This window comes from Procambarus clarkii, chromosome 9 (assembly GCF_040958095.1).
Source record: "Procambarus clarkii isolate CNS0578487 chromosome 9, FALCON_Pclarkii_2.0, whole genome shotgun sequence".
In the NCBI taxonomy this organism is placed as follows: domain Eukaryota; kingdom Metazoa; phylum Arthropoda; class Malacostraca; order Decapoda; family Cambaridae; genus Procambarus; species Procambarus clarkii.
In genome coordinates this window covers 15,999,993-16,072,081 of record NC_091158.1, presented here as the reverse complement: position 1 = coordinate 16,072,081, position 72,089 = coordinate 15,999,993, and the positions used below count along the sequence as shown (strand labels likewise).

The 72,089-nt window shown below is 43.6% G+C and overlaps 1 protein-coding gene across 1 annotated transcript; it reads left to right on the top strand.

The window, feature by feature from the left end:
- Window positions 1-36,521: 36,521 nt before the first annotated feature.
- LOC123766285 (loricrin-like) lies at window positions 36,522-63,732 on the top strand. The gene is made up of 3 exons (XM_069321386.1): window positions 36,522-36,624; window positions 41,508-41,685; window positions 61,926-63,732. The coding sequence occupies exons 1-3, from the start codon at window positions 36,522-36,524 to the stop codon at window positions 63,730-63,732; spliced, it is 2,088 nt and encodes a 695-aa protein (XP_069177487.1).
- Window positions 63,733-72,089: the final 8,357 nt, after the last annotated feature.

Below are 72,089 nucleotides of genomic sequence, written 5' to 3'. Positions count from 1 at the left end.
GGGGGATAGGGAGGGGTGGGGGGTAGAGAGAGAAGGAGACGTCGACGACAAAAATCAGATATCCAATCAAGAGAAAATTTCGGGAGTAGAGCACCAATCAGAGAAAAGTTTCGACATGGGGTAAGGTGGGGGTGGTGAGTAGAGAAGCAGATGTTTTGCGATTGGTGGAGGCGATTGTTGACATATTGACGAACCCGACCGAAGGGCCTCGCTCAGGGGGAAATACTTCGTGTATTGGAGATCTTGTAAAAGCTCTGAGAAATACCAAAGTGGCGATATTGTCCGTGTTTAATAGGAAGAATATACAAGAAGGAGGAGGAAAAAAAGAAGGAAAAGGAGAAGAGATGGAGGAAGAGTTAGGTGAAAATAATAACAAAAGATTAAATAACACAGACAATATACAAAAGGCTTATATTAAGGCCATTTACTCCTTGAAAATTTCCAGTGAGTTTTCTTCTATAATAGTTACTTAGGTGACTTAGTATACTCAGGTCGGTAACCCTATTTCTAAACCAGTTTTCATATATTTATTTTCTGAGTCACACAGCACTATTCAATCTGATGACCAGACCATTCTCAATCGACTTGAGAATGGTCCAGGACGGACCGAAACGTCGTCGTCCCTTCACCTTCTTCTAGTGTGTGGTCTGGTCAACTTTCTTCAGCCACGTTATTGTGACTCATCGCCTGCATATTCAATCTGACAATTTTCAATCCATTTTGAAAGGCTACGTAGGCCTCTTTAATAACATTTCTGCCTCTTTATCTAAATTTATTACCCTCCACATTTTAATTTCAACAGGAAACATGACTACAGTTGATATGCAATCCATTATCTAATTATTTATGCATATAGTGAGCAATGCAGATCTTAGAACAGAGGCTCTAGGTGCTCCCCCTTGCAACAGGTACCCACTCAAGGCGATTCTCCAGCTCTGAAGAAGCTGGAGAATCGCTTCTCCAGCTCTGAAGAAGCTTCCATATGTTTCCTGAGTGATAATCCAGGAATCGTGTTGATGAGGTTTTCTCTTAACACTATCCGCCTCTATCTTCGTTATCAATCTCTCGTGTGCAACTAGATCAACCCTTACTATTGTCTGTGTAGTTGAATATCGCATTCATTGAAACTATTTAATACTTGAAACATGTTAGAAAAAGAGTGAAAGCAAATTCATCAAACATGATGGATCTTTTTGTAAAGCCATGTTGTGAATCATTTATTAAATGGCTTTTTTGTAAAGCAATAGTGTGAGTCTTTTGTTAAATGACTATTCTGTAAAGCCATGTTGTGAATCATTTATTAAATGGCTTTTTTTTGTAAAGCAATAGTGTGAGTCTTTTGTTAAATGACTATTCTGTAAAGCCATGTTGTGAATCATTTATTAAATGTTTTTTTTGTAAAGCAATAGTGTGAGTCTTTTGTTAAATGACTATTCCGTAAAGCCATGTTGTGAATCATTTATTAAATGGCTTTTTTTTGTAAAGCAATAGTGTGAGTCTTTTGTTAAATGACTATTCTGTAAAGCCATCTTGTGAATTATTTATTAAATGGCTTTTCAAGATGAGTACGAATGGCATTTGTTATTAATGCATTTTTATTTCATTTCTTTATTATGCATCCCATAGCCATCCCATGAGCGTTGGTGGAAAGGGTTACAGAGGCACATAAATCGATTCAGGAACTGAACTCCCAAAGTTCGTTTAGCTAAGCAAGTGACAATCTTGAGAAGCTAGTTACATAATTGTAAATATTACACACACACACACACACACACACACACACACACACACACACACACACACACACACACACACACACACACACATATATATATATATATCCCAACTCTTGAGATAATTTTCCCACATATTATTTATTTTTTAATTTTTTAAACGATCGTTAGATGCTGATGATCTACCTTCTTCTCTAACTTGTAATCACTGTATCATAGTCAGGAACCTCTGTATCCTAATTCGGTTACCACTGTATCCCCAGCCAGGTACCACTGCATCCCATCCAGGTACCACTGTATCCCAAACAGGTACCACTGTATCCCAAACAGGTACTACTGTATCCCAAACAGGTACCACTGTATCCCAGTCAGGTAGATTCAAGTACGTTTAGAATACGACTGGGTGAAGCACAAGCGTTTGCTGAGGTGCCACATCTTGATGACCTGAGGCCTTTGTATTTTCCCCTAAAATGTTACATTTCGTCAAAAAATATCTCGTCAACATCCATCAAAATTATGTAAATATATACAATTAAATGAAAGAATATTAAATAAAAAAAGGACGAAGATCTGGTGTTTGGCAGCCATGGGGTGTATGCCAAAAATGTATATTGAATACACGACATACGTGCCAGTTTGGAGAGTATATTTACGATAATTTCCGCCCTTCTCGCCTCTCAAGGCCAAGTTTATGTGGCAACGCCGCATTGACGGCAAAATTACCCCCCCCACGAGCCTAAATATTTTTCGAAAACTAGAAGCCACAAATACCTCTGGAGGACTGCAGGAGGGACTCGAGCTTAAATTTATCTGGAAAATATTTAAAGAAAAGGATAATTTTTTTTTTTTGAGAGGGGTGTAGGGGGGGGGGGGTGGGAAGAGGCTAAAGTAATAGAGATGTAAATAAGATGGAGCAGCTGCTGAAGGAGTTTGTTAGTCCTCAGATATTGGGGGAATAATTTGACTTGATTTGTTATATATTTTTGCATATATTTTTAAACATATTTCTTTAGTGATTTTTATATTTAACGTCATAAACGGTTTATTCGTTTATTTTAAAGGAACAATGTTTTGTGTTTTATTTTTTTTTTTTCACCTTTTATTGTGTAAGTTATGTCTATGGTTATATTTTTGTTTATCTCGTATTGCTCCAGATAAACAATATCTGGAGCAATAACGGTCTCGCTTCCTGCAAGTCGGCGTTCAATCCCCGATCGACTAAGTGGTTGGCCACCATTCCTTTCCTCCTCGGCCCATCCCAAATCCTTATCCTGACCCCTTCCCAGTGCTATATAGTCGTAATGACGTGGCGCTTTCCCCCCCTGACAATTCCCTTCCCTCCCCCCAATTTCCCTGGAAACACAAACCGAAACTGTCTCTATTTTCCGCTTGTTACAACGTGTAATAAAGTTGCTACATCTTAACTTAACGTGTTTATGACGTATTAGAACGTTGTTACAACTTGCTATATTGGGTGTTATAACTGGTTAGGAGGTGTTAAAGCTTGTTCGAACGTTGTACCAACGTCGTAGTTTCGGTGTGTGTTTGGCGGGTTCCCTGTCATGCTTATGACAAAACGGGACTAATATCTATTGTCATTGTCATGAAGACAAGATACCGTTCCCGGCTTTGACAAGGAACTTGAGTCGTTGTTGATTATCAATAACTCCGCGACTTAACGAAATTTGTGTTGAAAAGTAAGATAAAAGTCTCCTGCTTCTACTTGTCATATTTAAATAAAAATATAATTTAATTTCAAGATTTTTCTTAACACCTACAAAAATTGACCCAAACCTTTAAAGACTGTGTCAGTGTTATTGCTATCACTTGTGACAATTATCTTCTTTTATTGCGAAAAAGTGGAATCTTGGGAAAAGAATTATGTCGTGAACTGGAGACAAGTATTATATATATATTGTGTGTGTGTGTGTGTGTGTGTGTGTGTGTGTGTGTGTGTGTGTGTGTGTGTGTGTGTGTGTGTGTGTGAAGGTGTTGTAGCTTATGTTTGGTTAGATTAGTTTTAAGGTCTATCAGCTTCCGGGGGTTTATCTTCAACATAGTCCAGAAATAAACAAACAATCAGTGCATATATATATACACCGAGAAGTTGGCTACACCTCTCTGTATGTATACTCCCTGTCGTGTTGTACTTATACACACACCAAAAGAAATTAGCGTTAATACTTTACTAATACAGTATTATTATTCTGCAGTAGTATTTACAGTAAAAAGTTTCAAAACTACCCTGTACAAATTCTCATGAATCGTTTTAAAACCAAAAGTTTAAAGAAGAAAATACCGATAAGAAAAAGTGCGCCGGAAAACCTATAAAAACCAAAGTATATAAGAGGTTGGAGCCATAAGAGCGGCTCGACTGGGCCAAGACTCGCAACTCTCTGGCAAAGTGACAGGCCGAGAGGAGATGCGACGGTGATTTATCAACCCTCCGATAGATGGCAGTGACATCTTAGAGCGGTGTTTGTATAACACACGTTGAGAGAGAGAGAGAGAGAGAGAGAGAGAGAGAGAGAGAGAGAGAGAGAGAGAGAGAGAGAGAGAGAGAGAGAGAGAGAGAGAGAGAGAGAGGGAGAGAGAGAGAGAGAGAGAGGGAGAGAGAGAGAGAGAGAGAGAGAGAGAGAGAGAGAGAGAGAGAGAGAGAGAGAGAGAGAGAGAGAGAGAGAGGGAGAGAGAGAGAGAGAGAGAGAGAGAGAGAGAGAGAGAGAGAGAGAGAGAGAGAGAGAGAGAGAGAGAGAGAGAGAGAGAGAGAGAGAGAGGGAGAGAGAGAGAGAGAGAGAGAGAGAGAGAGAGAGAGAGAGAGAGAGAGAGAGAGAGAGAGAGAGAGAGGGAGAGAGAGAGAGAGAGAGAGAGAGAGAGAGAGAGAGAGAGAGAGAGAGAGAGAGAGAGAGAGAGAGAGAGAGAGAGAGAGAGAGAATGTAAATCAGAAAGAGAGGAAGCTTGACAAAAAATTAATTTCAGCAACACTATCTCCCCAGCGGTGATTCTGATTTATAGGACCTTTTTGAGGGGTTCATGTATTATAATGAAGAGGGTGCAGGAGATAGCGGGCGAGGCTCATGCCGCGCTTGTCACCGCTGATAACTGACGCTGATATGTGGTGTCGATGCCCGCCCTTGTGGAGCACCGCTGGTCCCCTCCCCTGGCTCCCCACCCTGGTGGAGCACCACTGGTCCCCTCCCCTGGCTCCCCACCCTGGTGGAGCACCACTGGTCCCCTCCCCTGGCTCCCCACCCTGGTGGAGCACCACTGGTCCCCTCCCCTGGCTCCCCACCCTGGTGGAGCACCACTGCCCCTCCCCCGGTCTCCCCACCCTGGTGGAGCACCACTGGTCCCCTCCCCTGGCTCCCCACCCTGGTGGAGCACCACTGGTCCCCTCCCCTGGCTCCCCACCCTGGTGGAGCACCACTGGTCCCCTCCCCTGGCTCCCCACCCTGGTGGAGCACCACTGCCCCCCCCCGGTCTCCCCACCCTGGTGGAGCACCACCAACAACAACAACAGCAACAAAAACCACAGAAACAAACAATACAACAACACCAACAGCAAAAACATTACAAACAATACAACAACAACCATCCATCAAGATGGTTCCGTCCTCATCCTCTTATAAGAACTTCCTTGATTGCTATATACGAGCTTGGGGGGGGGGGGGGGTTGGCTCCCCCCCTCCCCACCCCTTCCTGTCAGAAGCCCCCAGGGTAGGTCACTCATCCCCCCCCCCCAGGGGAAGGTTTCTTACTACCAGGGAAGGTCTCTTACCCCCTAAAGGGAAGATCTTTTACCCCTCAAGAGGAAGTCTCTTACCTACCAACCCTCAACTCCCAAGGGTTAAGAGACCATTTACTCCCCAGGGGAGGCCTCTTACCTCCCATAGGTGATCTCTTACCCCTGAGGGAGGTCTCATACCATCAAGGGAGATCTCACACCCCCTATGGGAGGTACCATACTCCCAGGGAAGGTATCGAACCAGCGGAGATTCATCAACCCCATTTGGAGACTTCTCATTTCCAAATGGGGGGTTTCTCCCCCTTAAGGGAAGGTCCCTCACCACTTAAGCAAATGGGTGTTATACGTAATCTTTCGTATGACGCTTGTTCGTCTGTAGTTCTTCGTCGGTATTCAACGTCGTCTCTTTCCAGAACTACCAAATACAACTAACTTATTCATTGCCCAAACAAACTAACTCTTATCTTCCTCACAGTATGTGCCTCGTTCTCCCTCCCAGCTCCAAGGGGGTGTTCTCAAAGGCGCCAAACTCTTTACTTTTTACCGAAGGAAACTCGCCAACTCTTATTTTTGGGGAGGTAAAATACTTTCTCCAACTCTCCACCTCTTGCCGTCTTTGAAATTCCAGTCCCGTGCTTCTCCTTTCTTCCAGTTCCAGAATTGTATTTACAATAGTTCTGCGCTGTACCCTTTCCTCTCCTTCCTCAGCGCCCCCCCACCACCCCTTCCTTTCCACCCCCATTCTCCCTCCTACTTGGAGAAGGTTGGGCCCTCTTGGCACCTCTGAAAGACCACTTCGATACTCTGGAAGACCATCTCGATACTCTGGAAGACCATCTCGATACTCTGGAAGACCCATCCGACACTCTGGAAGACCCAACCCGACACTCTGGAGGACCCATCCGACACTCTGGAAAACCAACCCGACACTCTGGAAGACCAACCCGACACTGGAAGACCAACATTACACTCTGGAAGACCAACCCGACACTGGAAGACCAACCCGACACTGGAAAACCAACCCGACACTCTGGAAGACCAACCCGACACTCAGGAAGACCAACCCGACCCTTTGGAAGACCAACCCGACACTCTGGAAGACCATCCCGACCCTCTGGAAGACCAGCCCGACCCTCTGGAAGACCCATCCGACACTCTGGAAGACCTACCCGACACTCTGGAAGACCAACCCGACACTGGAAGACCAACACTACGCTCTGGAAGACCAGGTCACTCTCCATCCACCTCGGGTCTGCCAGATTTTAAATGCTTTATTTCTTCACTGTTCCTCTCTTTCAGGAAGGTTTGAGACTACCTGTTTTTCTCCAAATCCTGAGCTTCACTAAAGCTCTAACATCTCATTCCTTCAATGTTTTCTCTCTTCTGACTCCTACACCTCATTTACCATCTTGGAAATATTCTATATTGTTCTTCAATATTCCCTTCGTCCTCAAATAAATTCTTTGTTATTATAATTATCAGGTCTTTATTACGTCTGCATTATCAAGGCTATTTCCTATATCAACGTCTGACTTGAAGATCTGCTCGTGTATTTCTCTACTCTTAACGGTGCCTGGAATGACTGCCCTGTTGATATTCCTTCGCTTTCTGGAGCTTTTACGTATTGTTTTCCAGTTGAGTTATGAGCTTCCAGGCTCTGTGTGCTAAAAGCTTCCAGGTACTCTGTACTAATAGCAACCAGGTTTTTTGAACCAATAGCTTTCAGGCATGTTAATAACAGTGTGCTGTATTTAAACAGAAAATTTATGCTGTGATTTTTGTTACAATTTTTTTTTAACTACAAAAGATTTAAATGATAAGTTTTTAAATTTCCTGAAGTTTCAGGCGTATACGTCCACCTTCATCTTCCTGAAAGTCTTCAGGAAGACTTCACATTTACTTCCTTGGACCGAAGCTTTACGACTTGCCCATTCGTCTTGCTGGACACTACTGACTAATTCATTTATCTACCTGAATTTTAAAGCTAAACACTTCACCTCCCTGAAAAAGTAAAACTTAACTCTTCACCGCACTGTAACTTTACAATTTAATACTTCACCTTGTCCCCGCGGTGGAATTCTCAAGTTTTACTACCAAGCTTCGAGTCTTCGACTATTCTACCTGCTGGAAATGGCTCAGAAATCCGTGAAAACATGAGAGTATCGATCAATCATAAAAGCACTTCTCTCTCTCTCTCTCTCTCTCTCTCTCTCTCTCTCTCTCTCTCTCTCTCTCTCTCTCTCTCTCTCTTTACCTGGAATCTGGGTGGGTCTGGAGTCTGGAATGATGGTGATGGTGCAGGAGTGTTGGAGGAACTGAAGGAGCGGACAAAGAGACTCTTGGGCGTCGTTAGCTTACACTGCTCCGACACTCATTACAGATAGCCTTGGAAATCCTTTTTTTTATCTTCTGCACTAAGAAAATTCTTTACTGCATCGTAGAGCATATCAGGGGCACAATGGGGACATTTCGGCTTTACCTGGAATTCCTCTACCTTTCGTTGTCTCACGAGGTACCGTGATGAATGTGGTGTGTGTGTGTGTACGGAGTCTTAATCTTAAAAAGGATAACTTACTCTCTGACTGCTTTTCAAGCTGGACTTATTGAGGCTACAGAAGATGAGATAAACGTCGTATTCGGGCACTCATTTTGTGTACACCGTGATCATGTCCCCACTGGTGATAGCCTTGAGTACTGAGGTCTCTTAAAGCGTGTAAGCTTGTGAGATAGGATGCTGACACCGTGCAGCATCACATGCTTCAGAAAGGATGCTGAAGTCAATTATATTTCGTCATATTCCGCTAGAATTTGGTGATTATATATATATATATATATATGTGCGAACAAGCCTGAATGGTCCCCAGGACAATATGCAACTGAAAACTCACACCCCAGAAGTGACTCGAACCCATACTCCCAGGAACAACGCAACTGGTATGTACAAGACGCCTTAATCCACTTGACCATCACGACCGGACAAAATGAGGTGATAGCCGAGGCTATTTGAACCACCCCACCGCCGGCACTCGGATAGTAATCTTGGGCATAGCATTTTACCAAATCACCTCATTCTTTGGGGCACACGTGAGGAACACAAATGCGAACAAGCCTGAATGGTCCCCAGGACAATATGCAACTGAAAACTCACACCCCAGAAGTGACTCGAACCCATACTCCCAGGAACAACGCAATATGTGGGATATATATATGTATCTGATTATTCAAATCGCAGCCATGACCTGGTCGTGGGCCACACCTGCCGTGATTGAACCCTTTCAGTATTTAACTCACCAAATTAATCACAGTTAATTCATTATTGTCAAGTTATGTCAACACTCAAATGGTCACCACTTTATCACCTACTGTCATGGGACATTACAGTGGGAGGAGTAATTAAGTATTTATAGTTTTCTCAAATTTACTAAATGAAAAAAATAATAATATTATATACCAAATTCACAGACCTTAAGAATACAGACACAAATATATCAGTCAAAACCTACACACACACACACACACACACACACACACACACACACACACACACACACACACACAGACACACACTCAGGAATCTGTACACCTGTTGATTGACGGTTGAGAGGCGGGACCAAAGAGCCAGAGCTCAACCCCCGCAAACACAAATAGGTGAGTACAACTAGGTGAGTACACACACACACACACAAGTATTCCCCTCACCTGCAGCGAACTGCCTACCTGCATGATCAATTAATTCTTACTGCAACGTAAATACAGAAACTAAATGTTAATTATAATACAATCCTGACAAAAGAGACATATAGGTGCTTATAGGAAATATTGCACCTCTCAGTCACATGTCTTCAGCCAGATATAAATAATATGATCATCCGGGCTTCTACCTTACACTGCATAAATATATCCAGCTGTCGCTATATTATCCATAACATGTTAAAATTAACAAAACCCTTACTTGATCAAAACGATCTTTAAAACTGTAATATTCAACAAGCCATTCTCCATTCACTGAATATTTGCGAGTAAATGGTTATTTAACCAGACTACAACACACACAACCTTCTTATACCTATTTACCTAACATCCCGCAGTGCAGCGTCAGTCGCTATTCTTAGCTGCTACTTAATGGATGATGTGGGTACACATGGATGACGCCTTAATGAAACATTCACATGGCAATTGATGCGTCCTGCGACACAACGTATGTCCCCACTGTTGAGTTACTAGGTGGGTCGTCGCCACTGAGATGCAATCTCGACTTCTATATTGTTTGATTCCGTTGTCTTTCGAAGTCCAGATGCGGTTCCTCTTGATGATCGTTACGATGCTTCTAAAGTCTATTTTCTTCTGTTCTTACTCTTACAAGTAACTAGATTAAGAGACCACCTCCTTAATACTCCTTCTGTACACACAACAACTACTGAAGTGAAGCCCCTTTGTGGGGCAGAAAGGTTTCTACCTACTTCGTCTACTGCTACCTACATTGTTCCTTGCTTACCCACGTGTTTTTGAGAGTACCTGTGTCGACCAGAGAGTACCTGTGAGTACCTTACCTAATCTCAAAATACCTGTGTGTACTCATGTGTACCCAACGTGTACCTGAGAGTACCTTTGTAAACTATCAGAAACAGGAGTACTATTTAATTCGCCTCGAAACAAAAAACCGGTTGAAACGAATCCCTGAAGACTTGTATATTTATTTCGGTTACAGGAACACTTCAACAATGGATGTCTAACTTGTCTTATTTTGTATTCGTTCTTATGATGTTTACACAGTTCCGGCCAGCGTCTGGGCTTCGTTATGAGGGATTTAATCAAGTGACTCAAAGATCAAGTTTTGTGTTGACTCTTGTCGACATCACTCGGGGGCCTTGTTGACTCCCGCTCGCTCTAACGCGCGCCTGCACGCACACACACACACACACACACACACACACACACACACACACACACACACACACACACCAGCCTGGTGGATAGCTCGCAGGACTCGTAATTCTGTGGCGCGGGTTCGATTCCCGCACTAGGCAGAAACAAATGGGCAAAGTTTCTTTCACCCTGAATGCCCCCTGTTACCTAGCAGTAAATAGGTACCTGGGAGTTAGTCAGCTGTTACGGGCTGCTTCCTGGTGTGTGTGTGTGTGTGTGTGTGTGTGGTGTGGGGAAAAAAAAAATAAAAAAAAATAAAGTAGTTAGTAAACAGTTGATTGACAGTTGAGAGGCGGGCCGAAAGAGCAAAGCTCAACCCCAGCAAACACAACTAGGTGAATACACATACAGAAAACGTCCATAGATATGAAACTAGGCTCGTTTCTGAGCTAAAGGAACTGAGCTATGAGGAAAGTCTGAGAAACCTGGATCTTACCAAGTGGACGAAGGAGAGATATGTGGAGGCACGATTACAACATATAACGATAAAATGGACATTGATAAAGTAGATAAAGACAGCACAGATCAAAGCTAGGAGCAACAGAACAAAGAGTCGTGAAATGAAAACTAAAGACACAAATGAGTCGCAGAAATGTCAAAGTATATGTTCAAAGTATATAATGTCAAAGTATATAAGTCAAAGTATATATAAATGTCAAAGAATATTGTTTCAGTGCTAGAGCTGGGTTAGACATAGAGGTCATTGAAGCTAACTCTATTCAAAATTTATAATGTAAATATGATAAGAGCGTGATAAATTATTCATTGTATTAATCGAAAAAAAGCTCAAAAGGCGAGGCGAGGAGCCTAGCTCGACCCTGGAAGCACATCTAGGTGAGTACATATATACTCTTTCCACGGATTCAATCTCAATTATTTAAGTTATTGAATAATTATTACAACTTATTCAAACAAAAATTGTTCAAGCTCCATAGTTGGCTGGACGGTAGAGCGACGGTCCCCCCTTCGTGCAGGTCGGCGTTCAATCCCCCGACCGTCCAAGAGGTTGGGCACCATTCCTTTCCCCCCGCCCTATCCCAAATCCTTATCCTGACCCTTTCCAAATGCTATAAAGTCATAATTGCCTAGCACATCCTTCTAATAATTCCCCCTCCTCCTGTTGAGACTATATATTACACGGGAGCGATAACAGCAGTATTGGCATGCTACGAGCATCCCATCTCCTTTACTCCATTTATAATGTATTGTTTTAAAGTTCCGGTAGTGTGTGTGCCACTCACCGGCTGCTCGTCCAGACCTTCCTGCAGTGTCTGAAGGAAGATCTGGATGAGAAGGCCCCCTCACACTAGGCCTTCCGGTCACTCTCAGTCTAGGCCCTCCAGACTCTCACTCTAGGCCCTCCACACTCTCACTCTAGGCCCTCTACACTCTCACTCTAGGCCCTCTACACTCTCACTCTAGGCCCTTCAGACTCTCACTCTAGACCCTTCAGACTCTCACTCTAGGCCCTTCAGACTCTCACTCTAGGCCCTCCACACTCTCACTCTAGGCCCTCCACACTCTCACTCTAGGCCCTTCAGACTCTCACTCTAGGCCCTCCACACTCTCACTCTAAGTCCTCTAGCCCCTCTCACAGAAAGCGCAGGATAAAGCCATGGTAACCGGCTAAAGCCGAGATAAGCGATGGACAAAGCGAAGGCATGCGCTGGATAAAGCCAAGGGGGTAAGCGCACAATAAAGCCGAGATAAGCGCTGGATAAAGCCGAGATAAATGTTTGGTCAGAACACGAAAGTTTAGAAATTTCAAGAAAATATTGTGAGGTCTTTTTTTCTGCATTGCAATAATGGCCGGAGATTTACGTGTGGCTGTTAAAAATGGCGGACAAAAGGGCAGTCAAGTAGGCAGGAAGTCAGGTAGGAAGGTAGACAGGAAGGCAGGTAGGCAGGCAGGCAGAAAGGCAGGCAGTAAGGTGGACAGGCTGTAAGGCTGGCAGGCAGGCAGACAGACAAGCAGGCTGTCAGCTGCCAACCAGATTCCCAGATAGAGAGACAGACAGACAACGGAGAGGATTCAACCAGGCAGACCATTCATCAGTCTGGGGGAACATTAATGTTAATTCACTGATTTGGGATAGAAAGGAAAGAGATAGAGAGGATGGGAGAGAGAGAGGGAGATAGAGATGGAGGGACACAGAGAGGGCGCGAGAGAGAAAAGGAGGCACAGAGGAAAGGAGATAAAGAGAGAGAGAGAGAGAGAGATAAGGAGAGTGATAAAGTAGACGAAATAGGAGGAAATAGAGAGAGATGAAGGGAGATAGAAGGAGAGACATGAAATGGGTGGAAGTTAAGAGAGGCAGACAAATAGAGAGGGAAAGAAACAGAGAGGGTAATATAAAGAGTAAAAAGCAGAGAAAGAGAGAAGAAAAGAGATGGAAAATAACATAAAAATTTAGGGGGAAATATAGATTAAAGACGAAGAATGAGATAAGAGAAACTGGAAGAATGAAGTAAAAGAAAAAGGGAGAACAAAATTAAGGAAAAGGGACAGGAGACAAAATGGAAGGGGCTGAGAAGAGAGAAGACGATGAAAATAGAGAAGACAATGAGGAAGAGAAGAGATGACAGGGAGGTGGAGCAGGGAAATAATTAACGGAAAGTGGGAGAGAGATTGAGAGGATGAGAGTGGGAGAGAGTGGGAGAGAGTGGGAGAGAGTGGGAGAGGAGGATGGCTGTGAGAGGCTCTGTCAGCTCATATATTATAATGTGTGACAGCATCTCACCCGTGGGAGGGAGGGAGAGAGGGAGGGAGGGAAGGACGGAGGAAGAGAGAAAGAACTTGAAAATGGGTTTAGAGAAAGGAGAGATATAAAGAGGAGAATGGGGTAAGATGGGTGGAGAAGAATTTATGTGTGTGTGTGTGTGTGTGTGTGTGTGTGTGTGTGTGTGTGTGTGTGTGTGTGTGTGTGTGTGTGTGTGTCTGTCTGTGTGTGTGTGTGTGTGTGTGAGTGTGTGTGTGTGTGTGTGTGTGTCTGTGTGTGTGTGTGTGTGTGTGTGTGTGTGTGTGTGTGTGTGTGTGTGTGTGTGTGTGTGTGTGTCTGTCTGTGTGTGTGTGTGTGTGTGTGTGTGTGTGTGTGTGTGAGTGTGTCTGTGTGTGTGTGTGTCTGTGTGTGTGTGTGTGTGTGTGTGTGTGTGTGTGTGTGTGTGTGTGAGTGTGTGTGTGTGTGTGTATTCACCTAGTTGTGCTTGCGGGGGTTGAGCTCTGCTCTTTCAGCTGCAAGAATGTGTGAGCGGCTGTGTACTCACCTAGTTGTACTCACCTAGTTGTGTTTGCGGGGGTTGAGCTCTGGCTCTTTGGTACGGCCTCTCAACCGTCAATCAACAGGTGTACAGATTCCTGAGCCTATTGGGCTCTATCATATCTACACTTGAAACTGTGTATGGAGTCAGCCTCCACCACATCACCCCCTAATGCATTCCATTTGTCAACCACTCTGACACTAAAAAAGTTCTTTCTAATATCTCTGTGGCTCATTTGGGCACTCAGTTTCCACTTGTGTCCCCTTGTGCGTGTTCCCCTTGTGTTAAATAGACTGTCTTTATCTACCCTATCAATCCCCTTCAGAATCTTGAATGTGGTGATCATGTCCCCTCTAACTCTTCTGTCTTCCAGCGAAGTGAGGTTTAATTCCCGTAGTCTCTCCTCGTAGCTCATACCTCTCAGCTCGGGTACTAGTCTGGTGGCAAACCTTTGAACCTTTTCCAGTTTAGTCTTATCCTTGACTAGATATGGACTCCATGCTGGGGCTGCATACTCCAGGATTGGCCTGACATATGTGGTATACAAAGTTGTGTGTGTGTGTGTGCGTGCGCGTGCGTGTGCGTGAGTGAGTGGGATGTATTTATACAAGTAATACATTTATACAAAATGCGGTTAACATATGTAGTTAGAACTTTAATGATACTATGCTATGTTAGGTTTGGGGGGTGGTATGTTAGGGAAAGTAATGTTAGACTAGGTGAAGGTAGGAGAGGTCAGATTAGGTTAGGCTAGGTTAGGTAGGTTAGATGAGGCTAGGTTAAGATAGATCGGCTGCTTCCTGGGGGATGTGTAACGAAAAGGAGGCCTGGTCGAGGACCGGGCCGTGGGGGGACGCTAAGCCCCGAAATCATCTCAAGATAACCTCAAGATACATAGGACTTAACATTCGAACTTCTGGTTTCAACTCTTTTGACCATGTCGTAGCTCAGTCGATTAAGGCAGCGTCTGGGATGCTCTCGGACGTAGGTTCGAATCCTCATCACGGCCCATATGGATTTGTTCATAACACTTAAATAATACAATATACTGCTTGTTGTAAGAAACGATGAGATCATTGTTTTTTCTACATTCTTCTAATATTTTTTTTAATTATTTGAAACCAAAATTAAATTAATACAATTGGACTCTAATATGGTTCATGATTTTTTGCAATAATTTTTACGAGAAAAAATATATGGTTATGGTCCCCCAAGCATAAATATCACTGTAATTCTATGACCTCTCAGAGGATTCGAACCCAGGCCGCCAGGTGTTCTCAGGGTTCACAGTGATTATATATATATATATATATATATATATATATATATATATATATATATATATATATATATATATATATATATATATATATATATATATATCCACAAAAACGAAATACGCCCTTGTTTGAAAATCACAAAAACAAACAATGAAAAAAATACTAATAGGTTTTAGGTTCATCTCCCCTTCAGGAACAATGGAAGGACGAGCTCAATGTAAACAAACATGGCGGCCCCCTCCACCCCCCCCCCCTTACACCTCCCCCAACCCCTAACCCCTCCCCCCCATCCAGCACATTGCGTTTTCCTTTTTCAAGCACACACGCAGTTGCTTTTCCAATCAGCGTGAGCACACATGCGAGCCGTACCTCCCAATGTATGTGTGTTTTTTTTTTCAAAGTTTTAATTTTTGATTTGCGTGTGTGTGTGTGTGTGTGTGTGTGTGTGTGTGTGTGATTTTAATATTTATTTAGCGAATGTTAAGTGGCCTTTTTTTTTAGCGTGATTGTATGAAATTAGGATTAGGAGCATGGATTAGTCTCGCTGGATTATCTATAAGTGCTCTGATTTTTACCAGTATCTGCAAATATACAATAATAATATTATTGTATATTAATGTAATAATATTATATTATCTAATATACAATAATCAATTCAAGTGTATTCAATAATTCATGATTATAATTATTTAATGGGATTTATGAAGTAATTATCACTATCTCCTCTTATCTAACAATGCAAAATGTTCTCATTATCTACAAGTACCAGTACCAATACCTGTCAATTTGTACTGTTATACATATATATATATATATATATATATATATATATATATATATATATATATATATATATATATATATATATATATATATATATATATATATATATTGGTGTATACTGGCAGCAGGTTTTCTTTCAAACATGTTTCATTGAATATGACCGCATATTCAGTATTTATTATTTTCTGGTTTAGGGCTTCTATCCCTCTAACTATTTTCTTAGCATCAGGGCTTAATTGAAATAGGAGTTCTCCAAAACTCATTTTCGTACTTTTAAGGTGAAGAAAAGAAGTGATTTACTATAGAGTGTATTACACTTATTTGTATAATTTGCACGACGTTTCGAACCTCCATGGTTCATTCTCAAGTGAACAGATCTTACAATACTAGTTGATTTTATACCCGCATTAGGTCAGGTGATAATACAATGAAGGTGAAAAACATGGGGGGATACATAAGGGATAAATGTGAGGTATATATATATATATATATATATATATATATATATATATATATATATATATATATATATATATATATATATATATATATATATATGCATATATATATATATATATATATATATATATATATATATATATATATATATATATATATATATATATATATATATGTGTGTATGAAGAAGTGTTTTCCGTTATTAATCAGTAGTTACATGTATCAATCAAAATTTACCTGTCTACTAAAATTGACAAGTATCTTTAGAATTTGGTCAAGGACTAACAGATAGTTACTATTATCTACGAATATCTATCAGCATTTAGTATAATCTACTACTTTTACCACCAATGTGTAGCATTGTTGGCCAATATTTACTCTTATTTTTTTGAGATGGTGAAAATCTAAAGAGTCTTTTCTTAACTCTTTCACATCCCAACCCTGTCCTCAGGCTAGACTCGTCCCAGCTTCAACGGCTCCCTGTAGACCCATTCACACATTTTAACACGTTGCTGTTTGGACAATTGTAAATGTTCTCAAACATAAATGGATATTAATACATATTAAAACAATTGTTTACTGTTTGACTTAATTTGGGTGAGGTGTTTGGGTTCTATTTGAAAAATATTTTGTATTTTCAATACAGTGGCTTAACAATTTAGGGAGGAATGATTCGAACTTAGAGAGGAGTGATTCGAACTTAGAGAGGAGTGATTCGAACTTACAGATGAGTGATTCGAACTTAGAGAGGAATGATTCGAACTTAAGAGAGGAATGATTCGAACTTAGAGAGGAATGATTCGAACTTAGAGAGGAATGATTCAAACTTAGAGAGGAATTATTCGAACTTAGAGAAGAATGATTCGAACTTAGAGAGGAATGATTCGACCTTAGAGAGGAATGATTCGAACTTAGAGGGGAATGATTCGAACTTAGAGAGGAATGATTCGAACTTAGAGAGAAATGATTCGAACTAAGAGAGGAATGATTCGACCTTAGAGAGGAATGATTCGAACTTAGAGAGGAATGATTCGAACTTAGAGAGGAATGATTCGAACTTAGAGAGGAATGATTCGAACTTAGAGAGGAATGATTCGAACTTAGAGAGGAATGATTCGAACTTAGAGAGGAATGAGTCGAACATATGAAGTGATATAATCAGTCTGAGGAAAGTTCGAACGTTACAGGTGGCATAAACAAACAATGGCTCCTCAATCAAGCCACCAAACTCCCTGTTTATGAATTAAGAAAATTGTAAAGATATCTCACCATTGATTACATGAAGTTTTGTCTCGAACAGTGCTTCTCTCACTTCCTCTGTTCGAATCATACTTCTGTAAATGCTTGGCTCACGTACCGTAAACACAAATAATTGTTATCAGACCATAAACACCCAACCTAGTGTACATGTGATTATACACCAAATCCTAATATACAATAATAGTGATCTATAAATATATATATAAAAGAAATTACCAGTTTTGAAAATATAATACATTCAAACTGATGAATGTTTCCTAAAGACTGGATGATTTTTGAGGTCAAATGAGAATATATTAAAATGCTATACTTTTTCAATTAAATGTTAACAAATGTGTTTATATATTAAAACGAAATCAAATCAGTGTTTGAAACTCACAAAAGTAAACAAATAATTGGTTTTAGGCTTATCTCCCCCTTTTAGAGACAAATGAAGGACGAGTTGAGTGTAAATAGAAATGGCGGCCCCTCCACATTCTGTTTTTTTTTGATAAAAAAAAGTTGCTTTTCCAATCAGCGTGAGCACATATGCGAGCCGTACCTCCCAAAACTTGTTTTGGTTTGATATTTTGGGCCGCTTTTGTTGCTCATTTTAATATTCTGAAAATTTTGAGGAGGGGGGGGGGATGCTGCTTTTGCAGTGTCTGTTTGAAAGCTGTTTTGTGAGCATGGGTTTTTCTACCATCTACCGGGTGTCTGTCAAGATATATCAGAACCCACAAGAATCTACCAGTATCTACGAGAATTTGAGAATACTAATTTTGTTTGAAATATGTTTATCTTACCATTTCCAATTTACGAATGTGAGTTTTTTTATATATTTTATTTGTCGCATGGACAGGAGTCAAAGCTCACAAAAGTAATGTGCAAATAATTTCATGAATGTCATGTTAGTTTAGTTGTGGCAACAAAAACTAAATAAATCTACCTTTAAAAATGACAAAAATTAGTGACACTGACCTACCCCCATCCGGTAAAAAAAAATGGTTTTAGGCCCTTCTCTCCTCTTGAAGAAAACATTAAACGTTTTAAGTTCGTCTCCCCTTCAGGAAAATATAAGAGATTCCCTCTGCAGAAAAACAAAAAACGTTTTTAGATATGTCTCCCCCCTTCAGAAAATCCTGTGTGGTTAAAGGTTTCTCTCCACTTCAGGAAAAACAGCTAAATGACTATCAAGCAACTATACCGGAACCCCTCTCACGCACACACACACACACACACACACACACACACACACACACACACACACACACACACACTGCCTTTTCATCCCTCACATGTCTTTTATATTTGTGTTACCCAGAGTACACACAATGTTCTTTTCAATCAGCTTGTGTACATACGAGGACCGTACCTCCAAATCATTTATGCTTTTGATGTTTGGGTTACATATACGTAGGTGTTTATATATTGATTTTTTTGTAAATGTTAAGCTGTTTTTTGGAGGTGGTGCATACTAGGTTCAGCCTACATCATTCTGTGTCAAGCAGAATCTGCAAGAAATTTCCTGGTATCTGCAGGAATAATAATTAATAATTTACAATAATTCGCTGCATAATTCTCGATTGTGCGTCGAGAACGCATCCGACTGTACTACCAGGACCCTTCGAATGTACCGGTATTTGACAGAATTTCCCAGTATCTGTACGAATTGACCAGTATGTACAAGAATTTGCCAGCATATGCACGAATGTACCAGGATCTGCAAGAATGTACCAGGATCTGCAAGAACGTACCAGGATCTGCAAGAATGTACCAGGATCTGTAAGAATGTACCAGGATCTGCAAGAATGTACCAGGATCTGCAAGAATGTACCGGGATCTGCAAGAATGTACCAGGATCTGTAAGAATGTACCAGGATCTGCAAGAACGTACCAGGATCTGCAAGAATGTACCGGGATCTGCAAGAATGTACCAGGATCTGCAAGAATGTACCAGGATCTGCAAGAATGTACCAGGATCTGCAAGAATGTATCAGGATCTGCAAGAATGTACCAGGATCTGCAAGAATGTACCAGGATCTGCAAGAATGTACCAGGATCTGCAAGAATGTACCAGGATCTGCAAGAATGTACCAGGATCTGCAAGAATGTACCAGGATCTGCAAGAATGTACCAGGATCTGCAAGAATGTACCAGGATCTGCAAGAATGTACCAGGATCTGCAAGAACGTACCAGGATCTGCAAGAATGTACCAGGATCTGTAAGAATGTACCAGGATCTGTAAGAATGTACCAAGATCTGTAAGAATGTACCAGGATCTGTAAGAATGTACCAGGATCTGCAAGAATGTACCAGGATCTGTAAGAATGTACCAGGATCTGCAAGAATGTACCAGGATCTGCAAGAATGTACCAGGATCTGTAAGAATGTACCAGGATCTGTAAGAATGTACCAGGATCTGCAAGAATGTACCAGGATCTGTAAGAATGTACCAGGATCTGCAAGAATGTACCAGGATCTGCAAGAATGTACCAGGATCTGCAAGAATGTACCAGGATCTGCAAGAATGTACCAGGATCTGCAAGAATGTACCAGGATCTGCAAGAATGTACCAGGATCTGCAAGAATGTACTAGGATCTGCAAGAATGTACCAGGATCTGCAAGAATGTGCCAGGATCTGCAAGAATGTGCCAGGATCTGCAAGAATGTACCAGGATCTGCAAGAATGTACCAGGATCTGCAAGAATGTCCCAGGATCTGCAAGAATGTACCAGGATCTGCAAGAATGTACCAGAATCTGCAAGAATGTACCAGGATCTGCAAGAATGTACCAGGATCTGCAAGAATGTACCAGGATCTGCAAGAATGTACCAGGATCTGCAAGAATGTACCAGGATCTGCAAGAACGTACCAGGATCTGCAAGAATGTACCAGGATCTGCAAGAATGTACCAGGATCTGCAAGAATTTAATTTAAACCAACAGAATTCACGAGTTAACGTGTATTGATCAGTATCTATTATTATCTAACGTGTAATTTATCAATCACAGATTGTGTGACACACTTTACAAGAATCTACCAGTGTTTTAATATCTAACCATTTCTAGTAGTGGACGTAACCGAGAAATTAGTTTCCTGCTGTTTATGGCTCGTATCTTGGATCCGCAGGGGCATTCCTGCTGCCTCTCTTTCTGTACCTTTTTTATGAGGTCTAAGGAACATGTTTGCTATGTGGGAATTTCATATCATATTTGGCACCATTTTTCGCGTGGCGCTTGGACTACATTACGCAGATGAGCAGCGAGCCTGAGGCTATAGGAGGATTTGAACCGGTTCTTGTGGTCCATGGTGGTACTGAATGGATTCTGATCCAATTTACGTAAAACCCTTGATGTACAGATTCTTGTATATCAATTATTTTCTTCATTTGTTAGGGAAAGTCTTTAATATATTCTTGGTAACAAAGGTTATCAAATATTTATAAAACAAAACAGGATATGGATCTGCAGGGTACGATGCGAATAGGGGGGTTAGCGCAGTTGACTTTCACCTGATGCTTCTCTTCACTTAGCATTCAATTTTTGTTTCCGACTGTTTGGCATCCTAGGGAAGGTCAGTCAGTGGTCAAGGGTGACCTTTGAGAGTCTATAAATGGCTTCCTCTCCTGACACTTAGAAACCGAATCGGAATGGACCGGTTTGGTTCGTGTAATTAAGCTTTATTTTCATTTTTTTCGATACCGAAAATTATAATTTTATCATTATATTTATCATTATATTATATAAATTTTATCATTATATTTTGTTTATGGTGTTGTGGAGGTGGTGGACGGTAGGGTGACGGGGCGTCGCGAGGCAGTACGGACGACAACCACAGCAACCAAACTTTGTAGTGGTGAATATAATAACATGAAAATAAAGAGGAATGTAGAGAGGAATTTAATAAATGCATTCCCCCTCCATCCCAGCCTCTCTGCCTCTCTCCCACCCTACCTCCTTCCCTCCTTCCCTCCCTTTCTGCCTCCCCTTCTTCCTTTCCTCCCTTTCTGCCTCCCCTTCTTCCTTTCCTCTCTTTTTGCCTCCCCTTCTTCCTTTCCTCCCTTTCTGCCTCCCCTTCTTCCTTTCCTCCCTTTTTGCCTCCCCTTCTTCCTTTCCTCCCTTTCTGCCTCCCCTTCTTCCTTTCCTCTCTTTTTGCCTCCCCTTCTTCCTTTCCTCCCTTTCTGCCTCCCCTTCTTCCTTTCCTCCCTTCCTGCCTACCTGTTTTCCTCACTTCTTTCCCGCCTTCTTGCCTCTCTTCCTCCCTCCCTTGCTCCCTCCCTTTCATCCCTCTCCCTTTCTCCATTCCTGTCTCCCTTTAACTGCCATTGCTTCCCTCCATTCCTGGGTTCCCTCCATTCCCATCGTCCCTTTCCCTCTTCCTGCCTTCCTCCCTACCCTCCTGCCTCCCTCCCTCAATCTGCCACCGTCTCCCCACCCTCCATTCCTTCCTCAATTCATCCCTGCCTCACTCCATTCCTGCCGCCCCTCCCCTTCTTCCCTCCCTTTCCCCTCACATCCTCCCTCTTTCCCTCAGTCCCTCTGTCTCTCCGTTCAACCTTCCCCCCCCCCATCCCTCCCCTCCCCCGCCGCCACCTATCCTACTTCCCCAACCCTTTTCTGTTCATCTTGTTCCCTCCATTTATTTTTTTCTCCTCCTTCCTCTTAAACTCCCCCCTCCCCCTCCCCCCCCCTCCATACCGCCTTCTACCTACCTCCTCCCTACATCCTACCCCCCCCTCTTTGCTCCTCATTCCCTACCCCTTCCTATCCCACAGCCCAGATCAAAGGAAGAGAGAAGGGAAGGAAATATATTCCTGCCTTCTCTATCGAATTAAGAATACGGGAATTGAGGGCGAAACGAGTATAAGAATGAGGAAGAGGAAGGAAAGGGAAGTGAGGAAGATGACGTAGGAAATGAGGAAGAGAGGGGAAGAGGGAGGGGGGGGAGGGGGACACAAGCCCCACCACCAGACGCTATTTTATAGGTCAAAGAGGCTGGCATCAACCAATTTTCCATGTAGCAGAGATGCAAGAGGCAGTGAGGGGTGACGGGGTGGGGGTGTGGGGCAGACATAGTAAGGGTAAGGGAGGACGGGGTGAGGGTGAGGTAGTGGGGTTGAGAGAGAAGGTGAGAGAAACGGGGATGAGGGGATAGGGATGATGCAGTGTGAGGTGAGGGAGTCAAGGGTGAATGCGGGAGTAAGGAGCGTGGCAGTGCGGGGGTGAGGGAGGCATGAGTTATGAGGGAGAGGGAGGCATGAGTTATGAGGGAGAGGGAGTTTAGATGTTGGAGTTGAAGCAGAAGACATTAGTACAAAAAGGGAAAAGGAGAAGGAAGGTAGCGAGGAGAGTAAAGTGAAGGGAGTGAGGCGAGGAAAGGAAAGGAAAGATAGAGGGAAGGATAGAAGAGTGATGGAACAGAAAAGTAAGGGAGGGAGGTGAATGAGAAGGATTCAAGGTGAGACTTAGGGCAAAGATATTTGCCAACATATATCCATCATAACTCATATGATCGAAAACACACACATTGTGTGTGTGTGTGTGTGTGTGTGTGTGTGTGTGTGTGTGTGTGTGTGTGTGTGTGTGTGTGTGTGTGTGTGTGTGGAAAAAAATAGCTAGTAGTTAGTTACAGTCGATTGAAAGTTGACAGGCAGGCCGAAGGTCAGAGCTCAACTCCCCCAAGAACAAATAGGTGAATACAAATAGGTGAATACACACACACACACACACACACACACACACACACACACACACACACACACACACACACACACACACACACACACATACACACACATAACCCACAGCAACAAACTACTGGTTGCTGCTGTTTTTTTATTCTCTGTTGCCCGGTTTGCTGGTTTTTGCACTGTTCCATTTCATGGCCTCCTAGCATTTGTTACATGTTGCCTCTCATTTTCCTTGCTTCAACCCCTATTCTTCTTAGACATATCGTGAACAATGTGTAGTTCATGGTACTTTACCCTATCCATAACATATCTCCTTTCTGCGAGTAAATATTTCACTGAATTACTCTCCTTAAAGATAACTTTCACTGGTCGATTATTTTCGTATTGAAACCTTCCTAGCCTGTGGCACTGTTCTATTTCTATAGTTGAATCTCGAGCCTGAACGTTTTGAAAAATTTATGTAATCTTAATCTAATATTCATATCTTTTCGTTTATTCTCTGTTTCCATCCAGATCCTATTTACTCAGAGCCATTACACACGTCAATTGGTTCATAAAATGCAGTCAATTAAAGAGACAAACATATATATAAGCTCCTACGTACAAGGAAGTGGGAAGTGTTAGAGAAACACACAGACGTGGAGGCAAGGCGAGAGAGAGACAAGCAGAAGAAAGAGATTAGGATAAAGTGGTATTGAAGCTGGATGGATAAGAAGAATCCTGAGTAAGCCAGCAGAGATAAGTGCTAAATTAATGGACTAGATCACCACACTCGCAGAAAATGGGAACTGGGGGGAAAGGGGGGGGGGGATCTCGTGCAGACGTTTGAGTGCGTGCGTTCAAGCACGCGAGTGTATGTGTGTGTGCTCTTACCACTATGTATTTACCTATATGTGTGCTTGCTTGTAAAAGATCTCCAGTTCCTGGACTCCGTCCTTTAAATTAACTATTGATAAAATCAATAATACATTAACCCCATGAGCTATACTATATAGTAATTATATATAATCACTGCCTCCAAATATATAGCTACGAGGCTCATGGAAGAAACAGAGGGGGATATGATCCCCAAATCCAAGATACTGATGGCAAGAAGCACGGTGGATATTGCCTCTCTAAACTGAAAGCCAGAAATGCAAGCGGGCACAAGTGGATACTGAAAGCGGAAATGAGAAGAAATGTAAGGAAATGCTCCTGCTCAGTACTGGTGGTCAACAAGTGGAATGTACCGAAATATGAAGTAGAGGAAGCCACCTCCACCCACAACATTAAGATCCGACTTAACACAATTTTCAATCATTAGGTAAAGTTAAATTAAAACTCGACAGGTAAAACAAGGCTGTTAGTTAAGCAAACACACACACACACACACACACACACACCAAGACCATCTTGGTGGAGGCCAAGATCGTCAGTAGTTTCAAAGCGTTATATGACAAAGAGTGCTAGGAAGACGGGACACCACGAGCGTAGCTCTCATCCTGTAACTACACTTAGGTAATTACACTTAGGTAATTACACACACACACACACACACACACACACACACACACACACACACACACACACACACACACACACACACAAACACACACACACACACACACACACACACACACACACACACACACACACACACACACACTGCTGTTTTCCCATCATCTATCTCACATTATATATTATCGCAGCGAGAGTGTTAATTTGACTTTTCCCTCTTCTTTCTATTTCAATTCTCAGACTAGTTCTTTCTTTTCTTTTTTTGATTACATATACGCTCATTTCTCCTTTCTTGATGGGCTGGGGTCCGTCATCACACTAACTTGTATGTAAACGAGGAAGAAAACCGTAGAAATTAAGTTATTTTATGAAATATAAAAAGCATTAGAAATTTCCGCTTTTCTTGACTAAAAATAATGTTCGTTAGATAGGCCATAGAGCCTTATTCCCTCTGGTTTGACGTCCTGTCGGGCCATTAAACCTTATTTCCCCACCCCCCCTCGGATGACGTCCGGATTTGGACATGGAGTCGTATTTCCACCGGATAAACATGTGGGCCGTTGAGCCTTATTGTCCTCGGACTGACATCCAGCTGGACCGCAGAGCGTTATTCCCTCCGGTTTAATGCCCAGTTGGGCCACAGAGCCTTATTTTCGGCCGAGATCCGTAAACCTAATTTATTGGATAAATAAATAGGTATTTGACGATGTCGCTAACATTGTTGTTAAGAGATCAGGAACAAAATATGTATTAATTCATTAAGCAACCATTTTAATAGAAGCTTGTGTTCCACCTTCCTCTTACTGAGGTTTCTGTTCCACCCCCTTCCCCCTTTTTGTTGTAGTCCCTGTTCCATCCCCTATTGTCGGGGTTTGCGTTCCTGTTCCTTGTTTTGGTTTGTTCCGCTCCCTATTTTCAGAGTTTGAAATTCGTTCTCTCTCTCTTATCACTTCTTGCAATGTGAGGCCTTCCACCCGTCGTTCCTCATATTTGGTTCATACTTCTTGCACTGTTATTCTATTTCTTAATATTTAACGTGTTGATATTATATTTCCCCCAGTCAGCAGAAGGACCTTCTCAAGCCTATCTTTAATCCTTCAATCTTTCCTCCTCCAGGAGGCCAGAGTCACACCAACAATGAAAACTCGTCAATAGCTTTTAGACCTGAAGTTGGTCTTGGGAACGGGCCGTGTTGCGTGTCGCTTAAACAATAATATAAAACTGATATAAATAATATAAAATCTGCCCGAAACGCTTTGCGTAATAGTGGCTTTAGGCATTGTATGTACTAGCTCTTATCTATAAAGCCAACAAACTTTGTAAAATCTCTTTATGTATGTACCTTTGCCTAAATAAAAATTATTATTATTATTATAACTGTTTTAGATTACTAGCATCACCCATGTTTCTCCCATCATCATCTGGACGCATTTCTACGGGCTCACCATAGCCTGTGCTACTTGGAACTTTGTTCCAGGTAGCGAATCTTTAACAACAACAACAACTGGACGCACTTAACGTCTCCCATCTTTGTTGAAGTATTTGCATCAGATTATCTCTAGTTTACTAGATTCTTCCAGCAGTACCCAATCTTTAGATACACTTTCGGTTGACTGCTTCACGTAACCACGTCACCCAAGTTCATTTTCCTCAACTTTTCCAGCACCATCCAATCTTTGGAAACATGTAAAGCACCTCGTCTCTTAAAGCCTTTCCATCAACCTTCTTTTTCGGGGCCTTTCCTTCAGTGTTCTTCTCTTCTCTCTGTCTTTCTCCTTAGAAGCTAGTCAAGATATTCTCCTCTCCAGAAATCTTGTAGTAGTGTTTTGTAGCCCAGAAATCACTAGAAAATTTAAGTATCCTTGTTGTCTGCAAATATCCTTCAGCAAAATATTACTTGGAATCCAAATCGTCTTTTTCAATTAAGCATTTTTTTTGTTCTGTGACCTTTGCTTCAGAAACATGTGCAGTTCTTCCCCCCAAGAGGACCTTTAACACCTTCCAGATCCCGACGGTTTAACTACCGTGTCGGGTTTACAAAAGAGATCTCTGGAATCCCATTTTCTACTGCATTTCAGCACTTTTCTCTCTCCTTGTCATTGCCACTAGAAACTTTCCAGTGTTCTACTCTCCAAAGGATTTCAGACACAATCTTCCTCCAGAACTTCCTTTAGATGTCTTTTTATTACACTTCATTTTAGTAGAGATATTTCTAAGACTTTCCTTCTCTCCAGAATCCTTTCCAGACCTAGTCTTCCCTCAGAAATATTAGCGCCACCTTCGTCCGGTTTAGAAAGTCCTTCAACACTCTTCTCTCCACAAATCCGTTCTGTAATCCTTCCTTTCATGTGACCCTTTCACTAACATCTTACGATAGAAACCTTCCCAGTATGTACTCTCCAAAAAAATCCTTTTACAACCTAACTTCCTTTTTTTTCAAAGACTCTTTGCATCATTTTAGCCCCTTTTAGAAAGTCTTTCAACATTCACCTGTCCACAAACCGTTAACGAAATCCTTCCTTTCAAGAGACTCTTCCAGTAACATCATACAATAGAATCCTTTCCAGTATGTACCCTCCAGCAATCCTTTCACGACCTGACACTGTCTTGGGGTCTCTTCCTGCATTTTCACTTCTTTCTCAAACCCATCAGACAATGCCACTACTCTTCCCTCACAGTGTCACTACCCGCCCCCTCATAGTGCGGGTAGTGACCAGCTCCCCCTCCCCCCCACTCATATCATGTCACTCCCAGCCTCTCACAGTATCACTACCCCGTCACTCACAGTGACACTACCAGCTCTTCACAATGCCAGTTAGATCAATAATATCTCAAATAGTCAATGAATCTGACAATACCACAACTCGTTCTTGACGAATCCGACTTCCTCCACAGCGTCTCTACCGCCTTCACATATTACTCGTTCTCCAATGGCGGATCCTGTTTCTCGTTTTTATAAACCTTTTCACGACCACCATCACCACTACCATCATTCTCAAAGTCACCACCACGACAGCAAACACCACAACCACCACCACCATTCCCGAAGTTACTACAACAACCACCACTACTATCATCACCACGGTTACCACCACCTACGAAACTATAGCTTGAAATCTATGAGTACCAGCAAACTACCACCACCACCACCACTACCACCACCACCACTACCACCAGGCTTCGACCAAAACCAAACCACCACAAAACTACCATTAACCACCACCTCTCCCTTAAAAAATATACCAAATATATATTCGTTATTTGCCCTTGTCTTTGACCCCCTAACAGTTATCAAAAGCCCCATTAACATGCCCTCATCATTCAGTGTACCCATTGAAGGAAGATTTTCAATAATTCTCCCTATTTGTTTTGGCGAAATTGCCAATTAAATTCGCACTCTATAAACGAAGAGGCTCCATCAATGCTATCAGCGCGCTCGGTTTGATCCTTACTCGGTGTTCAGTCAACCGGTTTCTTCATCGGAATTATGTCACAGTGGAGCGAATGTATTCAGTTGTTTCCGCTTGTTTTCAACGCTAACCGGCCCTGTCGATGTTTGTGTGTGTATGTGTGTGTCTATCTGGCTGTCTGTCTGTCTGTGTCTACCTGTCTGTATTGGTCTGTTGGTCGTTGGCCTGTTGGTGTTGGTCTGTTGCATGGTTTCATGACGGTTTACGGATTTATTATACAATGGTTTTGATTTTAGCATTTTTTTATTTTAAATTTGAGTTATTAATGTTTTAATATTATATATATATATATATATATATATATTGTATAGGGGAGTACCACTTCTGGCTGCGTTTGTAGGGACCCTCAGCCTCAATGAAGAGGATATGTAGCATCCGGGAAGCCTTGTGGGGGTTCCCACATACCCTCACATATTGTCTTCTCCTACTATCCCCCTCCCCCCCAATTCTCTCTCCCTATTATGATCCTACTCTCTCTCTCTCTCTCTCTCTCTCTCTCTCTCTCTCTCTCTCTCTCCATTTATTTATGACACATTTTGAATCTCATCTAACTAAAAGTTTTTTCGTACATATTTCGGAAAGTCTTTCCACCCTGTGATTACTTTTTCACCGCTCACGGCACAGTGTGCAAGGAAAGTTTTTTTTGCGTAAATATAACTCGTACTTTCCCTTAACTTTTCCTTAGCTTTCATTAAACTTTCCATTCATTTTTGCTAATTTTTGCTTGTGCATTATTGTGGTCTTTTATAAGTATGGAAACTTTCACCTGTTATATATATATATATATTTTATGGAAGATTCACTTGTTCTTTGATTTGTTTAAAATTTTCCTAATATTTCGTTGTATTTTTGGTTTTGTTTAGTTCCGCTCAGGGTTTTCCAAGTCTCTTCAACATCCATTGGTTCCCCTCCACTCTCATCTCACTCTCACTCTCAATCTCACTCTCTCTCACTCTCTCACTCTCTCACTCTCTCACTCTCTCTCACTCTCTCTCACTCTGTTCTTCCTCTACCGAGCTTTCTTTTGACACTGATGGAATGCTCTGTCGCCTGCTCTCTCTCTCTCTCTCTCTCTCTCTCTCTCTCTCTCTCTCTCTCTCTCTCTCTCTCTCTCTCTTTCTCTCTCTCTCCCTCCCTCCAATCTTTAATAAACTTACACTTTTCCTCAACGCTCTCCATTCGTACTCTTTCCTTTTCCACCTATCCGTTTAATTCTATTTATCTTCTTTCTTTTTCTTCTCTCTTTTTCTTCTGACTCTTGTCTTTCCTTTTCCTAGCTATTTTCATTTCCTCCTCTTTTTTTCAACTTCCTCCTACTCTTTCTTCTACTCTCTTTCATGTCCGCTCTTCTCCATCCCCTCCTCCATCTCATCAATCTCCTCCCTCTCTCCCCATATCTTCCTCCCCTCCTCCTTCCTCCCCCTGGTGTCAGGCTCACAATGTTCTGTTCAAACATTGGAGTGAGTCAATATGTGCTCCTTGTTCACACCGGGCTCCCGTCATGTGCTGGTGGTAGTGGTGGTGAGTGGTGGTGAGTGGTGGTGGTGGTGGTGGTGGTGGTGAGTGGTGGGGGTGAGTTGTAGGGGTGGTGGTGAGTGGTGGTGGTAGCGGTTTAGTTGTGGGGGTGGTGGTGAGTGGTGGTGGTGGTGATGGTTGTGGTGGTGGTAGTGGTGGTGACATATACACATACAAACACACACACGATAGACGGCTAGAAGTTTCAAAGCGTTATATGACAAAGAGTGCTGGGAAAACGGGACACCACGAGCGTAGCTCTCATCTTGTAACTACACTTAGATAATTACACACACACACACACACACACACACACACACACACACACACACACACACACACACACACACACACACACACACACACACACACACACAGCCCCAGTATGGAGTCCATATCTAGTCAAGGATAAGACTAAACTGGAAAAGGTTCAAAGGTTTGCCACCAGACTAGTACCCGAGCTGAGAGGTATGAGCTACGAGGAGAGACTACGGGAATTAAACCTCACTTCGCTGGAAGACAGAAGAGTTAGGGGGGACATGATCACCACATTCAAGATTCTGAAGGGGATTGATAGGGTAGATAAAGACAGTCTATTTAACACAAGGGGAACACGCACAAGGGGACACAGGTGGAAACTGAGTGCCCAAATGAGCCACAGAGATATTAGAAAGAACTTTTTTAGTGTCAGAGTGGTTGACAAATGGAATGCATTAGGGGGTGATGTGGTGGAGGCTCACTCCATACACAGTTTCAAGTGTAGATATGACAGAGCCCGATAGGCTCAGGAATCTGTACACCTGTTGATTGACGGTTGAGAGGCGGGACCAAAGAGCCAGAGCTCAACCCCCGCAAACACAACTAGGTGAGTACAACTAGGTGAGTACACACACACACACACACACACACACACACACACACACACACGCACACACACATACACACACACACACACACACACACACACACACACACACACACACAAACACACAGGCACACACATATAAGACACTTTTGTTATCAGACGAAAATGTAAATTCTCTTACACTTCCCCATAAGAAAGAAAGTGCTCTATTGTAGAAATAGTCGTATCTTTCAATATATATTTTATCTTTACTATGCATAGTATTCTTGTGTATTTATTGTACCCAATTCGACATGCAAAGACATGCTTCAATGCCTAGGAACTTCATCTTCTAGGCACCGCCTTTCGAACTATCAGTAGTTTAATGTAATTACTCTATTTCATATTTTTCAATTGTTATAAATCGAGTTAGCCAAGCCTCTCCTTCCCCTTTACTCGATCCCACCCTTTCCACTCTCTTCCCTCCCTTTCTCTTCCTTCTCTTGACCACGTCGTGACGTAGTCGTCTGGAGCGTGCATCGATATCCATCGCATAGGTTCGAATCCTTATCACAGCTCCTGTGGATATAGTACAATATATATAGCACATATATGATGTGATGTGGTATTATTCTTCCCGCTCTTTTCTTTTGATTTAGTTTAGCATTATTTCGACATTCCCATGTGGTCAATTCTCGCGCGGGTTCGATCCTGTTGTAAGGCCTCAATATTTTTTCTCACTTTGTATTGTATTCCTCTCGTGGTGGCCGTTAGTCTAGATACCTAAGGCGATAACTAGTTATATGAAGCAGATATACTTCACTTAGACTCGCTATGGTGCCTCGGCCATTTTCTGAAGGCCTGGAGTACAGGGGAGAGTTGCTAGTGTGTGAGCTTACCAAAGTTAGGTGAAGACCGGTTTGTGACTAACCAGACAGAGCCCTGTGGGGTCTTGTGGGGTACAGAGGGGGGTTGTGAGGGCTCTGGGGTCTTGTGGGGTCCAGGAGGGGATGGGTGAGTGTTCTGGGGTCTTGTGGGGTCCAGGAGGGGATGGGTGAGTGTTCTGGGGTCTTGTGGGGTCCAGGAGGGGATGGGTGAGTGTTCTGGGGTCTTGTGGGGTACAGAGGTGGTGGATGAGCTCTCTGGGATCTCATTGAGCAATTAAGGGGTGGAAGTAATACAGTTAAGGGGACATTTTAGCATTATTTTGTGATCTATTTTCTATGTTAGAATTATTGTATTTAAGAAGGTGGACTGACCTGATGAATTAAGTTAATTTTTGATGGTTTATACAGATGTTTATTTTTTAATTAATCCATGGTGATGTGGTATTTTTATTCGACAGATGTGAGTTGTTTGAGCTGTTATTAAATATGTCTGTGATGTGTTAATTCAAGTAACTGTAAACGTTCTCTTAAACTGTATATATGTATTTTTTTTATTGTAAAAATAAGATTAAAATTTCAGGTCAATTCATTATTTTCTTCACTTCCGTCTATACCTTCACTGTTGGTGTTTCATTACCGAAAGATATCATTTTATAACATCTCTCTCAGCAGCACTGAAAGGGTTGTCGCCTGCTATCTCAGAGAGAGAGAGAGAGAGAGAGAGAGAGAGAGAGAGAGAGAGAGAGAGAGAGAGAGAGAGAGAGAGAGAGAGAGAGAGAGAAAGAGAGAGAGTTTCATGTTTTATATATAATTATGTACCGAGTTACCAGATCAATTATACATATTTACAATTATTAGCCAGAGGTTCATTCAGATATTAATGGGCCTTTTGTGTGTCTCTAATTTCGATCAATATCTGCATTTGCACAATGTAAATTTTGTTTTCTCGCTTATCAGATCAATTTTCTTCAGAATCTAGTATGTCTTCACAATGTCTACCGTCTTCTGTCCCTCATCGCAGTGAGATCTATGTCCATTAATCCCTCCTCGTCCTCACAGCTCAGACACCAGCTCCGGAACGAGGCTTCTTGCCTGTGCAGACGAGGAGTCACAATAACGTGGCAGAAATATGCTGACCAAACCACACACTAGAAAGTGATGGGACGACAACGTTTCGGTCCGTCCTGGACCATTCTCAAGTCGATTGTTAGAATCTACTTGAGACGTCGTCGTCCCTTCACTTTCTAGTGTGTGGTTTGGTCAACTTCTTGCCTGCGTTTCATTCTTTTCCAGCCTTTTGTTTTATGACTTTTTTCTCAGGCGAGGATTTCACGCTGAAGTGGTACACAGGTTGTATTACACGTTAAGGAAGGGGGACTAATTTGTTACAATTACTGATGGCTATCCGGACGATAGCAAGGTCCTCATTTGCTGCTACGTTATCCTGCTGATGTGTCTCTTTTACTAGCTTTCAGGAGGTTATGTTTATTCTCAGTGTATGCAGGCGATGAGTCACAATAACGTGGCTGAAGTATGTTGACCAGACCACACACTAGAAATTGAAGGGACGACGACGTTTCGGTCCGTCCTGGACCATTCTCAAGTCGACAATCGACTTGAGAATGGTCCAGGACGGACCGAAACGTCGTCGTCCCTTCAATTTCTAGTGTGTGGTCTCAGTGAATGTTCTTGCACGATGCACGAAGCTGTTCCCTTTCAATTCTATACTGCTTTTAGGATCTGTTTTTCTATCCGGTTTGTCTCATAACTTTCCATTTGTCTGAGATAAAGTCGGGAGCCATTTGTCAGACCAAACCACCACCACCTATTTAGCAAGCATCACCCCCTCCCCCCACCAGCACCAACACCCTACCACCAGACAAACCACCACCATCTGTTAAATAAACCCCAACAACCACCCCCACCACAACGAGGGCCACAAACAACACTAGAGAAGAAGAAGCGGGGCACGGACACCTGGAGGAGTGTGGCGCCATAGCACCTCTACTGTGGCCTTCCATTTTGGTTCGAGTTTCTCAAGTCCCATAAATGGAAACCCGTGAACCGGTGTCCTCTCTGAGTGCATATACTGCAGGAGGCGTCAATCCCATAGCAGCGCTGTCGATCCTTCGCCAGAGTCCCGGGAACCGTTCTTGATGCACCCAGCTAGCGCCGCGATCCCTTAAGTGCGCTCCAGGCGTCGTTATCCTTGCCTCTGATCCTCTAAGTGAGCCAGTAACGTAATTAACTTGGTCTGGAGCGCTATAGATGCGGGAGAGGGTGGGATGTGGGGTGTGGGCGGGGGTGTGTGGTGTGGGTGGGGTGTTGGGGGTGGGCGGGGTGTGGGGTGTAGACGGGGTGCGAGGTGTGGGGTGTGGACGGGGTGTGGGGTGTGGGGTGTGGACGGGATGTGGGGTGTGGACGGGGTGTGGGCAGGGTGTGGGGCGGATTCGGATGGAGGTGTGTGGTGTGAGAGGGTGTGTTAAAAGTGGAAACATGACCACGACATTAAGGATACAAAATGCTGAACTCAATTGCTAGAGCAGGAATAAGGACAGGCGGTTTGACACAGGATCCACTGAGTCGAGAGGAAGTGGAATGATCTATAGAGTGAAGTGGTGGTAGCCGACACCATAATTATTGTGGTAGTAGTGGTGATGGATATTATACATGGAGTTAAATGCAATTATGAAACAACACCAAGAGTTCGGGGACTTGTACATAAAACAATTGAAAGGCGGTACTCAAGAGCCGAAGTTCAACCCCCGCAAGCACAAATGGGGGTGTACAAACCACAACCACTCACACACATATATGGAAAGAAACAAGCACACACAAACACACACACACACACACACACACACACACACACACACACACAGGACACGAACAAGGGGACACAGGTGGAAACTTAGTACCCAGATGAGCCACAGAGACGTTAGAAAGAATTTTTTCAGTGTCAGAGTAGTTAATAAATGGAATGCACTAGGAAGTGATGTGGTGGAGGCTGACTCCATACACAGTTTCAAATGTAGGTATGATAGAGCCCAGTAGGCTCAGGAATCTGTACACCAGTTGATTGACAGTTGAGAGGCGGGACCAAAGAGCCAAAGCTCAACCCCCGCAAGCACAATTAGGTGAGTACACACACACACACACACACACACAAACACACACACGGAAGAGGTCCGTGTGGGACCAAAGAGGGACCAAAGAGTCAAAGCTCAACCCCCGCAAGCACAAATAGGTGAGTACACACACACACACACACACACACACACACACACACACACACACACACACACACACACACACACAAACACAAAGGCGAAGAGCTCGAAAGGCAGGATCCAAGAGTTAATGCTCGATCCTGCAGGCACAAATAGGTGAGTTCAAACACACACACACACACACACGTCCCCGGCCGGACAAAAACGAGATAATAACTTGTCCTATTACTCCAGGCTTTTGTTTACCTAGCAGTAAATAGGTACCTGGGAGTTAGCTAGTGTGTGGTGCAGCAGCCTAAGTCTGTGTGTGCAAAACATAGTAGATCTGATAGAGAAAATAGGTCGGGAGTCAGTGCAACAGACGGTTGGAAAGGCGGAGTCCAGGAGCTCAGAGCTCGATCCTGCAGACACAAAAAAGGAGAATACATACTCACCATTAACTCTTCGGAGCTCGTTTAACGGAACACTTTACCGGAGACAAAGAATCCACATTAACAAGATAATTCGGATAAATGGGAATGTTTCTTGCCTACTAACTCCTCTCTTAACCGGAAAAAAATCCGGAAAAAATAACATAATTCGGATAAATGAAAATGGCTTACCTGAGTCTCCTCACTCCTTGTTTTGGAAAAAAAATGTATTAAACTAAAAACAAAAAAAATGGATTAATGAGGATAATCCGTATAATCAAAGTAATTCGGATTAATGAAAATACTGAATTGACTTTTGCTTTTAACTTGTATGTATAACTAGAAGAGAAAATATTTGTGTTCCCGGATAATTAGATGAGCGAAACTGCTTTACAGACTTTTTCGGACCTATTCTTCGGACCTTTTCTTTGGACATCTTTTCCAGACATCTATTCCGGACCCCTTCTTTGAACCTCTTCACCGGACCTCTTCACCGAACCTCTCTTTGTCTTCGAGGAAACTTTGTGCTCCAATATTGAACGTCTGAAATGCATTAGTGAAAATGGTCTCATTCATCCGGATGCAATTCTAAGTGCATTGATCCGGATAACCAGATAATTCGGATTATTTGAAAAATGGTTCGATGAGGTGCTCGTGAGTAACGCTTTAAATATGATTTCGTCATGTCTTTTCGCGAAATAGGTATTCTGATGGTAATTGTTATTATGTCTGAGACATTGTGTTGTTATTACGTCTGAGACATTGCGTTCAGTTGTCATCATGTCTCGAAATGCTACGCTCTGTTGGCGTTATGGCTTGATAGCCAAAACGTTATGGCTTATGGCATCTTTTCTGTGTATTTTGTCGAGGTCACATATTACGACTCTTGTGTTAATCTTCTCATTATCCTTCTCCCTTCTCTCGGCCTGAGACTATCTGACTACTTTCTGAAAAGTTCTTCTCTTCCCTCCCACTCATGACTCTCTGACTCCTTCCTGAGCCGTATTACTCTCATCACCAACACAACATTCTTCCCAGTGCACTAGCCTGCTGGTCTAGCTTGGGCATGTATCTCTTTTAAGCGAGAGTGTTGAGAGCTTTCTCTCCACATTGATGATGTTTGGAGACGAAAAACCAGAGTTTCTTGTTGTGTGCTAGGTTACAGGGGATCAGTCTCTGTATTAATTTGCAGAGAACGCTTGCAAGTTGTGGTTAGTATTTCAGTGGGTCTGATCTTCATTCTTTCTCATATATATATATTTTAACTACATTAGCCGTTTTCCAAGCATTTGGTAATTCTCATTTTATTGAAGAGTTGATTACTAAAGCAAGACGTCAATACGTGGCTGTTGGAGTATCTTTTAGTATCTAGTTTAAGTGTAGGAGAAGGGAGGGGAGGGAATATAAAGGGACTGGAGGGCAATGGGAAAATGAAGGTTAGATGGGTAAGAGATGGAAGGGAAGAAGAATGACTTGTTGGAGGAGAATAGGTGGAGCTATGGGGTGGTACAGGGCTAGGTGTTTCGGAATGGAGATGCCTGTGTTTTGGAAATGATGGGAATGAAGGTTGGTGACGTGGTTGGAGATTTTGTGGCTGATATAGTTGGAGAATGTGAAGAAGATAGAGCATTGGTTTACTTTCCAGTGTCAGCACTGGGTATTGACTGTAACTATATATCTGTGTGTGTGTGTCTTCCAGAAGGCCTGCCTGCCTGCCTCCCTACCTGCCTTCTTGCCTGCCTGCCTACGTGTATGCCTTCATGGTTGCCTATGTCTGCCTTTCTGCTTCCTCTCTGCCTGCATCATTGCCTGCTTGTATGTCTACCTGCCTGCATGTCTGTATGCCTGCCTGTCAGCCTGTTAGCTTATCCACTTTGCCTACCCGATTGCCTGCCTGCTAACCTACTTGTCGTTCTGCCTGCTTACCTTCCTTTCTGTCAACCTGTCTGCCTCCGTCTATTTCCCCCATGTTATCTTCCTATCTGTTCGTCTAACTATCTGTCTGTGCGTCTATCTGGGCACTTGTCTTCGTATCTGCTTGCCTGTCCGCCACCCCCATCTACCCCGCTTACCCTCCTTTCTGTCTGCCTGTCTGCCTCCCTGCCAATCCGTCTGCGTCTGTCTGTCCGTCCGCCTGACTCGACCGTCCGGACTCAGCCTTCCTCTCAATATTACCATGAAATATATTGACCAATATTCATCACTTCCTCAGCATGATTTATTGAGGCGTCGGGGAGTGGCGCGGCTTGCCGGAGGGTGAAATATGAGGCTGGTTCCCTCTTTAATTGGTTTGCCGAGAGTAGGATGGCCGGCTTCAAGGGGGAAGGTTCGTTGCAGAGGGATGGCTGCTTCTGTGGGATGGTTTATTGCTACGCATGTTTGGGTGTAAAGGGTGGTTTGTTGCAAGGGGGTAGTTTGTTGCAGAGGGTGTTTGATACATTGGAAAAGTTTAGATGCAGAAAAGACCTGGGTAAATACTGGTTGGGAAATTGAGGCTGTATAGCAGATTATCGAGGAACATAATATTGGTATGATTGTTAAAGGGTTTCAAGAGCGTAGGTTAGTCATATATATGAGTGAATATGGTTTGGTATAAATAGGAGCTGCCTCACATGGACCAATATGAGCTGCCTCACATGGACCAATATGAGCTGCCTCACATGGACCAATATGAGCTGCCTCACATGGACCAATATGAGCTGCCTCACACGGACCAATAGGAGCGGCCTCACATGGACCAATAGGAGCTGCCTCGCATGGACCAATAGGAGCTGCCTCAAATGCACCAGTAGATCTATACTGGTACAGTTATATATTGGCTTTATCCTCAGTTTTTTATAATTAATAAATATCTGTCTCAAATTCAAGGCATAAAGGCGCCTCTACCGTCATGTTCTGGGACACCCGTCTCTCTGTCTACCGTCCATCTTAAACACCTTTATATACCCCCTTCCCTACTCCCCCCAATTATTCTCCTCGCCCCTATTCTCTCCCCCCTTCCCTCCCGAGGTCCTCTTCCTTAACTCCCTTCTCCCTCTGTAGCCCTTCTCCCCAAGTGCACTCCCCAAGTTCCCTCCCCAAGTTCCCTCCCCAAGTTCCCTCCCCAACTCCCCTGTCCACCTCCCCAACTCCCGTCCCTCGACTCCCCATATATGTTCAATTGCTTCAAAGCTTCACAAAGAACTACAAGTACAGAGAACTACAGATTGCAAATATCGACATTTATATACGGCGGCTTTGGACTTAATTCCCACAAAGGACATATGATATGTTTTACTATTAATAATAGAAACTTGTTTGGTAGAGCTAAGCTGAGTGATTATGCTCTATGATAGTTGGAAATGTGTGCGTGTATGTGTGTGTGTGTGTGTGTGTGTGTGTGTGTGTGTGTGTGTGTGTGTGTGTGTGTGTGTGTGTGTGTGTGTGTGTGTGTATCGTACACAGGGCCGGCATTAGGCTCTTTAAGGCCCAATTGGGGGGTCCAATTTAGTGGACCCCCTCCCCCCCACCCAGTTTACACAGCCCAGGACTGATTTAGTGGCAAGATTGACTAAAGTGTAAATCTAATTTCTTATTTACAACACAAACAAAAAAAACTTTTACTGTTGTTACATAAAACTTATCTTTCTTACGGCATTCATGACCGAACTGATCAAAAACGCATATCCTGCACTGAATGTCTGACTCATATCTGTGTTTAGTCATACAGAATTCAGTAGCATAAACATTAGCCTGCAAGTTTGTGGAGGTTTATGATAAGACTTTGCTGATTGGGCTCTGTTAAGAGGCAGTTTTAATGGCAAGACTTGAGTCGACCGCCCTAGTGCGAGGGCCCCTTGGGTACGGGGCCCGATTGGGAGCAGTTGGTCCAATTGGGTTAAAGCCGCCCCCTGCGTGTGTGTGTGTGTGTGTGTGTGTGTTTTTGGTGTGTGAGCGGGTGGGTGGAGCTGGAGTGTATTTGATGTAAGTGAGGGTGCAGTTGGTGTGTGGCGTATGCGTATGTGTGTGGGAAGGGGGGTTGTATTTGGTGTGTGTGTGTGTGTGTGTGTGTGTGTGTGTGTGTGTGTGTGTGTGCGTGCGTGCGTGCGTGCGTGCGTGCGTGCGTGCGTGCGTGCGTGCATGTGTGTGGTAATTCACATACCATCAACATCTTTATTAAAACAACATAGGTGTAACGATAATTTTCAGGGATTATAACGAGACAACCAATCATGACAGGTAAAATATGTTATATTGCGGCACTCACCATCACCTTCATCACCTATCTAAACCACCATCATCCTTTCCACCAGCATCATCAATACTCATCTTATGACACCGTTTCGTAACAGCCTCCCAACATCACCTCCATCTCCACACAAGCGTCTATCTACGCATCCTAGAACACACCGCACATGCGTACATAAGGGTGGTGATCTGTACATATAGTGACGGTCGAAATTATACGCTGTTCTGAACAAAAAATGTTCCTAACGGATCATTTGGATTAAGGTTAGTTTGGCTAGTTAATTAAATTATGTTTAGTTAAGAAAGTTTTCGGGCTGGGGTAGGTTAGGTTAGATTTAGTGAGGTTGGGTTTGGTTACCATAGATTAGGTTAGATTAAGTTAGGATTGTATAGGTTAGGTTAGATTAGGTTAGGTTAGGATAGTCATAGATTAAGTTCGGTGAGATTAATTTATATTTGGAATGGTTAGATTAGATATTCAAATATCTAATGGTTTGGTTAGATATTCAAATGCCTAAGTTATTAAAAAGTTATTAAAAACTTGGCAAAATGTTACCGTAGAGTTTCGAATCGCTCAGCATAATAATTTTCTTAGTTAATGTCTTCGTATCTATTTCTCTTTCATCCTCTGCTCTCTCTCTCTCTCTCTCTCTCTCTCTATTTACTCAGTCTCATTCTTTAATTCCACCTCCTAGCCACAAAGTCACCGTCAGGTAGCGATAATTATATATATATATATATATATATATATATATATATATATATATATATATATATATATATATATATATATATATATATATATGTCGTACCTAGTAGCCAGAACTCACTTCTCAGCCTACAATGCGAGGCCCGATTTGCCTAATAAGCCAAGTTTTACTGAATTAATATATTTTCTCAAATTTTTTTCTTATGAAATGATAAAGCTACCCATTTCATTATGTATGAGGTCAATTTATTTTTATTAGAGCTAAAATTAACGTAGATATATGACCGAACCTAACCAACCCTACCTAACCTAACCTAACCTATCTTTATAGGTTAGGTTAGGTTAGGTAGCCGAAAACGTTAGGTTAGGTTAGGTTAGGTAGGTTAGGTTGTCGAAAAAACATTAATTCATGAAAACTAGGCTTATTAGGCAAATCAGGCCTTGCATAGTAGGCTCAGAAGTGAGTTCTGGCTACTAGGTACGACATATATATATATATATATATATATATATATATATATATATATATATATATAAATATATATATATATATATATATATATATATCTAGTTGCACAGATGTAGCAGACATCGTTAATTGGTGCCATAAACGAGGGGTCTGTGTTGAACCAGCAGCCTGGGGCAGCTGTAAACAGTTAAGCCCAAGTCATCGTTGCCCCCTTACGATCAATGTGGCCGGATAGCACAGAGCTAGCCAGCCAATCCCGACCCCCCTAACTCGTCCAATATAACAGCTTCCAACTGTTTGTTCTCCCAACCAATATCTACCCAGGTCATTTTTATTAAATTATTTAAGGTTCCATTAGCAACGTGCTGTTGTGATATCTTGTTAAGAGATATCTTGTTCGATAACTCTTAACGGCTTATGGCTCTTGTTGTTGCATATCCAGTGTCGTTTGCAATTAATAATCTTCTCTCGTTGCGTCGTTAAATTCTGCCGACAAGGTCTCTCGCTGGTGTAAGACTAGCAGAATTGCTTTTTTGACGGTCGTCATTACCGTGGATGAGGCTGTTCCGAGCGTCGGGACTGGGTTCATGAGTGTCGGTCCAGGGCCCACGAGCGTCGGGACTGGGTTCACGACCGTCGGTCCAGGGCCCACGAGCGTCGGGACTGGGTTGATGAGCGTCGGTCCAGGGCACACGAGCGGCGGTCCAGGGCACACAAGTGTCGGTCCAGGGCACGCGAGTGTCGGTCCAGGGCACACGAGCGGCGGTCCAGGGCACACGAGTGTCGGTCCAGGGCACACGAGTGTCGGTCCAGGGCAGACGAGCGTCGGTCCAAAGTTTGCGACCAGTTATGAACCCAGCATCCAGTGCCACGTCTGTGACACCTCCCTCCTCGCCTCTCCAGCTCTGGCCTCTCCAGGTCTGGCCTCTCCAGGTCTGGTCTCTCCCACAACCAGAGATACTGCAGTTTCCAGACATTAAACGTCTGGAACCTCTATATATGATTCCACAGTCCCAGCTGGTGGCCTAAGGTTGGCAATTATTAGAAGAAGGCACTAAATAATGTTGACAATATAGCGTTTGGAAGGGCTTTGAGGACAAGGAGCTTGTGTACTGGGACTTGGAGCTGGAATAAGAGAAGAAGGAACTGAGATGTAATGACAAGGAGTTGGAATATGAGGACAAAGAGCTGGAATGTGATAATAAGGAGCTGGAATGTGATAATAAGGAGCTGGAATGTGATAATAAGGAGCTGGAATGTGATAATAAGGAGCTGGAATTAGATAAAAAGGAGCTGGGATATGAGCCCAAGAAGTTAGGATATGAAAAGCAGGAGCTGAGAGATGAGGACAGAGGGAAACAGTTGCAAAGTGATATTTCTAATCTTTGATTAACTCTAATTTACATATCAATACATGTAGTTCTCCCTCTGTGTTGGTCTGTACAGTGATGTGATTTGATCAAACTTCTGGGCATTATTAACGCTTAGCTTAAAGCGACACGAGCCTCTACCATGTCAACATTAACAGCTGGATGAGCGCCAATTAGTGAACTTTAAATCCTGCATTGATCTTTCAAATAATGTGTGAGTGCGTCATTACCTAATGGGTCTTACCTTACTACTGTCACATGGGCAAGCTTCAGCTCTTGGGCCTCGTCTAACTCTAAATCATCTCATGTAATGACTCGCCTCATTATTATTCGTCCAACTTGCTTTATTAAATTTGTAATTTACGATTCACCTTATGTTTTTCCATAGTGAATGGAGCGGATTGCCTGTTAGGTTCATCGAGGTCCCCGCCCGCCAAACACACACCGAAACTACGACGTTGGTACAACGTTCGAACAAGTTTTAACACCTCCTAACCAGTTATAACAACCAATATAGCAAGTTATAACAACGTTCTAATACGTCATAAACACGTTAAGCCAAGATGTAACAACTTTATTACAAGTTGTAACAAGCGGAAAATAGAGACAGTTTCGGTTTGTGTTTGCAGGGCGGAAGCTAACTACTGACCTATGCCAGCTATCGTACCGAGTGAAAGGAAACATTACCTAAACGCTTCTGTCGTGCCGCCGGAATCGAACCAAGGATCTTTTTGTTGTGCTCCGACAGAGTTTACCACTGCGCCGCAGGACTTTTACTACTTCACCTTCTAATTAATTCACTAACTACTTTTAGCCTAAATAATTTTTCGTGACATTCTTGTGTTCCATTTTTGTAGACAGTTTACACGATCTCTCGTTCCGTTGCTGATCAGTTTAATTGTTAATTGTATTCGTGGACTAAAAGCAGAGGCGGAGAGCCTGCGTCCTAATAACGCATGCTGTGTTTTGTGGTATCCAGTGCGGCCTTCGACAACAATTTAACTTAACAAAACACTTGATCTATAACTTTATTTCTGACATGATACATTGTGAGGCCTTGTGACATATTCGTTAAGTAAAATATGGCCTGAGTGTGACAAAAGGTTCCACACCCTTATTCTAAAGGAATTGTGTATGTATGGACCATGTCCCCTGCTCTAGTTGTCTTTTTCTTATAATTGACATAGACCTCTAATGAACTTGATATGCACGATCAACCTCCACTGATGTGTGTGTGTGTGTGTGTGTGTGTGTGTGTGTGTGTGTGTGTGTGTGTGTGTGTGTGTGTGTGTGTGTGTGTGTGTGTGTGTATTCACGCGCGTGCGCGCCTGTGTGTTCGCACGCGTATCCGAGCTTCGAAAAGAACAAAACAATCTCCTTCCAACGAAGTAAAATACTTAGCTAGAAAGTCTGGAATCGCAATCCGCTCCACTGCCCCGCTCTCTCCCCTCCGAACTGTCTAAACTGAAACTTCGATTATTTAAACCGGCGTCCGCACCGGCGCTGCCTCGTATCCGGACTCCATGTTGACGCTCCGAGTTCCGTATTCCGAACCGACGACTGAGACTTCGATTTATACAGCGAGCGTCTGGATAAAAAAACGATGCTCTGTTGTTTTAGGGAGAGGGAGAGTTATTGCTGCCTCGAGAATGATGGGATGGGAGGCAGACGGAGGGGAAGGAACGGGGAAGAGAATGGAGAAGTGGGAGAGGAGGACATAGAGGATGAGCGATAAAAGGAGGGGGGGGAGGGAAAAGGGAAGTTAAAGATAAAGGTAAATGAGAGGCGAAGAGGGAAGGGGAGAAGTGGGAAAGGAAAGAGGAGGAAGGCGATGATAGGATGGGACAAGAGAATGATTAGGATGGGGGTGACAGAACAGAGGAGAAGGACAGGGGCAGGAGAGGGAATAAGTAGAGGCTAGAAATGGGAATGGAGAAAGTGGAATAATAGAGAATAAACGTGAATGGGGGGGGGGGAGACAGAGAGAGGGAGGGATTGGGAGGAGAAGATGGGTAGAGGGAGATGAAATGAAGGGATGGGAGTAGGAGGAGATGGGTAGAAGGGAGAACATGAAGGGTGGGGATATGTAGTACGAAGAGAGAGGTGTTAATGGGTAGGAGGAGGAGAAGGAGGAGAAGGAAGAGAAGGTGATGATGGCGTAGGAGGAAGCGGAAAGGATGGTCATCCTGAATCAAACGCAGTGAGGCGTAAGAATAACGACGCTTATTGTTTAGTCTTTATTTATTACTCTCCCTCCATGGTTATTGGTCAATATATTTTTTGATCATACCACTTTCTCTCTTCTCTCGTTCCTCCCAACCCTCTCCCTCTCTCTCTCTCTCTTACCCTTTCTATCTCTCTCTCTCTCTCTCTCTCTCTCTCTCTCTCTCTCTCTCTCTCTCTCTCTCTCTCTCTCTCACTCTCTCTCTCTCTCTCTCTCTCTCTCTTAACCTTTCTATATCTCTCTCTTTCTCTCTCTCTCTCTCTCTCTCTCTCTCTCTCTCTCTCTCTCTCTCTCTCTCTCTCTCTCACTCTCTCTCTCTCTCTCTCTCTCTCTTAACCTTTCTATATCTCTCTCTCTCTCTCTCTCTCCCTCTCTCTCTCTCTCTCTCTCTTAACCTTTCTATATCTCTCTCTTTCTCTCTCTCTCTCTCTCTCTCTCTATCTCTCTCTCTCTCTCTCTCTCTCTCTCTCTCTCTCTCTCTCTCTCTCTCTCTCTCTCACTCTCTCTCTCTCTCTCTCTTAACCTTTCTATATCTCTCTCTCTCTCTCTCTTAACCTTTCAATATATCTCTCTCTCTCTCTCTCCCTCTCTCCCTCTCTCTCTCTTACCCTTTCTATATCTCTCTCTTTCTCTCTCTCTCCTCCGCACACTGCCCCCACCGGGGCCTAACGGACTGGTCTCTGTGAGAAACTATCATGGATTTAGGCTCTCGGCGCCTTTTTCAAGAATGCCCACTCACAGTGCAATGCTGTTGGCCCACTTGAGGTTATTTCTAGGGAATTTCTTTTTCTATAAAGGCGTTTCTAGCACGGTTATTAACTGTCTAGGAAGACATATGGCTCTGTAAAAGACATTTTGAAGCACTGAGGGTCAGGTTTGAGCTCTCTAAGCTCCTCTCGAACTAATCTTAGCACTCTAATAAGGATTTTTTGTATTCAATCATTGTTTCTGAGTGGTTTTCAGCAGCAAAGTGTACAAAGGGGTAGTATGATAGCGTTACTGGAACGGAGTATGATAGTATGACATGGTATCTGGAACGGTGTATGTAGAATGACAAGGTCTATGGAGCAGCGTATGGGATATAGAGCTATATGGCATATATTGCTCTATACTCTCGGCCACTATAACTTTGTTGACATTCTACATTTCCTTATCATAGTCACTATATCATGATTCTCGTCACCTTATGATAGCTCTGTCAGCTTACCACTCTGCCTAGCCACCACCCTGCCTAGCCACCACCCTGCCTAGCACACTACCCTGCCTAGCCACCACCCTGCCTAGCCACCATCCTGCCTAGCCACCACCCTGCCTAGCCAGAAACCCCTAGAGCTCAAGCGCGGACTCTCCAGTCTTAGTGTTGGGGGGGCTTTGTCCCCTGCGCCATGTTCAGGGACAAAATAAACTCTCAGTGAATATACACGAAGAAATACACTTCTTGGTGTGTATTTTCCCTGTCAATTCGGATACCGGAAGCCACAACGGCTGCAGAAGGGGAGGGAGTGGAGACAGATTGGGGGAGAGGGACCGGATTGGGAAGAGACAGGCCTGATGGGTGTAGAGTGAGGGTTTCTGATGGGGGGATGGGGGCCAGATTGGAAGGGGGAAATAAATGGGCCTGATGGGGAGGAGAGGGGCCTGATAGGGGGTAGGGGTTGCAGAGGGGCCTCATGTGGGTAAGAGAATTCCTCCAGTGCCTCTTTCTCCTCTGCTTGAAAACTTTGAATACTATGTCTACAGGGTATTTTTTTTAATTTAAAGTCCCCCCCCCTTGCTTATCTGTCTGCCTGTCTATCTCCCACTCTCTCTCTCTCTCTCTCTCTCTCTCTCTCTCTCTCTCTCTCTCTCTCTCTCTCTCTCTCTCTCTCTCTCATTCTCTCGTTGTCTGAATTCATCTGAATCAGAGCTTGACTGTTGCCAGCTGATTGACTTTCCTCATTATCCATTTATTTTAATCATGTTCTAGACACGTGTGATGGAGAAACCTTCTCGAGGAAGGTAGATCCAAGGTGAAACAGCTGAAGGATAAATATCGCGTGATATGACAGCAGTCTTCTGACTGCTCTCCATCAGACTGGAGCAAATATGAAACTGTGGGAGCAGTAACTTTGCACATGAAAGTGAGGTTTCAGGCGTGTGCTAAAGGTTCTCCTGTGTTGTGCTAAAGGTTGTGCTGGTGTTACGGTTCTACGCTGGACGCATCGATGTTGTTCAAGGCAGGACGCATTGAAGGTGAAGATATTTAACAAGACGCATTGAAGGTTAAAGAAATTTAACAAGAGCCGGTCCTCTGCCTTTCCCGGACATACGTAACTATAGTCCTTCCTTCAACAGACGAATGATCACCTGTTAACTTTACAAGTTTCAAAAGTTTTCTTTGATCTCGTGTTAAAAATATTCTCTCGTGTGTTATATTACTTCTTTCGTTTTTGTTTCATTTTTTTATCTGACAAAGCCAAGTTTCTTGGCAATTTTGCTTCTTAAAAACAATAAATTTGATGATTTGGAACGTCCAGACCCACCGGCTTCTCTTGTTAATTCTGTTTCAATTTTTCATATCTGAAAACTTTGTGTATCTGAAACCTTCCTTCCCTTCATCTTGGAAACACTATCTACTTCAACCTATCTTGAAGAAATATGGCCTTTCTAATCCTTCTAATTATCCTCGTGTCATTCTCATGTCTACTCTCTCTCTGGAAAAAGTATTTCACTCTATAACGAAAAGTTTGTTAATTACCTAGAGCTCGGTAATCTTTTCTCTGATTACTATAGTGATCTTTCTCTCGTATCTCGCTCGTATCTCGGAGGGTTGATACGGTCGCTTTCAAGATGGTTGTTTACACCCCAGATATTTGTCCAAGACGACTGTTTACACCCCAGATATTTGTCCAAGACGGCTGTTTACACCCCAGATATTTGTCCAAGACGACTGTTTACACCCCAGATATTTGTCCAAGACGACTGTTTACACCTCAGATATTTGTCCAAGACGGCTGTTTACACCCCAGATATTTGTCCAAGACGACTGTTTACACCCCAGATATTTGTCCAAGACGACTGTTTACACCCCAGATATTTGTCCAAGACGGCTGTTTACACCCCAGATATTTGTCCAAGACGACGGTTTACACCCCAGATATTTGTCCAAGACGACTGTTTACACCCCAGATATTTGTCCAAGACGACTGTTTACACCCCAGATATTTGTCCAAGACGACTGTTTACACCCCAGATATTTGTCCAAGACGGCTGTTTACACCCCAGATATTTGTCCAAGACGACTGTTTACACCCCAGATATTTGTCCAAGACGGCTGTTTACACCCCAGATATTTGTCCAAGACGGCTGTTTACACCCCAGATATTTGTCCAAGACGGCTGTTTACACCCCAGATATTTGTCCAAGACGGCTGTTTACACCCCAGATATTTGTCCAAGACGGTCCAACTCCCCAACGATAGCTCTCCAAGAGGAAAAAAATTACAAGAAACGAATCACCTTGGACAGTTGTGTCCAAGACGGCCAAATCATACGGTCGCAAACCGAGAGAACTGCTTGCCGAGGCTGTTAGCTAATTAGCCGTCTTTGGCTGCTGACGTTGACTAACTACCCTCCCCGTCCCTTGTTACGAGCGGCTTCTGTTGCCGTAGTGGTGGTGGGCTCTGTTGTGAGACAGTGATGGCCAAGACAGCTTTAATTTTTTTCATTTTTTGCTCTCTTTACTGGTGAGAACTCGGCTATGTTTGTGGGCGTTCAGGCTCCAGTCCCTGGGCCCCGCCTAGGAACATTCGGCTACAGGAGGAAGTTGGAGTTTATCATATTTTATTTTAAAGAACTCTGGCACTGGATCTGTTCTTTCTGGCACTTGTCGGACTCATCCGGGTGTGTTGAGCTTTCATCCAGGTTTTCTTCCGGTCCTGGTCTCTCTCTCTCTCTCCCTCTCTCTCTCTCCCTCTCTCTCTCTCCCTCTCTCTCTCTCTCTCTCTCTCTCTCTCTCTCTCTCTCTCTCCCTCTCTCTCTCTCTCTCTCTCTCTCTCTCTCTCTCTCTCTCTCTCTCTCTCTCTCTCCCTCTCTCTCTCTCTCTCCCTCTCTCTCTCTCTCTCTCTCTCTCTCTCTCTCTCTCTCTCTCCCTCTCTCTCTATCCTCTCTCTCTCTCTCTCTCTCTCTCTCTCTCTCTCTCTCTCTCTCTCTCTCCCTCTCTCTCTCTCTCTCTCTCTCTCTCTCTCTCTCTCTCTCTCTCTCTCTCTCTCTCTCTCTCTCCCATTTAACTCGTTAATACATTTCTTCATCTGTTTGCTGCTACATTTAGTTTCCTTTATTTCCTTCACTTTTAGACTTTTATATTATTATTATTATTATTATTATTGTATTTTTTCTCACCGCTCCTCACCACTCCCTCTCCCCTCAAAACGTCCCCACCACCCGTCTCAAGTAGCCACACCACCACCTTAAACACCTTATTTAATCCTTCCAACCACCATACCTTCCTCTCTATCTATCATTTTCCTCTACCTATCATGCTCCTCTACCTATCATGCTCCACTTCCTCTCCTTCATTCCTTCCTTCCCCATTCCCCATCCTCACTCCCTCTGACCCTCCTCACTGGGCAAGGAGCCAGACACTGACGAAGGAAAAATAGCGTAAATCTGCCAAAAGGAAAATCCAGGGGAGACCTGAGGGGAAAAAAGGGTGGATACCTGGGAAGAAAAAGGAAGATGGGCACCTGGGGCAAACTAAGAGAAAGATCTAAGACACACACAGAGATCACAATAACGTGATGCATCAAATGAACAAAAACAAGAACAAGAACAATGTCTGGGATGCTCCCGGACGCAGGTTCGAATCCTCGTCACGGCCCTTGTGGATTTGTTCAAAGATCTATGGATAAGGGACGATTGAGGCATGCAATAATGCAATATTTCACCGTAAACAACTTACTCCGGATAGCAAATAGGAGGAACTGACTGTAGATAAACCACAGACCGGCGGGTTTGGGTGTCTCCAGGCACTTGGGTACGGTGAATACGATTGAGGGGGTAGAAATAGCCTAAGCAATTCTCTCTCTCTCTCTCTCTCTCTCTCTCTCTCTCTCTCTCTCTCTCTCTCCTCTCTCTCTCTCTCTCTCTCTCTCTCTCTCTCTCTCTCTCTCTCTCTCTCTCTCTCTCTCTCTCTCTCTCTCCCTCTCTCTCTCTCTCCTTTTGGGATGTATTTTATTAGCTGTATAAACTTCCTTGAAAGGATACTCATTTTCGTGCTGCTTTCATTGTGGGGAGATGACAGGCAGACGCCGGGGGCCGCTTGGAAGATCCAGCTGATGAAGACGACGAGAAAGGCAAATAGAAATGGCTGGCGTAAATGCGTACATTTGTACTTGTTTGACAGCTGAGCAAACGCCTCCTTGTTAGTCTGCTCTTCATACTCTCTTGGATGGGCTGCCTTCCACTACTCTCTTGGATGGGCTGCCTTCCACTACTCTCTTGGATGGGCTGCCTTCCACTACTCTCTTGGATGGTCTGCTTCTAACTTTAAGACAAAGAAGAAGACATCTCAAGTCGGTTCACATTAAGCATCATCTGGCCCTGTCATGATCTATCATATAAGCAAGTTTAACACAGGAGAGATGCCTTTCCAACTAAGCACAGGTTCCAATGGATGATCTTATCCCTCCCTCTGAGTACTGCATACTCCCCTCCCCCCACAATATTGGATACTCCAATCCTCCCTCTAAAGGAGATATACTCTTATCCCCCCCCCTCCTCTGTCCAACCACTTGGGCTGGACGGTAGAGCGACGGTCTCGCTTCATGCACGTCGGCGTTTAATCCGCGACCGTCCAAGCGGTTGGACACCATTCCTTCCCCCCGTCCCATCCCAGATCCTTATCCTGACCTCTTCCAAGTGTTATATAGCCATAATGGCTTGGCGCTTTCCCTTGATAATTCCTTCCTTCCTTCTTATTTCCCCCCCCCCCACCCCCACCCCTTTCAATATACCACCTTTCCTGATTTCACACAGAGACAGATACCACAAAGAACAGGTCAAAGTAAGAATGGCAAAGAATGAGTAATGGCCATCTGATTGTTAACACCTTCTAACAAGTTGTAACAACCAATATAGCAAGTTGTGACAACGTTCTAATACATCATACAAACGTTATAACTAGATGTAACAACTTTATTACAAGTTGTAATAAGTATAAAGTAGGGGGCAGTTATATTGTGTGTTTGTCGAGTTATGACTATCCACTCATGGCAGGTGGTGAACGTGGGAGAGAGGGACATGAAATGAGAGAGAGAGAGAAGGATGAATAAACAAGAATGGGAATGGAAACTGGGAAAGGTGGAATGACGGTGGAGAACGGGGAAGATCAGGAGACAGAATGAACAGGAAGAGAGAGAGAGAGAGAGAGAGAGAGAGAGAGAGAGAGAGAGAGAGAGAGAGAGAGAGAGAGAGAGAGAGAGAGAGAGAGAGAGAGAGACAGAGAGAGAGAGAGAGACAGAGACAGAGAGAGAGACAGAGAGAGAGACAGAGACAGAGACAGAGACAGAGAGAGAGACAGAGACAGAGAGAGAGACAGAGACAGAGACAGAGACAGAGACAGAGACAGAGAGAGAGACAGAGACAGAGACAGAGACAGAGAGAGAGACAGAGACAGAGAGAGAGACAGAGACAGAGACAGAGACAGAGACAGAGACAGAGACAGAGAGAGAGACAGAGACAGAGACAGAGACAGAGAGAGAGACAGAGACAGAGACAGAGAGAGAGACAGAGACAGAGACAGAGAGAGAGACAGAGACAGAGACAGAGACAGAGACAGAGACAGAGACAGAGACAGAGAGAGAGACAGAGACAGAGACAGAGAGAGAGACAGAGACAGAGACAGAGACAGAGACAGAGAGAGAGACAGAGACAGAGACAGAGAGAGAGACAGAGACAGAGACAGAGACAGAGACAGAGAGAGAGACAGAGACAGAGACAGAGACAGAGACAGAGACAGAGAGAGAGACAGAGACAGAGACAGAGACAGAGACAGAGACAGAGACAGAGAGAGGAACGAAATGAACACAGTAAAGAAGGATAGGCAAAAGGGGCAAAAAAAAACGAAAGAATACATAAAAGCCTAGGAGGCCAGATCGATCCACAGCAAGAGCGAAGAGTCAATGAGAGCCAGATTTAAGAGTCAATTTCCCGCGCTTGGAGAGCAAGATAAAGAATCCGGAGGGACGAGTTTTTCAGTCCGTGGCAGGCAGCGAGAGTGGCTGAGCGGCCCTGCCACCGAAGGAAGAAACACAGAGGAAAAAGAATGCGTAAAACCGGTATTAATGCGTTCTCGATAAACCTGTTTTACGAACGAAACGCCCAGTTAAATGTTGCTTCAGAGGCGGAGAGGGAGGGAGGGAGGCAGGTGGAAAAGGGACTGGAAAGAGAGGACGGGGAGTGATAGAGAAGAGGGAGAGGAAAAGGAGGGGTTTGATTCTTTGCTTATGACCAGAGGAAGAACGCTTCTAGAGGAAACCGATAAGAGGCTCTAAGGGTTTTTTTTTTTTTTTAGTAGCGAGTGGGAGACGATCGCTTATAAGAGGCAAGTAGGGGATGGGATCGAGGCGTCCGGCTCGTGAGGAAATATATCACATCTTGGGGGGGATTTAACCGGATGTGAAACAAGACATGTATCATGGAATTTTATCGCCATTATTGTTTTGTTTTTCGCTTGTATTATAATTGTTATTAATATTATTTCATTGATGATCAAATACACTTGTCTAGGAAACGTCTAATGGTTTTGCTTTGTCCTCGTTTATAAATAGGTGTCAACAGCTATGTTTTCGAAACGTATCGAGAGACCTCGCCTTCGGCTTCGCTTCAAAACGCTCTGATTATGGATTCGCTGTAACAAGTTCGTTAAGAACTCACTGTAACACGAGTTAAGTTATTATCTCTGTCTAACTAACCATAATCATTCACTCTAAAAAGTAACCCGTTGAGCGCCTTTTTCCTTGTCTTAGAGGTCCACCTTTTTCTTGGGTAAAGGGAAGGAAATTATGAGGAAAACTCACTAAGTTAGTATGACTTTATAACACTTGGAATGGAGATGAGGACGAGGAGGTGGGATAGAACGGAGGACAGAATGGTGCCCAACCACTATTCTGGGGGCTGTTGATGTATGGAGGAGGGCTGGGGGGGGAGAGATGTGGTGGGAGTTGGGGGGAGAGGTGAATTGGGAGTAGAATAAGGGGGGATGGAGTACGGGAGAGCAGGGAGAGGAGGAGGAGGAAGAGGGGACATGGGAGAAGAGAATGGGAAAGGGATGGGGAGTAGGAGTAAGAGTAGGAGTGAGAGGATGAGTGGGAAGGGGGGCAAGAGAGAATCGGAGAAGGAAGAGAAGGGTATAGCAAGCCGGAAAGGGAACGTGTGTGAGGGGAATAAGTAAAGAAATGATGCTCCGATCCTTCCACGTAATTCCAGGTAACTCATCACGCGTCCCTCCTCATCCCATTATTTTAGACGCTAGAATTGAGTTATTCCATTATAATTATGGAACCAGAGTGCTATAGGCAGGTACTTGTACACACTTACCTCTAGGGGAACGGGTCGATATATTTACCCACGTGTGATCTCAATTTACGAGTGCTTGTGTGTGTGTGTGTGTGTGTGTGTGTGTGTGTGTGTGTGTGTGTGTGTGTGTGTGTGTGTGTGTGTGTGTGTGTGTGTATGTGTATGTGTGGGTGTCTGGTCTGGGATCGAACATAAGGCAAAAATTTATGCCTTATGTTCGATCCATTTATAATAGAATACATAAAGTGAATATTCGAATAAGGTGAATATATTCCACGTTATTATCTATGCAAGAAGGTCCCCCCCCCCCCTCTGGAATAGGATAGATAATTAGGAGTCACGGAGTTGTAACTGATTGTGATGATAAGACCCTTTGTAAGACGCTAATACTTCTTCTTTACCTACAGGTAATTAGCGGCCAACCAATTAATTATCTAATCAACTAGACAATCATCTACACAACCAGCTAATGTCCCCGATCAATCTATCAAGAAAAAGATCCTATCATCTACATAACGAATCAATAATCCCGATCCTAACCAGCCACCATTCAAACGAACGAGCTTAACAGTCACCCAGCCACCTTACCAATCAGCCAGCCAATCAGTCAGCCAACCAGCCAGTCATCCAACCAACCAGTCAGCCAGCCAGCCAGCCAACCAACTAGACAACCAAGCAGCCAGCCTGCCAGGCAGCCAGTCAACCAACCAGGCAACCAACCTACGACCTGTTAAGGGCCTACCTAACGTGTGATCTCAATTTACGAGTGCGTGTGCGTGTGTGTGTGTGTGTGTGTGTGTGTGTGTGTGTGTGTGTGTGTGTGTGTGTGTGTGTGTGTCTGGTCTGGGATCGAACATAAGGCGTCCCCAAGACAATATGCTGTGATGGACGGTGTTCCAAATATTTCCTGCGAGATGGGGTAACTCTCTCTCTCTCTCTCTCTCTCTCTCTCTCTCTCTCTCTCTCTCTCTCTCTCCTCTCTCTCTCTCAGTCAGTCAGTTTGTCTATGTCCCTCTCTCTTCCTCTCACAGACACATACACACACACGAGGCGAGAGGCGGGACCAAAGAACCAGAGCTCAACCCCCGCAAGAACAATTAGGTGAGTACACACACACACACACACACAAACATACACAGAAACCTAGGTAAGGAGGCCTTCAAAGCGCTTTACACCACCTACGTGAGATCAGTTTTAGAATATGCCGCCCCATCGTGGAGTCCCCACCTGAAGAAACACGTAAGGAAACTGGAAACGGTTCAGAAGTTTGCGACGAGGCTCGTCCCAGAGTTACGAGGGATGGGGTATGAAGAGCGCCAGAAGGAACTGAACCTGACGACATTAGAAAAAAAGGAGGGAGAGAGGGGATTGTGATAAAAACATATAAAATACTTAGGGAGAATAATAGAGTAGAAATAGACGATATGTTCACTCTGACTACTAACAGCACAAGGGGACATGGGTGGAAGCTGGAAACTCACAGAGATATTAGGAAGTTTTCTTTAACCGTGGGTTATACGGGCTCACCATAGCCCGTGCTACTTGGAACTGTTTGTTCCAGGTAGCGAATCTTTACCAACAACAACAATTTAACCGTGAGAGTAGTGGGAAAATGGAATGAGCTTAAGAAGTAGGTTGCAGAAGCAAACTCTATTCATAATTTTAAAACTAGCTATGATGGGGGAAGTAGAACAAGAGTCATTGCTATAAGCAACCGGAGGCTAGAAAGGCGGGACCCAGGAGCCAATGCTCGATCCTGCAGGCACAAATATGTGAGTACACATCCAGCCATAGGAACCGAGCCGAGGGGCCTCGTGGCTGAGTGGACACCGCTTGGGGGTCGTTGTCCTAATGGCCCGGGTTTGATTCCCGGCGTAGGCAGAAACAAATAGGCAAAGTTTCTTTCACCCTGATGCACCTGTTCACCTAGCTGTAAATAGGTACCTGGGAGTTAGGCATCTGCTTCCTGGGAATGTGTGTGTGTGTGTGTGTGTGTGTGTGTGTATGTGTGTGTGTGTGTGTGTGTGTGTGTGTGTGTGTGTGTGTGTGTGTGTGTGTGCGTGCGTGTGTTAGAGAGAAATATATGCAATAGACATAATAGAGGAAAAATAGATTGGTTAGAAAGGCGTGGTCGAAGAGCTAATATCTCGATTTTGCAGACGCAAATAGTAAACAAACACACACACACACACACACACACACACACACACACACACACACACACACACACACACACACACACACACACACACACACACACACGAAAGCACACTTAGGAGTGAAAACACTCGTCTCCTTTCCCAAGTTGACAATCCCAGATTATCCAGTTTAGTAGATCCACTCATCTCTCCTTCACTCTGCTCCGTTCAGCTCCACTCGGCTCCACTCTGCTCCACTCTGCTCCACTCTGCTCCCCTCTACTCCACTCTGCTCCACTCTGCTCCACTCTGCTCCACACGGCTACAATCGGCTCCCGCACAACTATGTTTATGATTTTGGAGGGCGGCCAGGCCATGTTTTTCGTTCATTACTTCCTGTTTTCTCTATCATGGAGCTTGCGAGGGGAAAGGAGGGAGGAAGAGAAGAATGGACGGCAGGGTGGGGTGGGGTTACTTGGAGGGGGGAAGGGAGGAAGGGAGGGGAGGGATCATGGGGGAGAGGTACGGGAGAGAGCGTAAAGGTCATGGGGAAGAAGTAAGGGAAGGAGGGAGGGGGAAGGGTCATGAAGAAAAGGTAAGGTAGGGGGTAGAAGGGTCATGGGGGCAGAGGAAAGGGAATGGAAGGGAGGGAGGGTGGCCAATGAGAGAGAGGTAAGGAATGGAGGCAGCATGCTGGCATCAGCCTTTTTTCTCTAGTCGGTGTATGATGGTGGCTGGTATCAGCCTTTTATCTGACTGGTGTTCTATCCTAGCGTCAGCCTTTCCCAGTGCGGCACAGAACAGAGCACCCCGACGTACGCCAACACGTGAGCTCACTTAAAAGCCTATTTCACAGGCACCTTTGATCTCATTCGTGGTGAAAATATCTATTAGGCCATAAAAGGCAATCTTGCAACAAGGAAAATGTTGAAGTTTTATCTCTCGAGGAAAAGTGAGCTGGAGCAAAGGGATCCGGAAATGAGGTCATGGCAAGGTCAGAGATCATTCTGAATAACTGTGTTTTGAAGGGATAGGGTAACATGTCAGCTGGGGTCACCTGAAGTACCCCCGACTTCCTGGGGCCAGGTACGGTCTGATGTCAGAGGTTATGTGTGAGGTTAGATGGGATATGTGTACACCAGGAGAAGGCTAACATATGCTCGTTTTTCTACGGCTCACTAGACGCAGATGTGAGTCCTGAAGAATATGATAGAGGCGAAGCCTCTACCAACTCAAATCAGAATCTATAGCTAATAATTTATTACATGGGTAAAAAGCACGACAACCTGCTCACGAAGAATTGCTTGTCCCTCAAGAATAGGACTTCAATGTAGGACAGTCAGCTGTAGCAGTATCAAAATATAAACAGGATGACAAAGTCCTTGGCTATACATACACAACAATGCTTCAGTAGAGATCACAGAGTTTATAGAAACAACCACACCGTCACTAGTGAGATTCCTGGAGAGCAACGCCGAAATAATCGACAGATATAGTGACGGTTACTGGACATAGCAGAAGCACTTCCCATCACATACCACAACTTCAATTCTAATCGGTCAGCTCCTATTGAGGTTCGTCCTTTCCTTCAACGTGATGTAATGAGAAATGCCAATTGATGCCCCATCTATGAGCCCAGTTAACCAATAAAAATGCAGGATCCATTTCTGTCACTCTCTTCCTCAATTATATTTTTCCTCTACCTCAATTATCTCACTCTCCCTCAATTTTCTCTCTCTCTCTCTACCCCATATATTTGTCTCGCTCCTTAAATTCTCTCTGTCTCTCTCTACCTCCCTTATATCTATCTCTTCCTTATCTCTATATTTCTACCTCACACATATCTGTCACTCAACGTCCCAGGTATCTGCTTCTCTATGTCCCACATGTCTGTGTCTCCTTCCCTTCCCCATCACCCCTTCCCCCCCTCCCACACCTCCTTCACCCCCCACAACCCCCTCAACCCCCAACCAGCGGGATGAACCAGAGGAGGTAATTAAGAGAGTCAACACTATTCCCCCTCCTCACTCCCTACCGTTCCCCCCCCCCCTTACCCTCCCTCACTCCCTCCATCTTTTTCTCTCCCCCTCTCTCAGCCCTCAGATTACATTATTCTCAGCGACATTATTGACACGAGCTTATTACTTCTTGAATTATGCATCGACCAGTAACTTCCCCCCCCCCAAAAAAAAAGATTCAAAAACATAAAAATATTTTTTACAGAAATGTTGGCCAGAAAGGTTCAAGTGAAAACGAGATGCAATATGGAAATTAGAGATGACAAAAAAATGAACAATATAGTATTCCTCCACACGTGTTATCACACGTGTTTTTTTGTTTTCATCGTAAATAACAAAAGCAACGCTGACAGGCGCATCCAGAATGTGTAAATATGTGGGCTTGGATGGCTTGGTCCCCCTCCTCCTGGGCCCACTGTGGGTCGGAAGGAGAGACGGAAAGACAGACAGACAGACAGACAGACAGACAGACAGACAGACAGACAGACAGACAGACAGACAGACAGACAGACAGACACAGACAGAGCCAGTAGTACCCATGCACCGCCGGGTACTACATCAATTTATCAATAAATCAAAAGGCCCCGAAAATTAAAAAATACGTTACAAAAAATGATACAAGGTGAGCTTAAAGCTTTCTTGATGGAATCTGGCGTTTTGCCTTGACAGATCTGAAGCTCGTTCAGGCCAAACGTTATCTTCACTAAAAAATCTTCTCCCCCTTTGGTATCTCTCCCTTCAGTGAGTCTCTCTACATCACTGTAACTTGAGCCTGTGTTCAAGGATAACATCAACAATTTGGAAGTCAAGGAGCTACTAGAAAGATAGTAGCCACTTCATCCTAATTTACCTTTGATATCCACCTTCCAAGGGGGGGGGAAGATATTCCAAGAGATTCACAGACAATGAGTTACCTGCCTTCACCCCCCGTACGCTAATCCCCCCAGACAAGGTATGTTGTATCATTTTGTTCTGTGTTCGGCCCACAATGGCTGAAACTGTGAAATAAACGGGCAGACATTTCAGAGGGGAAGAGGAGGGCTGGTGGCGTGCTTTGTGTACCATGGCATAATGTGCCAGGGAAGTATGGCGGCGGAGGGCCTAGGGGGATGGGGGAGGAGAAGCATAACTCTCCTTGGGGGTCCCACCATTGTTGCGAAACAAAAGACGATCGCTTGTAAACATCAGCACGCACGCTGACGACGGCAAGGAGGAGGAGGAGGTGATGCCAACTCATCTATCTAATTAGGCGGTTCGGAAGCCAGCCAGGGAGTGATTGGATAGGCGGGCGGTGTGAAAGTTGGCCCGTGCTGCCCAGAGTCAGACAGGGCTCGAACCTAGGCCACTAGCGTTGAAGCCTTATATATATATATATATATATATATATATATATATATATATATATATATATATATATATATATATATATATATATATATATATATAAATATATATATATATATATATATATATATATATATTTATATATATATATACTATATATATATACTATATATATATATACTATGTATATATATATATATATATATATATATATATATATATATATATATATATATATATATATATATATATATATATATATAAATCATTTTTCCATACATTTTATCTATAAAATAACAAGAGAGATAGCATGCAGAACAGAAGCACTTACCTTGGTAACCGCGGAGAGTGTGTTGAGACTTGGTGAGGGAGAAGTGTTACTTAAGGAGGTTCTCGTGGATGGAGGCTGAAATGGAGATGACTTTTCATCTTCTGAAGGAACTCTTTAGATGCTTCTGTATCTGCACTCTTTGCTTCACTAGTCGTCTTAATGTTGTGTAGGTTACAGCGAAGATTAAACTCAGGAATTGCTCACTTTTTGCTAAGCAGGTAAACACTTTTAGACTCGGTTTTTATTCATTTTGTTTAATTTTCAATATACTGTCTACATGAACATGAATTCAAACACATTTTATTTTTCCCCGAATATTTTCCCTTCATAACTGTTGCAGCACTTAACGGGGTCACTCGTTAATCACTTGCTCTTATACTGTCAGCGTTCTTATTCAGCCCGTCCTCCTAAGGTTTTCCAAAAGTCAAGAAAACGGTCAATTTAAAGTGTCCTCCCCTAACCATTCAGAGAACCAAAAAAAAAAGAAAACGGAACAGTATGTCACTTTCGCCAGCCGCTTCCATTTTCTAGTACGACAATTTTTTGCCTTATGTAACGCATACGATCGAAATACGACGTTCTTTGCAAGAGGACTGGTTGTCCTATTAACTGTTCTCACAGTCGTTGATGCCAGGCCGAAAGAGCATAAGCAATGAACGTAACTGTTTCTAAACATCTAATGAGTTCAACATTAATTCTAACCACTAAACTGGTGAATTTTCTGCCTGTCTTTGCAAGCTCAGAATGACCACTGTCTGTTGATGGACACTTTACACTCATGTTTGCTCTGGGAGGGTTACTGAAGTCCCTCAAATGAAAACGAATAATAAAGGCGAACGATACGGGCGAACACATCCACAATGAAAACATAAACACTGGGGAGGTCGCTTAAGGTTCGTCGCACTTCCTGGGCACGGACCAAAGAAAGCGGACACATTACTTTTTTTTTTTCATTGTTGATTTTAAATTTCCAACATTTATATTTACAAAAAAAGACATAAATCAGATTTAACATTTGTAAATTTAAAAGTGGTCGTAAAATTTTTTTTTCGTTGGACAAAATTTTTAAACAGCATTTGGAAGAATAACACGCAAATAATACATTAGTTATACCAGTTGACGTGTTAAAGTATTGAAATAAAATGTAACATTTAGTAATCTTTGTCATAACCAATAATTTATTAAAAATATCACCTTTTGACGGTTTACATGTTACTTTAATATGATTGTTATCTATATCTATAAGAACGAAGGTCTGTTCGAGTGTCTGTGTTTCTGTTTTTCTGACTTGGAGGAAAGACGCATGGCCGTAGCCTCACCCAGTTTTGCAAAGGGAACGGTCGGGGGTACGTGACAGACATAGACCGACCAGGGGCCACCATACTTCAAGAGGGAACAGCGTGCCAGTGTCACATTCTGACCCCCATCGATGATTTTTGGCACTGCTAACCGGCTACATTTAGCTAAATATTTTGAAAACAAAATTTTTAAAATAATATTTTTCTTATAGTAATTTACACCATTATTTTCTGATCTCGGAAAAATTAATATAAACTTTCTGCTATTCTTAATTTGACCATAGTAACATAAAACAAATCCTACTTCAGCTTCAAAGGGTTTCTCGAGCCTAATGCTTGTCTCTATACAAATGGATAACTATTCTATTTTTAATATTTCACACGCCTAAATTCCTCTCACCGACGGATTGCTTATATGCCAATAGTCATATATTTTTTATACAAAAGAGAGACGGAGAGAGGAAGACAGACAGACAGACCCGGGCAATACCGGGTAGTCCCACTAGTAAAGTGTACGTAATTTATTATTCATGGAAGCGATTTAAATCATCAAATTAATTGGATTCATGTCAAAGAACTTCTTCATGAAGCAGGGCTTGTGTATTTATATCTCCGGCTTGTTTATACTGTATTAAACTGAGAATGTGTTAATTACTTAAAACACTTTGAATATTACATTTATTTCCATGTTCGGCCAACCTGTTCCCTCAGCTAATACGTCGAATTTATTAATGGTAACGACTAATTCGTAAAAAAATAATAAAAGCTACATATTAGTGAAAATTAAAGCCATGATATATTGACGCTTTCTATGCATTAGCCTGGTAGATTTAGTGGGTTGCTAGGCTTCGTATGTGTCTGGTTGATCAACCTTTCCTCCAAACAGAGCGTCGCATTTGGACGCATTCTTTACCTAAGGGCAAAAAATTGTCGTAATAGAAAATGGAAGCGGCTCGTGAAATTGAAATGCTATCCCGTTTTCTGTTTTGGGTCCCCACGTAGGTTAGAATAGAAGATTTTAGTACGACATTTTCTTGATGTTTGGGAAACCTTAGGAGGACGGACTGAGGCATAATAGTTGCATTTTTTTACAGACTTCCAAATCGAGAGAAAGAGCTGGTTAAGAATGAGAACGAATGAAAATCGCATTAAAAAAGAAAGCCAGAATAATTTAGTTGCTATGAACTGCGAGGAATAACATCACTAAGTCACTGATGGTGGGAGTTACTCCTGTTTTCCCATTAAGAAGAAGTATGCTAATGAGTCCCGCAAGAGCTTCCAATTGAGACATCTGGAATCTTCAACGTAGACCTCTGGAGATACAAAGAACTCCATTACCACTACCTCCGAGATCTCTATAAGTAAAGAATAAAGTACGGGAAAGCTTCACATGAACTGTGAGAAAGGTGCCCGTCCCCTCAGCAAATTCATTACCAAGAGTAATGAATTTGAACAATTTAAATTTAGAGTAATGAACACCTCCCTTCAAACCACCTGCATCTAGATATTTGAGATGATTTGAAAGCCTATATGTTGCAGTACTATTCTACATGTAAAGTGGCAAATGACCTTAGTCATAAACAGCGATTATTTTAAAGTTTTAATGTTATTGTATTATAAATCGTTGGTTTAAAATATGAAAAGTGTATGCTGAAAACGTTTTCTTTGAAGAATATGGTTTTCTATAAACGGAATTCTCGGATACACTCAAATAGTTTTCGAAGTCAATATTTCGCAGCAGCTTCAGTAAAACGCCGTATCTAACCTAACCTAACCTGGACCTAAAGTAACCTTAACATAACCTTAACCTAAAGTAACCTTAAGCAAACCTAACCATGGATAGAGAACAGATAATTGCACTAATTATGTAGTCGCTCTCAATCCATTCCCATGAGGTGATCTCTCTGAGAACAGGATGGAGAGCGAAGAGGTCAAAGTCTGTTGAGAAGCGTCAGAAGTCACTTAGCAGCGAGTGTACCCTCTTGTGGGAAAACTGGACGCAAATCCTTTGTTTCACTCTTCCAGAGTCTGGAGGTCCGAGGTTTTCAAAGCCATTGCGAAACGAAGTGACCTTTTGGAACGCGATTCTTCTTTGAAGACAACTACTCGATGAGCACTCCTCGCGGGTAACAAGAGCAATCTAACCTCCCTGGTGCGAGAAATTTCCCTGAGAGCGAGGGTGTTAGTAGTGACGTCAAGAAACAGACGTCAAGCAAGTGAACGTCACTCTGGGTGAAGTCATCTGAGACATCTCGGTGTCTGGTAACAATGACAGTGTCGGCAGTAGCAGAAGTAGTGGCTCTGGTGGCAAGGATAGTGTCTCTGGTGGGAAGGATAGTGTCTCTGGTGGGAAGGATAGTGTCTCTGGTGGGAAGGATAGTGGCTCTGGTGGGAAGAAGAGTGTCTCTGGTTGGAAGGATAGTGGCTCTGGTGGGAAGGATAGTGGCTCTGGTGGGAAGGATAGTGTCTCTGGTGGGAAGGATAGTGTCTCTGGTGGGAAGGATAGTGTCTCTGGTGGGAAGGATAGTGGCTCTGGTGGCAAGGATAGTGTCTCTGGTGGGAAGGATAGTGTCTCTGGTGGGAAGGATAGTGTCTCTGGTGGGAAGGATAGTGGCTCTGGTGGGAAGGATAGTGGCTCTGGTGGGAAGGATAGTGGCTCTGGTGGGAAGGATAGTGGCTCTGGTGGGAAGGATAGTGTCTCTGGTGGGAAGGATAGTGTCTCTGGTGGGAAGGATAGTGTCTCTGGTGGGAAGGATAGTGGCTCTGGTGGGAAGGATAGTGGCTCTGGTGGGAAGGATAGTGGCTCTGGTGGGAAGGATAGTGGCTCTGGTGGCAAGGATAGTGTCTCTGGTGGGAAGGATAGTGGCTCTGGTGGGAAGGATAGTGGCTCTGGTGGGAAGGATAGTGGCTCTGGGGGGAAGGATAGTGTCTCTGGTGGGAAGGATAGTGGCTCTGGTGGGAAGGATAGTGGCTCTGGTGGCAAGGATAGTGTCTCTGGTGGGAAGGATAGTGGCTCTGGTGGGAAGGATAGTGGCTCTGGTGGGAAGGATAGTGGCTCTGGTGGGATGAATAGTGGCTCTGGTGGGAAGAACAGTGGGTCTGGTGGGAAGGATAGTGGCTCTGGTGGGAAGGATAGTGGCTCTGGTGGGAAGGATAGTGGCTCTGGGGAGAAGGATAGTGGCTCTGGTGGGAAGGATAGTGGCTCTGGTAGGAAGGATAGTGGCTCTGGTGGGAAGGATAGTGGCTCTGGTGGCAAGGATAGTGGCTCTGGTGGGAAGGATAGTGGCTCTGGTGGGAAGGATAGTGGCTCTGGTGGGAAGGATAGTGGCTCTGGGGGGAAGGATAGTGGCTCTGGTGGGAAGGATAGTGGCTCTGGTAGGAAGGATAGTGGCTCTGGTGGCAAGGATAGTGGCTCTGGTGGGAAGGATAGTGGTTCTGGTGGGAAGGATAGTGGCTCTGGTGGGAAGGATAGTGGCTCTGGTGAGAAGGATAGTGGCTCTGGTGGCAAGGATAGTGGCTCTGGTGGGAAGGATAGTGGCTCTGGTGGGAAGGATAGTGGCTCTGGTGGGAAGGATAGTGGCTCTGGTGGGAAGGATAGTGGCTCTGGTGGCAAGGATAGTGGCTCTGGTGGGAAGGATAGTGTCTCTGGTGGGAAGGATAGTGGCTCTGGTGGCAAGGATAGTGGCTCTGGTGGGGAGGATAGTTGCTCTGGTGGGAAGGATAGTGGCTCTGGTGAGAAGGATAGTGGCTCTGGTGGGAAGGATAGTGGCTCTGGTGGGAAGGATAGTGGCTCTGGTGGGAAGGATAGTTGCTCTGGTGGGAAGGATAGTGGCTCTGGTGAGAAGGATAGTGGCTCTGGTGGGAAGGATAGTGGCTCTGGTGGGAAGGATAGTGGCTCTGGTGGAAAGAATAGTGGCTCTGGTGGGAAGGATAGTGACTCTGGTGGGAAGGATAGTGGCTCTGGTGGGAAGGATAGTGGCTCTGGTGGAAAGAATAGTGTCTATGGTGGGAAGGATAGTGACTCTGGTGGGAAGGATAGTGACTCTGGTGGGAAGGATAGTGTCTCTGGTGCATGGGATTGAGGATATGGTGACTGGGGTGTTGGCTCTAAGGACAAAGATGGTCCCTCTGGTGGCAGGGTTCGTGCCCCTGGTGGCAGAGACGGTGAAGACCTCGTAATTCTTCAGGGCCTGAAAAAATAGTTAATTGGTAATTAAGATTTTTACGAATGCTTATTTGTGTTGTTAGAGGAAGACTACAAAACAGCCCACCATCTTAGTCGTGTGTGCTGGAGGCGGAGAAGTGAACACCAGAACACCTTCCTGCAAGTGTTCGAGAGGCGGAGAACTGAACACTTTCCCCCTAAATGGTAGGGGAAAGCGGAACACCAGAACACCTCATAGTGTACGATAATTGGCGAACTGAGAACAAGAACACACGTGTTCTCCAAGTGTTCGACAGACGGAGAAATGAACACCAGAACACATCTTCTCTGGCCTTTGTATTCCACTGCCTTCTCCGCTGCTATCCACATTTCTCTCCCTCACAATCACTCATTTCTCTCTCTCTCTCTCTGCAACCATCCATTCTCTTCTTTGTTGCTATCAGTTGTGCTATCTCCTGGTGGCTGTCATCCACTTGGCTATATGCTGTTATCTATTCTTCTCTCTGTTGTTACCCAGTCCCTCTCTGTTCATATATATTCCCCCCTCTTCACTGATATCTATACACCCCCCTCTCTCTCTCTCCCTAAATTGTTATTCATTTCCCCTCTGCGTTGTAAAATATTGCCTTCTCTGCTTCCATCCAGCAACTATTCTATTCAAGGTTGATCCATCTAACGCGGTTGCTGAAGATCCTTCAAACCCAACACGTTTTCAGTGATAGAAGAAGGGATTGATGGTGTTTTCCTTGTCTACCAGAGAGCGTTTGACACAGTCGCGTGGATATCTCCCCGGTAGGAAGCAGAAGCTGCCAGGCTTGACAGGCGGCTTTTGATTGAGTTTTGATTGGAGTGTCTTGATTGGCGTGTTTTGATTGATTAGTGTTGGTTGGAGTGGCTTAATTAGCTATAGTCTTGACTGGCGTGTCTTAATTATCATGTATGTCTCTGAATTAAACGCAGTTACGGTGACCTACGGTGACCTACGGTAACCTACGGTGATCTACAGTGATCTACGCCAAGCCTTACCAATGGGAATCCATACTGGATCAATACCTCGTTTACATTCATTAACACATTATTAGCTTTTACCCATAATGCTCGGCATCCTCCAAGGATAATAGTATTTTCTATCGAAAAAAATAGATTTATTTTCAATATATCCGTTGTCTATTTTTATTGTCTTGTTTTTTTTCTCCTTTCCCATCCGCTTAAAGTGTGCCCAGGATATCCTGCACTCCGCCAGATGTGAATGAGGCGCCGCTATAGGCGATTTAACAATAACAGTATAGACGATTGAACCCAAACATTTCAACCGACGAGATGCGCTTTCTTCATCCCTCCCTCCCTCCTCGACCTCCTTCTCCCCCCTCCCCTTCTTCCTCCTCCCCCTCCTTCTCCTCCTTCTTCTCCTCCTCCTCCTCTTCCCCACCACATAACTACTCTTCTCCCCCACCAAGTATCACCGCTCCCATAACACATCTCCTCCCCTTATTCGGTCTAGTCCAGGCGCTACTCAAAAAAAAAGATGTGGCCCCATTAATGGTCATTAATCTGTCAACGCAATTCAACGCGGACGCAAAATACTCGTACACAAGATCGTAAAATACACAGTTACAAATTAAGTAGAAAAGGAGTTCAAATACGAGCACAAAGAAATGCACAAAAGTACATATATCTAGATGCTTTTATATGTATATATATATATATTTACGAAACGCGCATTCACAAGGCTGTAAATACAAATATAAATGGAACCAAACACGTGGACGTAAATGCACGTACGGACATATACAAGTACACGAACGTACGAAAGGTTCGTGTTCGTTAGTGTTCGTGTTGGCTAAGACAAAACGCATTCCTTTAGAATTTCGAAGAATATTTTGAATTATTTAATTTGCTCAGTTTTTTCTCCCTTCCTCCTATTCTTCCTTCTTGTTCTTCTCATCCCTGCTTCACTTTTCTTGTCCTCCCTCTTCCTTACTCACCCATTCCCTCCTTTTCCTTCTCTTCCCACATCAATCCCTTCCCCTTTCTACTATTTATCCCTATTCCTCATCCTTCTTCCTTTCGCCCCTTTTTCTCTTCCTTCTACCGTCACTCCTCCTACTTCGTCCTCCTCCCCCCTTCTACCTCTCTCTCTCTCTCTCTCTCCCTCTCTCTCCCCTACTCAAGGTACGAAGAACATGAAGCTCTCGGGAGTGTCTGAGGCATTAAGAAGATTATAGAAGACGCCTTGATCAAACTCTCATGTTTGCTCTCTCGCTCTCATGCCTGCCTCTGCTTGCCTGCCTGCCTGCCTACCTGCCTCCCTATTTACATGCCTACCTACCTGCCTCCCTATTTACATGCCTGTCTTGCCTACCTCCCTATTTACATGCCTGCCTGCCTGCCTACCTATTTATATGCCTGCCTCTGCTTGCCTGCCTGCCTACCTGCCTCCCTATTTACATGCCTACCTACCTGCCTCCCTACTTACATGCCTGTCTTGCCTACCTCCCTATTTACATGCCTGTCTTGCCTGCCTGCCTCCCTATTTACATGCCTACCTACCTGCCTCCCTACTTACATGCCTACCTACCTGCCTCCCTACTTACATGCCTGTCTTACCTACCTCCCTATTTACATGCCTGTCTTGCCTACCTGCCTCCCTATTTACATGCCTGCCTGCCTGCCTACCTATTTACATGCCTACCTACCTGCCTCCCTATTTACATGCCTGTCTTGCCTACCTGCCTCCCTATTTACATGCCTGCCTGCCTGCCTACCTATTTATATGCCTGCCTCTGCTTGTCTGCCTGCCTACCTGCCTCCCTATTTTCATGCCTGCCTGCCTGTCTACCTGCCTGCTTATTTACATGCCTGTCCTTCCTGCCTCCCAATTTACATGCCGGCCTGTCTGCCTGTGTGCATGACTGCTTGTCTACCTTCCTGCTTGGTTGTATGTCTGCCTACCGGACTGTCTGCCTGCATGCCTGGCTGTCAGCCTGCCTACCTGATTGTCTGCCTGCATGACTGCAGATTTTCTAAACTGCTTGCCTTTCTAGGTAAATATTTTTCTTCCTACCTACCTGCCTTTCTGTCTTGATGCTTGCTTGCCTGCAGATCTGCTTGCTTGCGTTCTCGTATGTCTAGTTTATTTTAGGTCTGCTTCTTGGTCTGCTGTCATGCTTGCATGCTCTCTCACTGTCTACAGGAGTACTTGAGTCATACTCTCTGTCTACAGGAAGACTTGCATGTCTCTCTCACTCTCATATGCTGGTTAGTATTGTAAATGTATGGCCAAGTCTGTGGCAGAAAATAATAATAAAATTTAATAATAAATTATATTATCAAAGGAAATAAATAATTCTATAATAATAAAGTTTATTTTCGGTCATCTGCTAGGAAGATTCTGTTCTCAATTCTGATTCAATTCTTCAATTCTTCAATTCTTTTCAGATTCAATTCAAGAAGATTCAATTCTGTAGTCGTCGATGTATTTATGACAGATATTCACTGATTATATTTTTTTAAGTTTAATGTATCATTACGAAGCTGACGAACAATATTCGTGTGTTTATGCAGGTGATTACAGTAATGTGGCTGAAGATATAATGACCAAACCATATATCAAAAGGTGAAGAAACGACGTTTTCGGTCCAGGACGGACCGAAACGTCGTCGTCTCTTCATTTTCTGATGTGTGGGTTGGTTATTATTCGAGATTTTAAGTGTTCATTGAATTTGATATATTGCATTTCCCAATTACTGTGTGTGTGTCGTTTAATGTCTAGGAACAGAAGAATGATCAAATAATGAAGTGAGATTAGTTTTATTATTTTACCATCCATTTCCCATCCATAATATTACGTCGGAGAAACCCACATTGGTCTCCTCTGAGCATGGAAAATTACAGAATGTAAAAAGTGTCACACTATTTTATAAGACTTTTCTAAGTCATTGATATCATAATGGTCTTGATTGTTTCCTGAGAAATAAGAAATAAAGTTTGCTTTCAATATACATCATTGAAGAATATTTTGAATTAGATAGGTTGACAGTTTTTTCAAGAATGTTGCCCCCCTCGATTCGACGAATTGCATTGCTGTCGGTATTGACAATTTAGAAGCGTCATTCCTTCCTTTATCTGGATTCCCTGCTTCCTGCACCCAGAATATCTCACAACCCGAGACACGCATCAGGAGTTCCCCCCAATTGTCAAGGGCTCAGCACTAGCTACACATAGGAGCTCGGGGAGACATGACCACCACATACAAAATTCTCAGGGGGAATTGACAGGGTAGACAAGGGTGGATTATTTAACATGGGTGGCACACGCACAATGGGACACAGGTGGAAGCTGAGTACCCAAATGAGTCACAGAGACCTTAGAAAGAACTTTTTCAGTGTCAGAGTAGTTAGTAAATGGAATGCACTAGGAAATGAAATGTAGGAGGCTGACTCTATACACAGTTTCAAATGGAGCTCGAGTAGCACAGGAATCTGTACACCAGTAGATTGACGATTGAGAGGCGGGACCAATGAACCCAAGCTCAACCCTCGCAGGCATAACTAGGCGAGTACTGTTGCTAAGTACGCCATGAAGATCATGAACTTCATGAAAGCATGACTGCTGACCTCCAGATCATCGGAAAAGATGTGTGAGCAGAGGGCATCAGAGCGCCAAGACCAGGTCTTTCACTCGAGGAAAGATCCCTTAAAAAGTTCTATATATGTGAACTGAAATATATGTATATCTTTATAAGAAGGAGGACGTCTTATCTGACTGACTGCTTAATTAAGGGATCCCTCTTGGCTGGCAAAATAGGCATATTTTGATTATATTTTCCATCACCGGAATTAGCTGCAGACAGATTGCAAACAAATCATAGTTGACTTTGCTAGAAACATTTTTGCCGTCCAACAGAAAACTCTCATTGACACAATAACAAAATAATATCCCAGGGAGAGATTGCGGCAGTATTCCCAGACATGCTGGAAGACCTTCCTGAAATATCCATGACTGATCTAAACAAAAATTCCAAGTTGAGAAGAATCGATATGGTATCAGGGTTATTGAGGACCTTCCCGTCCCTCAGACTGCCTCCCCCCATCACCGGCCTAACTCCGGTACACAATAGTTACTAAGTGTCAGTGGATGTAAGGTATAAGGGGTGGGTATAAGAGGTGTAAGGAAGGGGGTGTCGAGGCTTCTTGACATGCCCCAGGAGTCAACCTCGGGTCCAATTAGATGTGAGCCGACGGGGCTAATTATTAAGGTGCAGGTTCAAGATATTTCGAGATCTTAAAACGGATAAGGAAATCCTTCGATTTGAATGTCAGGGAATATGAAGATGAAGTCTTGTTTTTTTAAGAAGAACTGACCGGTCTGAAGGAAAATCAAGTTCAGAGTGAAAAAACCTGGCTCAACTTATATGTTCAAGTTTCTGGGCCTAACTTGGAGATAAAGTTATTCCCAGCCTGGAAGTTTAAAAAGTTCTGATGTCATTCACAACGACGTTCGTGAATCTGAACTTTCAAGTCTCGTGCACATCACGACCAAGACACGAAACAGATTTAGTCAACAACGTGACCAACGCTCTACTTTACCTGCCTTAATGACCTGTGTTTTGTGATTAGCCTGTAGACTGCTCTATAGTTGTAACTATAGAGCAGCCTACAGGCCACGGGTGTGGCTGGAGTGGTTCTCTCCAGTCACACCCGTAATGATTTGTATAAATCACTGACCAATATAACCTCTAAATCTAAATCAAAATCTAGATTAAATAGTGCATAATCATAATGATTACGTATTATGTTAGTATAACTTTCTCCTATGTCAAATAAATACTGTAATATTGTGTAAATTAACTCAATTATTAACGTTCCAAAACTTAATTGAAGATTTTGAAGTTGAATTTGAAGCCTCTTATGTGAACCTATTTTGTCTTGTGAACTTCCTGATCTTCCTATTACATAGGAGAGATGAAGACGAAAGCCAAGCTTCCTCTGTTACCTTTAAGTAACTGTCGTCTCTGTCGTGAAGGTAACTTCCTCTGTCGACTCTGTCGTCTTGGTGGCTTTAATCACCTTCGACTCGTTCGAAGGAACTAGGGAAGGGGGAGAGGGGAATCCCATTGTAACTACAGAAATTGTTGACCAGACCACACACGAGAAAGTGAAGGGACGACGACGTTTCGGTTCGTCCTGGACCATTTTCAAGACGATGACTTGTGAATGGTCAGAAATTGACCTTTTCTGACCTTAGTGCTCTAAGGAGATCTCATACCTGACGTTCCTGTAGCGTGAAAACATTGCATTGGGTTACCTTCGGGTAGTTAAGTGGCGTTTGCCCACAACCTCCCGGTGAAAAGGTTATCTTGAGGTTATCTTGAGATGATTTCGGGGCTTTAGTGTCCCCGCGGCCCGGTCCTCGACCAGGCCTCCACCCCCAGGAAGCAGCCCGTGACAGCTGATTAACTCCCAGGTACCTATTTACTGCTAGGTAACAGGGGCATTCAGGGTGAAAGAAACATTGCCCATTTGTTTCTGCCTCGTGCGGGAATCGAACCCGCGCCACAGAATTACGAGTCCTGCGCGCTATCCACCAGGCTTCGAGGTTAAGCAAATCATCCTTCTTGTTTCTGTGATAAACCCAATGGCCAACTGACGCCGATCCGCGAGACAGCGAGACACGAGGACAATCCCATCTCCAACTACAGGTCACCTCCCAAGTGCTGATAACTACCCTTCCCCCATATCTACACCTTTCATAAATCTATCCCCTTCTTTATATCTACCCCCTTCCTTTTATCTACCCTTCTCATGAACAAATCCACAAAGGCCGAAACGAGGGGTTCGAACCTGCGTCTGAGAGGATCCGCGCCTTAATCGACTGAGCACCGACATGGTCAAAAGAATTGCAACCGGGAAATCAACTTAACCTACCCTTCTCATCTTTATCCATCTTCATACAAGGCTCTAAAACATCCTTTAACCCGCCATACCCATTCCTGTACCGTCCCCCTCCCATTCCAATCCTTTCCTTCCCAGCCTCCCTCTACATCTAATCTTTCCCCCCCCCCTCTCATCCTTTCCTCTTAACCCTCACACACCAACAAACATTCATATAGATGTGTTTGTTTTGTTTGTGCGCGGATAAACACACAATATATATGTAAACGACTCTGGCAGGAGCGCATATTAACTAGAGAGGGGAGGGGGGGGGGAAACAAGAGTGAGGGGAGAGAGAGAGAGAGAGAAAAGGGGGAATAGGGGAGAGATGGTAGAAGGGAAGAAGGGGAGACATAGGAGGGAATAATGAGACCGAGGGGTGAGGTGACGGGGAAACAGTAGGGTAAGGGGAAGGGTAGACTGAACGGTAAGGGGAAGGGTAGACTGTAGGGTAAGGGGAAAGGAGAAACTGCAAAAAAGGGGTTTAAATGGAAAAGGGGAGAATATAGGGGCAAAGAAGGGGAGTATATACAGATAAAAAAAAATTGTCGTGAAAAAGTCTTTGTAACAGCAAAAAAAAAAATTACTTGAATATGTATATTTTATCATTGTTAGGATGTGCATGTATATGAATACTTAGTGCACTGCTCCACATGAGGAAAATACATATCATCATGTATAAATTATGCAGCAGGCAGTAGCAACCGAGTCATAACAGACATCGTTAAACTCAGATATCGTTAAACGCAGATATGGTTCAACGCAGATATCATTAAACGCATATATTGATAAACGCGCAGCTGGCCTAACGTAGGCTCACTGAAGCGTTACCAACGCAATCAGCACGTGGGCCGTGAGCTAATGCAAATGATTAATCTGACTGTTATTAATGCATATATGTAGGCAACTTGTGAGTATGGGGGAACTTGCAAAACTTTCTGTATAAAATGTAAGGACGCCTGTATCCCCCTTGATAACCCACAAGGGTCCCCAAGAGACACACTTGTGTCTTTTGAGACACTTGTGTCTTTTGAGACAATTGTGTCCTTAAGAGGCACACACACAAGTATCTGCAATGTTTGTTTATTTTATGTATCCTCGAATGTCTCGCTTGTTCCGCACGTATTTAATGTATTCTGTACGCATGTTTAATGTATAATCATGTGAGAATGTTTCATATATCCTCCGCATGTATGTGTGTGATATTTCCTAGCATCTATGTGGCCTGGGTAATAGACAATTTCAACATTAAAGTAAAAATTGGCCTTGGCTCTAGGAACCGCACCATGTAACGACATTATTTTAATGTCTTAATGTTAGTACTACTTGGGTTTAGTCAACT

Coding starts and splice junctions, on each gene's coding strand:
- LOC123766285 (XM_069321386.1), top strand. CDS start 36,522: ATGGGAATGAAGGTTGGTGACGTGGTTGGAGATTTTGTGGCTGATATA. Junction 36,625..41,507: donor CTTTCCAGTGTCAGCACTGG/GTATTGACTGTA, acceptor AGCTGGAATAAG/AGAAGAAGGAACTGAGATGT. Junction 41,686..61,925: donor CTGGGATATGAGCCCAAGAA/GTTAGGATATGA, acceptor TAACAATGACAG/TGTCGGCAGTAGCAGAAGTA.